The sequence below is a fragment of the Lissotriton helveticus genome, chromosome 1_1, assembly GCF_964261635.1.
Source record: "Lissotriton helveticus chromosome 1_1, aLisHel1.1, whole genome shotgun sequence".
NCBI lineage: Eukaryota > Metazoa > Chordata > Amphibia > Caudata > Salamandridae > Lissotriton > Lissotriton helveticus.
In genome coordinates this window covers 1,653,838,988-1,653,911,076 of record NC_136057.1, presented here as the reverse complement: position 1 = coordinate 1,653,911,076, position 72,089 = coordinate 1,653,838,988, and the positions used below count along the sequence as shown (strand labels likewise).

General features: G+C 47.6%; 1 protein-coding gene across 1 annotated transcript; it reads right to left on the bottom strand.

Annotated features, from left to right (window-relative positions):
• Positions 1–26,944: 26,944 nt before the first annotated feature.
• Positions 26,945–64,754, bottom strand: DAZAP2 (DAZ associated protein 2). Its single transcript, XM_078688856.1, has 4 exons — positions 64,573–64,754; positions 42,550–42,671; positions 38,499–38,741; positions 26,945–29,680 (listed from the first exon to the last, which is right to left on the bottom strand). The coding sequence occupies exons 1-4, from the start codon at positions 64,583–64,585 to the stop codon at positions 29,552–29,554; spliced, it is 507 nt and encodes a 168-aa protein (XP_078544982.1). The 5' UTR covers positions 64,586–64,754; the 3' UTR covers positions 26,945–29,551.
• Positions 64,755–72,089: the final 7,335 nt, after the last annotated feature.

Below are 72,089 nucleotides of genomic sequence, written 5' to 3'. Positions count from 1 at the left end.
CTGCAGGCTGGGGCAGCTGCACTTCCCGTTGATAGGGATGGCCTCTGGGTTGCCCCTGGCATAATGCAGCCGGCATTGCCAGACTTTACTGGTGTTCCAGGGTGTAGAGTGAATACTGAGAATTTTCTACCGATAAATTTTTTTTCAGTTGTTTATGGATGATGTGTTTTTGGCAGAGATTGTAGATCAGACTAATTTGTACACAGAACAGTTTTTGAGGGACAACAGTGCCAGCCTTAAGCCCCATTCTAGACCTACCCGGTGGACTCCCACAAATGTTGAAGAGATGAAGAAGTTTTTGGGATTAACTTTTTTGATGGGCTTGCTAAGGAAGCCATCAATGTCTTCATATTGGTCCACTAGTCCCTTGATGGCAACAGCTATATTTCCAGCAGTCGTGATCGGTATTTGCTTCTGCTTCGGATGATGCATTTTGTTGTTAATGGTTTAGCGTTGCCACGAGATCACACTGATTGTGACCGTCTTTTTAAGATTCGGCCTGTCCTTGATCACTTTATTGATCGTTTTTCTGAGATCTATGCTCCTGGTAAAGAAATAGCAGTGGATGAGTCTTTGGTATTGTTCAAGGGCCGCTTGGTTTTTAGGCAATACATTCCTAGTAAGAGGGCACGCTATGGAATTAAACTGTATATGCTGTGTGACAGTGGGACTGGATATGTCTTTAATTTCAGGGTGTACACCGGTAAGGAGTCCAGCATTAACCCCCCTGGTTGTCCTTCCACTTTTGGAGTGACTGAGAAAATTGTGTGGGAACTAGGTAGAGGATTATTTAACAAAGGCCACCATTTATATGTAGATAACTTCTACACTGGTGTGCGGTTGTTCAAGGAATTGGCCAAAGTGGGCACTGTTGCTTGTGGCACAATGCGCTGTAACCGTAAAGGTTTCCCAAAAGAACTTGTTTGCAAAAGGCTTGTGCGGGGACAGTCTAGTGCATTGCGATGTGAGGAGCTTCTAGCTGTGAAGTTTTCCGACAGGAGAGATGTGTACATGCTGACTACCATCCATGATGAAAGCACTGCACCTGTTTGGGGTCAGGCTGCTGAAGTGTGCAAACCTGTGTGCATTTTAGACTATAATAGGAACATGGGTGGTGTTGACAGAGTAGATCAGAGGTTGGAACCTTATGCAGCTCTTCGTAAGGCTTACATTTGGTATAAGATGTTGGCTATTCATCTTTTCCACTTGGCAACCTGTAATACTTTTGTTGTGTTCCAGAATTCATGTCCTGAGTCAAAGATGCCTTTTGTTAAGTTTCAGGAGTCTATAATAGGCAGCCTTGTTCTAGTGGAACAGGCAAGTGTTCCTAGAGTTGGAGTGGTGGAGGATGTGGCTAGACTGAAAGATTGCCACTTTCCTGAATACATTCCTCCCACATCCTCAAAAGACTTTCCCACTAGGCGATGTAGTCTGTTGGCGAAGAGGCGTGCGGAGGGAGACTCGTATGTACTGCCCCGACTGCCCTTCTAATCCTGGATTGTGTGTCAGCTTGTTTTAAATCGTACCACACGCATAAGAAGTTTTGGGAGTTTCCATGAGTGGTAAAGTGAACTGCCTGGTCTGTATTCTTTTATATTTTTTAGTCTGTTTCAAGGTTGGCATTAGTGCAATGTATTTAGTTTTAGAATTTGTGTTAGCAGATTTGTAGGTATTTGCAATTGGTTTGTGTTATTTAAAAAAAAAATTCTAAATGTGATGGTGGTGTGTGCAGGCTGGTGGATGGCGGTTTGCGTGGACTGGCTTTTGGCTGGCAGAGTGCACGGATTGGTGTTTGGCTGGCGGTGTGCGTGGACTGTTGCTTGGCTGGCGGAGTGCAAGGATAGGTGCTTGGCTGGCGGTGTGCGTGGACTGGCGCTTGGCTGGTGGAGTGCAAGGATTGGTGCTTGGCTGGCGGTGTGCGTGGACTGGCGCTTGGCTGCCGGAGTGTGTGGATTGGTGCTTGGCTGGCGGTGTGCGTGCACTGGTGTTTGGATGGTGCTGTGCGTGCAGTGGCGCTTGGCTGGCGGTGTGCGTGGACTGGCGCTTGGCTGGTGGTGTGCGTGGACTGGCGCTTGGCTGGCAGTGTGCATGGACTGGTGCTTGGCTGGCAGAGTGCAAGGATTGGTGTTTGACTGGCGGTGTGTGTGGATTGGTGCTTGGCTGGCGGTGTGTGTGGATTGGTGCTTGGCTGGCAGTGTGTGTGTGGACTGGCGCTCAGCTGGCGGTGTGGGTGGAATGGCGCTCAGCTGGCGGTGTGTATTTACTTTCTGTTGGTCACTACACACACTGCTAGCCGAGTGCCACTCCACCACTTTGTGTAGTTGCTGTGTCAGGAAAGTGGTTGTGTGAAAGTGTTGGGCCCTTGAATGGCGCTGTCTGCTGATGTGAATGTTGTAATGTGATGGGCCCGCGGCTGGCGGTTTGAATGTTTTGTATGTCACACATATGAAAGGTGTATGAATGGCCTGTAAAGAGGTTGGTGCCTTGACGTGGCTTTACAGCTCAGGAGCTGTGAGTCAATGGTTCAGTTTCTTGTCTTTTAAATTATTAACAGTGCATTTAATTTTTGTGAAATAACTTGCTAATACAATTTTATATACTGAATCATCACTCACCCTCGTGCCAAATCCAACCAGTATGTGTGTGTGCTTGCGGATTAGATGGTTGTGCATTAATATTTGTCTTTTTTCTCTTTCGGAAGCAGGGTGTACCTTGTCCCTTATTGTGAATGTTGTAATTTGTTGCTTTTGCTCCCGGATGGTGTTAATGGTCTGGTGTGTATCAGGTGTGAAAGGTGCGTGAATGGCCTGAAAAACGGTTGGTGCCTTGTCGTGACTTTATAGCTCACGAGTTGAGAGTCACTGGTTCGGTTTTTATGCATTTATTTATTGACAGAGCATTTCATTTCTGTGAAATATCTTTGTTAAAAAAAATGTTATGTACTGAACTATCACTTGCCCTCGTGCCAAATGTAAATGTGGGTGTACTTGTAAAGCGCACTGCGACTCCATGGAGTATCCTGGCGCTGAAGACCGCTGGGCAACCAGTCCTGGTTTTCCCTGTGAGATGGTCCCTTTCTGGGTATCTCCAAGGTGAAACCAGGCATCCCCGGCGTCTGTGGTGGGCCGTTGTAGAGATGCGGCAAGCTTAATGCCCAGAGTTGCAGAGTGTGTTCCCTGGTTAGAGTACGCACCGAGGCGAAAATTATCGATTCAGTTTTTGACCATGGTCCAAGACCCAACCAAATCCAACCAGTATGTGTGTTTGAGGAATAGATAGCTGTGCCGGAATGTTTGACTTTTTTTGTTGTTTTTTTTATATTTTATTGAAGAAAACAGAGACAAATCAGAGTCATCATCCAGCAAATCTAGGTATCAAATTATAGAGTCAGTAAGCAATGAATCAAGTATATACAGAAAATCACTTCAAAGATCATTTCATCGTATCGACCCAGCTCTATCCATTGCCATTTCCACCGAGGGGGAGGCGCAAATCTCACCTCTATAAACATTCCAGTGTCCCCATTTTTTTATCCCACTTCTTGGGACAACCTCTGACTTTAAATATAGATTTTTCTGCCAGCATGCATCTGTCCATTTCCGCCACCCAACCCACCAGGAGAGGCCTCTGGGGGCACCCCAGTGCATTGCCACTGCACACCAGCAGGAAACCTAGGGCCACCCATTGAAGCTCCATCGCAGTGAGGTCTGTAGCACCCCATATATTAAGAAGCGCTTCCTGGGGGGGGGGGGGGGGGGGGGGGGGGGAATAGGCTTCCCCAACGCATCAGACATTTTACGAACCGCCCTGTCCCAGAACCACTGAATAATTGGACATTCCCAGAGGACGTGGTAAAAGGTGCCGGGGCGGCCATAGCCGCGGAGACACATCTCATCCGGGCGTCTTCCCAGTTTAGCTAAAAGGGGGGCTGTCATGTATGTTTTATGTAGAATTTTCAATTGGATCAATCTGAAGCGGTGATTTATCGCCGTTTCCCTAGGGGACATTAGTGCCGATCTCCAGTCCTCGTCGTCTAAGTCTCCCAGGTCTTCCTGCCACTTGTCCCGCACGGTCTGGAAGGAGTCAGACATATTATTGCATAGTTTACGATACGTGCACGATATTGCCTTCGTCTGGAGTGGTTCTGAAAGTAGCCTATCCTCTAGGGGAGAGGCCTTTGGATGGGTGTAGAGGTCTGGTACAGTGGTCGTGACAGCGTGCGCAATCTGGAGGTATCTGAATGCCTTGGATTGGGCCAGGTCATATTTCTGTTGGAGTTCGGCAAAGGGCAACAATTTCCCCTTATGAATCAAGTCGCCTAGAGTGGAAATGCCAATCGTGTCTCATCTGTAAAAGCCCTTAAAGTGACAAAGGGAACCCAGCCTTTGAGACGCCCAAAGCGGGGTGGCCTGAGTAAATTTGTCAGACCAACCTAAGCTTTTAGTGGCTCAGTGCCAGATAGCCACAGTTTGTGTCATGGGTCCCACATATCGATTTTGGGGGAATTTGCCATATAAGGCGCCTAAGTAACCCTCCCGTCCGACAGCATTCTAGATGGAATGCTGGGTTGGCAGGTGACCCATGGATCCAGGAGTTGGTGGCTACGAGTTGGGAGACCCAATAGTAGAGGCGAATGTTGGGCAGGGCAATACCCCCATCATACCATCCCTGAGTTAGTTTATTCAAGGAAATACGAGGCGCCTTACCATCCCATAGGCGGAGTCTCAGATCACCCTCCAAAACACAGAAAAAGGAATCAGAAATTGGGTAGGGACAATTTTGGAGAACATACAAAAAAAGTGGGCGTGCTAGCATTTTGAAGAGTTATTTACAACAAGGGGTGGTGATGGACAGAGTCTCTGAATTAAGCAGAGTACTCTCACCCAGTCAAGAGATCAGGGCTAGATCCAACACCGTTTTTTAGCTCATTGCACCATCCCAGTTTCAGAACCTGGCTGTATGCAAATTAGTCTGTCCCTGGCCCAGTGCATCATGGGAACAGGGCAGACCAGACTACAAAAGCCAATTCTTACACTGGGAACTTTGAAGAGAGCTGCTCTGCCGGGGAGGGACAAGGGCAGTGTACGCCAGTGGGATACGTCACTATGGAGCCTCTGGAGCGGACCCTTTAGATTATGTTCGTAGAAGAGTTTGGGATCAGGAGTTACAAAAATGTATTTGAAACAGTCGTTGGCTACAGCAATGGTGAACCCCCTCGGGAGTACGGGCGGAGGGCCGTGGAGACTAAACAGGGCCGACTTGGACTAGTTAATTGAAAAACCAGAGTATTTCCCAATATTTCCAAGGACATGGAACAAACTGTTAATGAAGGATCTGGGAGAGGAGACATATACCAGAATGTCATCCGCGTACAGGGAAATGTTATCAGTTGTGTCTTCATTCCATTTCAGTCCTTTAATTGAAGCATCCGTACGGATCCAATGAGCCAGAGGCTCCAATGTAAGCACAAATAAAAGAGGGGAGAGGGGACATCCCTGCCTGGTTCCCCTATGCAGTTGGAATTGTCTGGATGTATGAGCGTTAACTCGCACCTGGCCTAACAATTCAGTGTATAGCAATCGGACCCACTGGATAAAAACCAGGCCAAAACGTTTCAGGACCTCAAAAAGGTAGGACCATTCTATGGAATCGAACACTAGGGTGGCATCTAGGGACAGAATCGCGGCATCGTCTTGTATATAGGGTTGCCTGCCCATTACATTATGGAGTCTACGGAGGTTTAAAGCCGTGTTACGGCCCAGAAGGAATCCTGACTGATCGTCATGCACAAGGGAAGGGAAGGGAGGACTGTGAGGAGTCTGGTGGCTAGACGTTTGGCCAGAATCTTAACCTCAGCGTTAATAAGAGAAATCGGCCTATAGGAGCCACAATCAGTGGGCGGCTTATTAGGCTTGTGAATAACTGCTATGGAGGCTAGACGCTGGTCTATTGGCAGGCTGCCACGTTCAAGACTCTCCTCAAACATAGTATTTAGGTGCGGGATCACTTCTTGGGCCATCCCCTTTAGGAATTCGATGGGGATATCATTGGGCCCCATAGCCTTGCCCGAGTTGATAGCAAAAAGGGCACTCGTAAGTTCCTCAGTCGTGAGGGCTGCATCTAATGCTTCCCTATCCAAATCGGAGATAGTGGGTAGTCTCATCTCCTCCAGAAGGAGGCAGGATTCGTCCCCAGAGTAGTATGCTTACGAGGAGTAGACCTCCTCTAGGTGGTCTGCAAATACCTCTATGTCCTGGGGGTCTGTGATACGAGAGGCATCCGGTCAAATCAGTAGTGGAACCCACCTAGATCCTTGTTCACAGCTTTCCAACCATGCGAGCATTTTACCCGCTCTGTCTCCTAACTCATAGACTCGATGGCGAGTTTGCAACAATTTCCTCTGAACCTTTTCTAAGGCCAGCATTCAATATTCCATTTGTTTCAGTTGGAGACGGGCAGCGGACTCAACGGAAGTGGCAGTGTTAAGGTCAGATTCTAAGTTAAGCAATTCTGACTCGGTTTGGAGCAACAATTCGGCGTGCTTGTGTTGATATCCGATTTTAAGAGCGACGGCCCTCCCTTTAATGACAGCTTTATATGCTTCCCAGATTGTAACGGCCGATTGGACTGAGCCAAGGTTCTCGGCAAAATAGTATTCAGTGTGTTCCAGCAGGCTGTCTCTGATGTCAGGAACTTTCAGGAGCCAAGGGTTGATAACTATGGGGCCCCTAGTCACCCGTCGGTGGTAGGTGAGTTCAACAGTAAGGGGAGATTGATCCGAGATACCCCGGGGGAGTCCCCTTGGGTTGCGAAAGAGGCCTATGTCTGCAGTATGGCAGAGGATATAGTCTATACGAGCCATACTGTTATGAGCGTTGGAATAGTGTGTAAAATACGGGATATCGGGATGTGATGCTCGCCAGAGGTCTTCCAAACCCATCGCCCGTGTAAATTCCAGGAGGTCTGAGCACTGCCTATGGGAGCCACGTTGGGGGTGTCTATCTATAGTGTCATCCATCGTCATGTTAAAGTCCCCGCCTATGACCAATGCACCCTGGGGGAGGTCCACCAACAGTCGTTCTAGAGTCGTCAGGGCGTCTTTACTCAGCGCTGGCGGGATGTAGGCTGAGATAATGTTAAGGTGTCGCCCTTCCCATGAGGTCTCAGCCACCGCAAAGTGGCCCAGAGGGTCAGCCCATGTTTTAGTACATGTAAGTGGAAGAGTCTTCCTGACGAGGATACCGGTACCCCGAAGTGAACCCCGTATTTATCAGTAATTTGTATCTCCCTCGATGAATGTTTGACTTTTGAGTAACTCTGTTAAGGTGTACATTACAGCTATAAATAACTTACTAAATGAAGATATTATTGTTAAACCATTGGAGTATATGGGGATGTCTCTCTTGTGAATTCCAAGTTATTTTTTTATCCACAATGTCCTGTAAACTTGAAAATGTCTGTCACAATTTCCATGCAATATTGTCCCAAAAATCTCATGCTGTAGAACTGAAAACATAATTTGTTTTAAATATTTTTATTTGCATTTGATTAAGTAACAACAATACAGTCATGTCATCGTCGGTCAACCCAGCCCGTTCCCCGACCCCCCCCCCCACCAATAAAATCAGCATAATGTTATACAGAACAAACCTCCTCGTGAATGACCTACCAGTACCAAATCTGAAACGCCTCTTCACATTACCATACAGTGCGCCCATGCCCGAAAATGTGTCCATCTCCAATGTCCAGTTTCATAACCCCCATCGAGCCCATGATATTTCCGCCACTTGCCCCAAACTCTACCAAACTTCCTAGGGCATCCCCATGCTTTATACGTAACCCTTTGAGCTGCCATGTAGAGATCTAGACCCCTCAGCAACTCCTCCACCTGCGGTGTATCGGCATCCCCCCACTTCTTTGCCAAGTCCTTCTTAGCTACCACCAGGGCCAGAACCAAGAAGATCAACAGAGGACGTGCAAGATCCACATCGTTGGTCATACCTAACAAGACCATTTTGGGATCCAGCTGCAAGGTAACCTCTAGCACCTCCCCCAAATCTTTCAGAATCTCTGACCAGTAAACCTGGATTCTCAGACAGGACCAAATTATGTGGTAAAAATCTCCCCCCTCATGCCCACATCTCAGACAACTCTCGTGTCCCCTACTCTACCCATCCTTGGTAGTGGAGAAGTGTGGCTCACTGGTTAGAGGAGGCAGACCTGGAAGCAGAGGGCAGCCTGGGACCAGGGTTCAATTCCCGGCTCGGCTGGGTCTTGAGTCCTAAAAAATGTCCATGGACTCGACAATTCTAGCTCCGGTGCCTACTCGATTCACGGGTTCACACTCTGCGACTCTGGGCAATAGCTTGCTTAATCTCCACAACGGCCCCTCGCGGTGGGATGCCTGGCTTTTACCTTGCGGATACCCTGCCGGGGTTATCTCACAGGGGAATACCAGGACGGGTTCCCTAAGCAAGCGCTTAGAAACCGCTCGGTGATTTGCGCTATATAAATTTCCTGTACATTTACATTCTTTGTAGGCGACCTATGGAGAATATTAAATTGTATGAGCCTCAGCCTGGATTTAATAGCTACCTCCCGTGGATGCATGAGAACTGTTTCCCAGTTAACCGTGTCCATATCTCCCACCTCTGCCTCCCACTTACTAGGTCATCAGTCATGTTGTTCATCAGGGTCTTATAGATGAGCGATACCGCTCTCTCCATTACTTGCTCTTGCAGGAGGCGGCCTTCTAGAGGTGCATATTACGGAAGTGTGTCCCCTGGGAGTCCCTCTGCTCGCCAAGCATGCCGCAATTGCGCATATTTAAAGTATTGTGTACGGAGCAGGCCGAATTGCACCCTTAAGGCTTGGAACAACTTCAGTTCCCTCTTTGCAGTTACGTCACCTAACGTCGAGATCCCTATGTCATCCCACCTCTGAAACCCTTTTAGTTTATTTAATTTGCGCAGCCAGGTCCAGTTCCACAGCGGTATCTGTCTAGTGGGCCTTTTTTCCCAACCCGTGATCTTATTCGCCCTGTTCCAGACCACCAACATAAGTCTGGTGGCCGGCAACAGTTTCCCCGTCCTCCTGCCCCCGTATATAATAATCGTATGGGCGAGTGCCCATTGTGCTCCGCTCAAGTGCGTATGTGGGATGTTGAGCCGGGACATGATACCAATCGTTGACAGGCACCAAGTGTTCCGCCCAGTAGTATGCCCCAATGTTGGGAAGTGAGATCCCTCCAATGTATTGGTGCCGCTGAAGGGTGGCCAGTGCTACTCGTGGGTGCTTGCCTAACCAAAGAAAAGGTTCGTAATTCCGCATTTATGTCCGTAAACATCTTGCGAGGAAGGGGGTAATACTCGTTTTGAAATGCATACAGTAGCTTGGGCAGTGTCATTTTAAACATGGCCGCGCGACCCAGAATCGCGAGGGTTAAGATGCGCCATCTGCTCGCATCTTCCGCAAAAGCCTGTACTATCCTTTCAATATTCTTGTCATACGAGCGGCCTTTATCTAGCGTCATAAACACTCCAAGATAAGTAAAGCCCTCCAAGGTGGTCTGCAGTCAGTCTGGGAGGCTCGTCCACTGCCCCTGCCCCTTTGGGTCATAGAGGACTGACTTGTGCCAATTTATCCTATAACCAGCGTGGGCTCTGTATTTTTTCCAGCTCTGCGAACAGAGTTGGTATCGTCGTTTCCGGGTGTGTTATGTAGAGGAGGACATCATCCGCGTACAGGGATATTTTTTCCTCCGTGGCGTCACCTGGCCCCAACTGAAAACCCCTAAATGTCCGCGTTTTGCCGAATTGCTGCAGCTAATACCTCAATTGTCAGCGTGAAGAGCAAGGAGGACAGGGGGCAACCCTATCGGGTCCCCCGCCTCACCAGGAAGTTCCAGGATAAAACCCCCATTTACCTTGAACTTTGCTCTGGGGTCTGTATATAACAGTTGGACCCACCTCCGGAATTTTAAACCAAACCCCAGTCGCTCCAGGACCCTCCATAAAAGGCCAATGCACCGCGTCAAATGCCTTTTCTGCGTCAAGGGACAAGAACCAATGGGGGTCCTGTCTCTTGCTTACCTCCTGCAACCAATTGTGGGTTCGTCAAAGGTTGAATCTAGTGGCCCTACTCGGGAGAAACCCCGTTTGGACCAGGTGTATCAGATCTGGTATCACCCTCCCCAGCCTGAGCGCTAGGACGGTTGCCAGTAACTTTACCTCAATGTTTAAAAGGTATATAGGGCGATAAGACGCGTAGTCATCTGGGGGTTTACCGTCCTCATGGATCGGGATTATCATGACCATGCACAGGTCGGGAGGAAGCGGTCCTTCCTCAACCGCCCCTTCAAAGAGTCCTAGGAGGTGACACACCAGGATATCCGCTGTTCGTTTAAAAAAACTTTGCCGGGAACCCGTTTGGGCCAGGGGACTTCCCGGCACGTAGTTTCGTAAGGGCCTTTTTAACCGCGTCCAGCATAATGTCAATCTCTAGATCTGCAGTGTCCTCCCCGGCCAGCACTGGGAGGTCTAAATGCGCCATGTAGTGCAGGGCATCTTCCTGCAGCCCTAAGTCCTGTGCCTCATAGAAAAGTTGGTAGTTCGCAGCAAAAGCCACTGCAATCTGTCTATCTGACCTCACTACGATCCCCTGGACATCTCGTACCTGCTCCACCCACCTAGCATCTTTTTCCTTCCAGCTTAGCCACGCCAGCAGCTTCCCCGATTTGTCACCCACATCATACAAATGATGCAGTGTCGCCTGCGTTTTGTCCTCACCTGTGACTAGATCCCTATATTGAGATTGGACATCCATCAACGTACGGCAAGTCTGAACGGCTTTTCTAATCTGATATTCCCTCTCCAGGTCCAGTATTTGGGCTTCCAATTACTCGATTTCCTTGTCCCGCACGGTCTGGAAGGAGTCAGGCATATTATTGCATAGTTTACGATACGTGCACGATATTGCCTTCGTCTGGAGTGGTTCTGAAAGTAGCCTATCCTCTAGGGGAGAGGCCTTTGGATGGGTGTAGAGGTCTGGTACAGTGGTCGTGACAGCGTGCGCAATCTGGAGGTATCTGAATGCCTTGGATTGGGCCAGGTCATATTTCTGTTGGAGTTCGGCAAAGGGCAACAATTTCCCCTTATGAATCAAGTCGCCTAGAGTGGAAATGCCAATCGTGTCTCATCTGTAAAAGCCCTTAAAGTGACAAAGGGAACCCAGCCTTTGAGACGCCCAAAGCGGGGTGGCCTGAGTAAATTTGTCAGACCAACCTAAGCTTTTAGTGGCTCAGTGCCAGATAGCCACAGTTTGTGTCATGGGTCCCACATATCGATTTTGGGGGAATTTGCCATATAAGGCGCCTAAGTAACCCTCCCGTCCGACAGCATTCTAGATGGAATGCTGGGTTGGCAGGTGACCCATGGATCCAGGAGTTGGTGGCTACGAGTTGGGAGACCCAATAGTAGAGGCGAATGTTGGGCAGGGCAATACCCCCATCATACCATCCCTGAGTTAGTTTATTCAAGGAAATACGAGGCGCCTTACCATCCCATAGGCGGAGTCTCAGATCACCCTCCAAAACACAGAAAAAGGAATCAGAAATTGGGTAGGGACAATTTTGGAGAACATACAAAAAAAGTGGGCGTGCTAGCATTTTGAAGAGTTATTTACAACAAGGGGTGGTGATGGACAGAGTCTCTGAATTAAGCAGAGTACTCTCACCCAGTCAAGAGATCAGGGCTAGATCCAACACCGTTTTTTAGCTCATTGCACCATCCCAGTTTCAGAACCTGGCTGTATGCAAATTAGTCTGTCCCTGGCCCAGTGCATCATGGGAACAGGGCAGACCAGACTACAAAAGCCAATTCTTACACTGGGAACTTTGAAGAGAGCTGCTCTGCCGGGGAGGGACAAGGGCAGTGTACGCCAGTGGGATACGTCACTATGGAGCCTCTGGAGCGGACCCTTTAGATTATGTTCGTAGAAGAGTTTGGGATCAGGAGTTACAAAAATGTATTTGAAACAGTCGTTGGCTACAGCAATGGTGAACCCCCTCGGGAGCACGGGCGGAGGGCCGTGGAGACTAAACAGGGCCGACTTGGACTAGTTAATTGAAAAACCAGAGTATTTCCCAATATTTCCAAGGACATGGAACAAACTGTTAATGAAGGATCTGGGAGAGGAGACATATACCAGAATGTCATCCGCGTACAGGGAAATGTTATCAGTTGTGTCTTCATTCCATTTCAGTCCTTTAATTGAAGCATCCGTACGGATCCAATGAGCCAGAGGCTCCAATGTAAGCACAAATAAAAGAGGGGAGAGGGGACATCCCTGCCTGGTTCCCCTATGCAGTTGGAATTGTCTGGATGTATGAGCGTTAACTCGCACCTGGCCTAACAATTCAGTGTATAGCAATCGGACCCACTGGATAAAAACCAGGCCAAAACGTTTCAGGACCTCAAAAAGGTAGGACCATTCTATGGAATCGAACACTAGGGTGGCATCTAGGGACAGAATCGCGGCATCGTCTTGTATATAGGGTTGCCTGCCCATTACATTATGGAGTCTACGGAGGTTTAAAGCCGTGTTACGGCCCAGAAGGAATCCTGACTGATCGTCATGCACAAGGGAAGGGAGGGGAGGACTGTGAGGAGTCTGGTGGCTAGACGTTTGGCCAGAATCTTAACCTCAGCGTTAATAAGAGAAATCGGCCTATAGGAGCCACAATCAGTGGGCGGCTTATTAGGCTTGTGAATAACTGCTATGGAGGCTAGACGCTGGTCTATTGGCAGGCTGCCACGTTCAAGACTCTCCTCAAACATAGTATTTAGGTGCGGGATCACTTCTTGGGCCATCCCCTTTAGGAATTCGATGGGGATATCATTGGGCCCCATAGCCTTGCCCGAGTTGATAGCAAAAAGGGCACTCGTAAGTTCCTCAGTCGTGAGGGCTGCATCTAATGCTTCCCTATCCAAATCGGAGATAGTGGGTAGTCTCATCTCCTCCAGAAGGAGGCAGGATTCGTCCCCAGAGTAGTAGGGAAGGGGGTAATACTCGTTTTGAAATGCATACAGTAGCTTGGGCAGTGTCATTTTAAACATGGCCGCGCGACCCAGAATCGCGAGGGTTAAGATGCGCCATCTGCTCGCATCTTCCGCAAAAGCCTGTACTATCCTTTCAATATTCTTGTCATACGAGCGGCCTTTATCTAGCGTCATAAACACTCCAAGATAAGTAAAGCCCTCCAAGGTGGTCTGCAGTCAGTCTGGGAGGCTCGTCCACTGCCCCTGCCCCTTTGGGTCATAGAGGACTGACTTGTGCCAATTTATCCTATAACCAGCGTGGGCTCTGTATTTTTTCCAGCTCTGCGAACAGAGTTGGTATCGTCGTTTCCGGGTGTGTTATGTAGAGGAGGACATCATCCGCGTACAGGGATATTTTTTCCTCCGTGGCGTCACCTGGCCCCAACTGAAAACCCCCTAAATGTCCGCGTTTTGCCGAATTGCTGCAGCTAATACCTCAATTGTCAGCGTGAAGAGCAAGGAGGACAGGGGGCAACCCTATCGGGTCCCCCGCCTCACCAGGAAGTTCCAGGATAAAACCCCCATTTACCTTGAACTTTGCTCTGGGGTCTGTATATAACAGTTGGACCCACCTCCGGAATTTTAAACCAAACCCCAGTCGCTCCAGGACCCTCCATAAAAGGCCAATGCACCGCGTCAAATGCCTTTTCTGCGTCAAGGGACAAGAACCAATGGGGGTCCTGTCTCTTGCTTACCTCCTGCAACCAATTGTGGGTTCGTCAAAGGTTGAATCTAGTGGCCCTACTCGGGAGAAACCCCGTTTGGACCAGGTGCATCAGATCTGGTATCACCCTCCCCAGCCTGAGCGCTAGGACGGTTGCCAGTAACTTTACCTCAATGTTTAAAAGGTATATAGGGCGATAAGACGCGTAGTCATCTGGGGGTTTACCGTCCTCATGGATCGGGATTATCGTGACCATGCACAGGTCGGGAGGAAGCGGTCCTTCCTCAACCGCCCCTTCAAAGAGTCCTAGGAGGTGACACACCAGGATATCCGCTGTTCGTTTAAAAAAACTTTGCCGGGAACCCGTTTGGGCCAGGGGACTTCCCGGCACGTAGTTTCGTAAGGGCCTTTTTAACCGCGTCCAGCATAATGTCAATCTCTAGATCTGCAGTGTCCTCCCCGGCCAGCACTGGGAGGTCTAAATGCGCCATGTAGTGCAGGGCATCTTCCTGCAGCCCTAAGTCCTGTGCCTCATAGAAAAGTTGGTAGTTCGCAGCAAAAGCCACTGCAATCTGTCTATCTGACCTCACTACGATCCCCTGGACATCTCGTACCTGCTCCACCCACCTAGCATCTTTTTCCTTCCAGCTTAGCCACGCCAGCAGCTTCCCCGATTTGTCACCCACATCATACAAATGATGCAGTGTCGCCTGCGTTTTGTCCTCACCTGTGACTAGATCCCTATATTGAGATTGGACATCCGTCAACGTACAGCAAGTCTGAACGGCTTTTCTAATCTGATATTCCCTCTCCAGGTCTAGTATTTGGGCTTCCAATTACTCGATTTCCTTCTGGACCTTCCGTCTCTCCTCTGCCAGTCTATTCTGTGCCCGATCTCTCAGAACCGCTTTGAGGGCCTCCCAAAAGACCACCTTTGACGAGACCGAACCTTCATTCTCTGCTATATACACTTTTACATCGGCCCAGAACAGTTGGGTTTTGGAGGTCCCATGCCGACAGTCTCCAAGACCCACCCTTTCGTTCGTTCCTCCTCCACACCGTCACCAAGAGCGGGGAATGATCGGAGATCCCCCTGGCCTTGTACTCAGCTGAGTCATCTCTCGACAGGACATGGCAGGTAAGGAAAATATAATCTAGTCTAGAATAGACCCTGTGTGCGCCCGAGAAGAAGGAATAGGCCCGGCCCTCAGGGTGCAACCATCTCCACACATCCGTCAATCCAAGGGTATCAATCATCTTAGTCAGGGAGGTCGGGGTCAAGTCCCTGGTCCTATCTCCTGTTCTGTCCATCGTCGGGAGAAGTACATCATTAAAATCCCCCCCCCCAGTATCTGTAGAGTGTTGGATGTGTTCAGTAGGATATCAGTGACCCCTTTCAGTGTGAGTGTCTGCAGTTTAGGAGGGGCATAGGCCGAGACAATCGTATACTCCTGCCTCCTCTAGGTACCCCGTACTCCTACATACGACCCCTGGGGACCTGTCCAGAACTGCGCCACCCGGAATGGTTGGTCCTTTCTAATCAGTATGGCCACCCCTCTCAAGCCCTTAGTGAATCCCGCGTGCGCTAAAACTCTGTTCCGCCCTCTTGCCAGAAAGCCGCAGTGCTTGCCCTGTAGATGTATTTCCTGTAGCAGGACAATGTCAGGGCCCATCCTTTTAACATATGCATTTACTAGGCCCCACTTAATCTTACTTCCCAGGCCATTCACGTTCCATGTCAAAAACGGGAGTCCCTTGAGATCTTGTAAGGGCTCTGTATTGTCAACCGACATTTTGTGGTGTACAACCTCGGCGTCAGTGGAGCGCCCGGGCGCCGGCGTGTGCGAACTTTGTGACATGACCCATCCCTCCCCCCCAAATTCCCTGAACAGAAGCAACTCCCCCCCTCACCCCCCACCCCACCCCACCTCCCTCCAGTCCCATCTCCCCAAAAACAGAACAAAGGACTGGCAGCGGAGAAGGCCCGTCGCCCACCCAGAATACTCACCCCGCCAAACCAACACTTACAGACTACTCAATGAACCTGAAAAACAATCCCTTAAAATCTGTACACAAAGTAAAAAGGATAATATGTAAAACAATAGGTAAAGGGGGTGGAAACCACTTGCGTGCTACCCAGCAATGAGCTGGAATCTCTTCTGCCCAGCCAGACCCAGTTCATGAATGTGAGCCCTGGGTGTCTGCCCGCGAGCCCTGTTTGTCTGGCCGTGTCCTGCTCCATCTCTCGGATTGCTGCTACTAGCGGGTGCAGTGATCTTGTCTCTTCTTCCTCTCTATCAGAGGAGCGGCCCCTAGCGTCCTCCTCTCCTTCAGAGCAGGCCTTCCTCTCCAGGCATCGAAACCTAGAGCCCGCCGTGTTCCCCGCTACTGGTGACGATGAATTCCGCCTGTCGTCCAGCCGCACTGCTGTTATGATACGGCGTCGTCTGTAGCCGTCCCCTTGCTCTCAGTCTCCTCCGCCTCTGGGTCCGCAGCAGCCCCACCTGGAATCCACTGGCGGTCAAGGCATTAACCGTTCCTCTTCTTTCCCCCTCCGGCCACCGTGGTGGCGGGCGCTCCTCCAGCCATTGCCATGCATCGTCCGGGTGGGCAAAGAAGTGCGTCTTGTCCTTATAGATCACTTTCAGCTTTGCCGGGAAGAGCAGCATATATTGGATCCCAAGGTCACGCAGCTTGTCTTTCACCGAGTCGAAGTAGCGCCTCTGTTTTTGCACCTCTTGGCTATAGTCCGGAAATATCCTGATATGTGCATTTTCCAGTCGGATTTCCCCCATCTTCCGCGCTTCCCGCAGGATCAAATCCCAGTCTGCAAAGTTCAGGAAGCGCGCAATGACGGGCCTCGGCCTTGCCCCTTCCCGCGGCCTCGCCAGCAATGCCCTGTGAGCTCGCTCAATCACGAAGCAGGTGGAAAACTGCAGTCGGGAATGTCTTCTGCAACCAGGCTCGTAGGAATGGCACCATGTTTGACCCCTCAATTCCTTCCCTAAAGCCCACAAAGCGTAGGTTGTTGCGGCAGGCCCTATTTTACGCGTCGTCCACCTTCCACATTAGCGGACGATGAGAGGCTTGGAGTTCCGCCATATCTTTCCGAAGAGTAGTGATAGAGTCCTCCACCACACCCAATCTAGTCTCCGCTGTGGTCACCCTTTCGGTCAGGTTGCGGAAATCCTGCCGCAATAGTAAGACTTCCGAGCCCACTTCCCCAATCTTGACCTCTAGGGCTGCACAAGACTCCTGGATATCCGCCCTTGAAGCTTGAATCGCCCCCAGCAGGAGGTCCGTGTCCGAGCGGGAGGCCGGGGGTCCCACCTCCGGGGGGGGGGCTGTGTCGTAGCAGATCTGCCTAGGGTTCCCTGCTTAGGGGTCTTGGCGGCTGCTTCTTTCTTCCCCATTTTGAACGTTTCCGTACTTCCACTCCTGATGCCTGCTCCTCTGGATGACGAGCTACACGTGGCCCAGCCTCAGGCGTCGCCCTCTTTATGGGCCCTCTCCGGCAGTCCGCAGCCCGGCCGATGTAGCTGCCCCGTCAAGAAGTAATTGGCTCACTGCCCGGTTGCGGTGCCCCTCCCCAGCAAGGGCAGAGTCTCACCGTCCAAGCCGGACAGCCGGCGGGGAGCCCCTCTCCAGCCCACTCCTTTCAGGCCACAAACAATGATGTGGCTCACCTGGGCCCCGACCGGCAGGCCCCCGGCAGCTCCGGCCTCCCCGGCCTTCGGTGTCCACCAGGGTTGTCACCCAGCGCAGGAGGGAACTGCACTCACTCTACTACCGGCCTCGCCACACTGAATAGGCCCCCAGCATCCAGGCCACCAAGTTCGTTCTGCGGTGCCCCACTCCCGGGAGTCTGCGGGGTATAGACAGCCTTGGGCGGGTCGGGGCCCGTCCGCCTCGTAGGTCCCTCTGTCACCAGGTCCTGGGCCCAAGCTCGTTGCCTCGCTCACCCCCCTCGGGGCTATCTCAGCAAGCCCGGGTGTGCAGCCCTCCGTCTGGCCCAGATCTGCCGCATTTTGCAGGACTCCTCGAGTCAGGCAGGCTCCGCCGTTCCTTGCCTCCCAGACACGCTCCAGGGGCCTCAGAGTTCCTCCGCCCTTCGCCAGGCACAGGCGCCGTCACGGCCCACAGGTATCCCTGCGTCCTCCTCGGCCCGCGGGTCGCCTCAGCACCTATCGGAGACTGTCCGGGTGCCGCCTCCTCAGGTCGCCTCGTCCTCACCAGGGCCTCAGAGTTCCTTCGCTTTCCACACAAGGCCGGGCACTGTCCCGGCCTACTGGTGTCTCTGTCGCCTTCTCAGCCCACGGGTCGCCTCCCCACCTCCGAGCAGAGGCTGTCCCGGTCCCGCCTCCTCAGCTCGCCTCGGCCTCACCAGCGTCTCGGGCCAGGCACCGCTACGAGAACTGAAAACATAATTAAGTCAAAACAATTTGGTTTTGCAAGGGAGGTCACCTGGTTTTTTGGTCCTGTGCTCGGCGGCTATCTAAGGAAACCTATCAAACCCATACACGTCTGAAAATTAGACACCGGGGGCTTCTAAGGAGCTATGGATTGCGTGGATCCCCCCACGTTCTCTTACCCAGAATCCCTCGCAAACCATCAATTTTAACTGAAAAAATTAGTTTTTTCACACATTTGTGTATGGGAAAGCGTGGCATCACTGGGCTCACACAAATTTCCTCCCACCCAGCGCTCCCCCAGCAATGGGGTTTCCATGAGTTTTTGGCCCGGGGCTCGGAGGCAATCTTGGGAAACCTACCCAACCCACACATTTCTGGAAACTAGACACCCGGGGTAGTCCAGCGAGGTATGGCTTGTGTGGGTTCCTCATCATTCTCCTACCCAGAATCCACTGCAAACCTCAAATTTCGCTAAAGAATTTGCTTTTTTCTCACATTTCTGTGTGGTAAAGTTGTGGAATCTGCGTGGATCCTCAAATCTCCACCCACCCAGCGTTCCCCCAGGTCTCCTGATAAAAATGGTACCTCCCTTGCGTGGGTAGGTATAGTGGCTGCAACTTGAAAAGGCCCAAATCGAACGGTGGAGACTTTAAAATTACCTATAGCAAAACTACCTGTTGGGGGGGGGGGGGGGGGGGGGGGGGGGAACCTGAGTTTTTTGCCCAGGGCTCGGCGACCATCTTGGGAAACTACCAAACCCAAACAGTTCTGAAAACTAGACACCCGGGGGAGTCCAGCGAGGTATGGCATGCGTGGGTCCCCCAATATTTTCCTACCCAGAATTCCCTGCAAACCTTAAAATTAGGTTAAAAAAACACTTTTCCATACATTTTTGCGTCGGATCTCCGTGCCGGCACAAATATCCTACCACCCAGCGTTCCCCTTGTTCTCCCGAGTAAAATGATACCTCACTTGTGTGGGTGGGCCAAAGGCCTGTGACTAGGATGACCCCGAAACAGTGGTCTTTACAACAAAGCACCGAGAATTCTAAACGCTACAATTTGTTAAAAATACACTTTTAGCCAGTTCTGCTTTGGACACCCACAAAAGTGAGGACATTTGTGGCTCCACGCAGATTCCAGAACTTTCCACCACAGAAATGTGAGGAAAATGCGTTTATTTTTTTTATTTTTTAGGTTTGCAAGGGATTCTGGGTAACAGAACCTGGTGGGAGGCAGTAGAGTCAACCCATCCTGAATTCCCCTGGGTGTCTAGTTTTCAAAAATGTATAGGTTTCCCTAGGTGCCGGCAGAGCTAGGGTTCAAAAACTACAGGTAGGCACTTTGCCAAAAAAGGGCAATTTTTCACTGCAAAATTGAGGAGCGACCACGTTGCGTTTTGCGCCGTTTCCGGTTGCAGGCACTAGGCAGACCCACGCAAGTGAGGTACCATTTTTCTCAGAAGACTTTGGGGAATACGGGGTGGGTGGAAATGTGTTGATCCACGCAGATTCCAGAACTTTCCACCACAGAAATGTGAGGAAAATACGTTTGTCAATTTTTTAGGTTTACAAGGGATTCTGGGTAACAGAACCTGGTGGGAAGCAGTCGAGTCACCCCATCCTGGATTCCCCAGGGTGTCTACTTTTAAAAAATGTATAGGTTTGCTAGGTTTCCCTAGGTGCAGGCCGAGCCAGGGTACAAAAACTTCAGCTAGGCAATCTACCAAAAAAGGGTAATTTTTCACTGCGAAAATTGAGGTGTGACCACGTTGTGTTTTGCGCCGTTTCCTGCCGCAGGCACAAGGCCGACCCACACAAGTGAGGTACCATTTTTATCGGGAGACTTAGGGTAATTCAGATTTGTAAAGCAACTGTTATTTCCTGTAGAGTTTTGATGCATTTCTGCCTCCAAATGAAAGACATTGTGTAAAAAAAGAAGTCATTTTTAAAAATGACCAATAATTCTCATGCTAGTATGAGTATTCCCAATTTTGAAAATGTGCAAATATGTACCGTTTCTAAACTCTATAATTTGTACCCATTTCAGAAATACATAGGTGTCTTTCACACCGATTTTTCCATGTATACATTTTCGAAGAATAATTGCTCTAAACCCGGTACATAATAAAATTCCATTGTAGGTTGCTGCGCAGTTTTTGGCTCTGGGTTCGTCGGGTTCTTGGTGAACCTACAAGTCCTATATACCCCCACAACCAGGAAGGTCCAGCAAATGGATCGGTATATTGCTTGCAAAGAACTGTCATAATTATAAGAAGTTGCAGGTGAAAACGTTGACACAAAAGGCTGTTTTTTTCAACTAATTTTAATTTTTTCCTATATTTAACTGTTAGTTTCTATAAAGAAACCTTCATGTATTTAGACAAAATTACCCCTTTCTGAATTCACAATTTGGTCTACTTTAATAAAATATATAGCTTTCCAGGATCCATTATTGCTTTCATACTCATTTTTACCATTAACTGGAAGGAGGTTGGAAGCACTAAAATAGCCTATTTTTGCTATGTCCCAGAAAACTGCCAAAACTGTGTGAAAAATGTTGGTTCTCTGACAAAAGACTGTCATTCCCTAAAAGCTGGGAAAATTGTGATTTCAGCCCCACAAACTCTTTTTTGATAACATTTGCAGGGAAAACCCCAGAGGCCTTCCTTTGCAGCCCGTTTTCCCCATTTTTCTGAAGAAAAAAAAAAACATTTTACTGTCTTTTGCTTAATTTCTGGAACCCCTCCAAGGGAATCCACAAACCCTGGGTACCTTTAGAATCCCCATGATGTTGGGAGAAAAGGACACAAAATTGGTGTGGATACCTTATGTGGCCAAAGAGTTACAGGGGCCTAAGCATGCACTACCCCCAAATAGCCAAAAAAAAGGCTTAGCACAGGAGGGGAAAAGGCCTAGCAGCGACAGGAGGGGAAAAGGCCTAGCACCTTGAATGAAGTAAAATTTCCTTCAAAAACATAATGGGGGCATCACAAGGTTATTGAGTGCAGGACTGTAACTGACGTACCAGTATCATTTATGCAATAGTAAATTATAGAAGCCATTTAGTTCATGGGAGACGGGAACCTTCAACCAGTAAAACAACCCCTGTGCTCTATCAGACTGGTGTTTTTGAAAAAGATTGGCATACATATATATTGTAAACATTCCGTTATTTTGTTTTACAACTAAACTCCTACTCCGCTTTCCAGGTGGCTACCAACACAATCTTAAAAGAAAAGCGTATGCCCTTCTAATGGATCTTCCAAAGAAGCTATGGTGCATTTTCTTGTTAATATTTTGTAATTTTTATAAATTGTGTACATAGACTTTTAGTTCAGTTTATGAAATCAAGAAATCTTAGGCACTGTGCCCCAGCCTATCGTTTCTTTCAACAACTGCCCGATTAACGACAGGTTTCTTCGTAAGCCTATTTCTCCATGCAGCTGTCCACTCACATGGCACAAAACTTTTTAAAACAATCGGTTTTATTCATGTTTTATCTATGGTGAATATATACCCTGTGGGGTTTCTGGCCTTTGTAATCGGTGAGTTATCTGACCTTGCACTTTTCCTGTTTTAATACTTTTTACATATTTTGTCATGTTTTTAGTGGTACGGAAAATTAGTTTGTTTTATTGTTTCAATTTGGATTTTATTGCATGTATGCTTTTATGGTTGTTTGTCAACTGGCAAAGGTTAATAATATTAAACATACATACTCATGCTACATTGTAAAAATATTAAATAGGGCACGTCAAACTACTGCAAAATGACACGTGTGCATGTACAGAAAGTAGTAAAGGAAAACATGCAGAAAAAACACTTTCATACTGCTCACCCTACATTCGGGTGCATTTTCACTATGTAAAACATACAGCCCTAAAGTAGCAACCGTTTTGAGACATACAAATTAAGCTCGTCTTGTACGTGAAGGCCATTACGTTCTACAGACAATATAATAATGGCACTTCATTATTTTGTAATACATAGCTTGAATGTCCACATCTTATTCCACTGTGAATTACTGCCCAAAATATTTCACACGCAGATCAACAGTACAAAATATAGTGTCAAACGTGGAAAATTCTGGTATGAGGTTCCCTCACACAAATTCAACTGTATGGCCTTGTGAATTGACCAGTCACATTAAATATATTCAGTGACACGGGGATTACGCAACTCTTTAGCGTTTTTTCTGCATATTTATGGATTTACCAAATACTTAATCTTTTGCTACACAATCAAATATTTTATCAAAACAAACTGATACTAGTGAGGTGAAACCTTTTGCCCAAACACTGTTAATGCAAACAAATGGCAAAATGACACAGCAATACTATGAACATGTGCTGCATCAAGTCGCATAATTTAGTTCCCATGTTATATGGTTTGAGCCTCTCCTGCTGCATAATTCCAGTGCCCCTGGATATATTGCAATTTGTAAATGCCCGTAGCATGAGGGCATGCTCTGTTCAAACGAGTGGTACTTAATCATGAATTGAAACACTTGACCGTTAAAAAAAAAATGTCTCGGCCCTTGACCAGCTGGTAAACCACACCTTGCATGTGTAAAGCTGGAAATTTTTAGGTTGGAGATGTCTGTAATGCGAAAGACATCTTGGGGAGTCAGACGTTGTCCTAGGACTGCATTCTGCCCGTCCCTTGTCATTGGCTTGGTGGTTTGTAACTCACATTTTCTTGCTTCCTTTCTTTGCTTGAGCCTGTCCAGGAACAGTTCGTCCCACCCAGTGCTAAAGCTATGTTCACTGTATTCATCCACAAACTTGTTTTCGGTCAACAGGCCTTTAAATCTTGTTCTTATCTCATCAGGTATGCTGGACATTCAAAGACCGAGGGTTAATGTCAGGCTGTCTTCCGAGGGGTTTGTTAGGATTCGCCATCGTCAAATTAACATGGAATAGATGTAGCAGATTTTTTTTATAGCGCAACCTCAAGCACTTTACATGAGCACCAGTTGCATTGCACAAAGAAACATTTAGGCACAGGTAGATTAAGTCATTTGCCAGACTCACAGGATGTTGCGCTGCCACAACGACTTCAGCCTGCTTCCCCACTTCCAAAGTCAGCCTCATCCACGTTTACAACTATGTGCATAATAAACCACAGGGTTTCCACATAACTTGAGCCTCACACCAATAAAGCCTGATGTCAGCAAGCAAATGGACGTGTACTGTACACAAGAGGGGTCCTATGTATTTAATACTCCCATTACAATCAGTGTGTTTTTGTTTTTTTTAATATCCTCTCCTTGCCTTTTAAATGCGGTTCTACCTTTTTACTATCACGAAGTTAGATAGATTGCACGCATCTCCCGTTACCTCCATATACCTATGTATGTTTTGGATTCTGAAGTTCGATCTGCTGTGACAAGCACGTGCATTTGAAGGAGGCAATGCTCAGACTCTCACGGCTCATGACCAGCAGGACTTAATCCGCACTTCACAGGCAGCCACACGACCACCACTTCTGGCACATCTTGGCGCGCACACACCTTTCTTTTTTTGAACAGGCACATGCTCACAGCCAGGGTGGCTGTTGATGAAGGTTGGAAACTACAGCGAACATTGGAAAATGCCCTTTTCTGAAGCTTGCCATAAGAAATGGTCTTTAAATAAAGTACTGTTCTAACAAATGTTGAATTGGACGCTTTACAATGAACACAACACAATGACAGCAGTATAGCAATATTTCATTAAAACGAATGGGAAACTGCGAACGTACATAAATAGCAGCCTCGCATCAGAGGGTCTAAACAGTCCATCCATCCATAGATCCATCATACCAACCCACTCAAATCCATCCACTCTCCACATCAATTAATCTATTCAAACCCAAGCAACTAATCCGTTTACCTCACTTAGTCATCCATCAATTCGACCCCGTCTCAGGTCTGTCCAGAAGGCTCCAGCGTGTTAATCCAGGGGTGTCTCAAACACATGCACCCTTTTCCATATCCAATGCATCAAGAGTGCCACTCATGATTTAAAAGTTTCCTCTTAAAGAGAGCTTTTCACCCCCTTTACCACAGCTCCACCCTGCTCAGTTATCAGATTTAACAGCCGTGATTAACAAAACAAACTGCCCTGAGCCAGGCTGCCTCATAATTCGGAGTTTGACTATGCGAGACACAGTCCCTCCAAATGTAATTGTAGTTTGTTTATTGAAACAGCATAATTCAAAGTTGAAATAGAATTTTAAAAAGCACTGATGATGCCCATGTTGCCCGCCCTTCTCCTCTACTTGCAGACCTGCTGCACAGTAGACGTACAACATGGCAACAAAAATAAAGTCAATAAAAGCTTGCATAGGCAAGACCCACTGGCTTCGCCAATGCGAGTTATACTTTGTTGGCAGACTTGTGCCAGTATATATATATATCTATGTTTGTCCCCACCCCCTATATGTAAAGCAACCTTTTTTCGTCTACTGGATGTTTCAAAGTTGACAGAATTTGCTATTTTTGTGTCAAACATTTAGTTTGGTTACTTTTTGGAACAAAAAGTTACACACTGAAAAGATAGCTTTGCCTTGCTGCTTAACTTTTTCCCCTCAAAAAGAACAACATGGTATGTAGCATACTATTTTGCATCTGTTTCCTATCAACAAGTTTGTAAAGCCACACTGCACTCAAGCATTTACAAAGATTTGCAAAATGTAGGGGAATTGTGTACATCTGTAAGAACTGCCCAAATGGAAGGTTCCTGGTTGGCCCCTCTGCGATAGCTAGCTTAGTGAAGCAGGGTGTTCTGATCGGGTTCTTTGTAGATATTTCTAATGTTTTTGATTTGTTGCTTTTGATGCAAAGTTGTTAATAATTGTTTTGCATCTAAAGAAGGATAGTCAAGGAAGCTTTTCTCCTTTTTGTGGCAGGTCATGGTAAATCATCAACTCACACTATGAGGTAAGCCAAATGTAGAAAATACTATCGATGCACTATTCTCATTTTTATAGTAATCACCAAAATGGTTACCATCCCACCCCCCCCAGCTCACCTGTCCACTGCTCAGAGGTTGGCCAGGTTCGGTGCAAAGATGCAACTTATTGCTGTGCCCCTAATCTGACTTAGACCCTACAAAACGGCAGACATTTGTCAAAAAGGCAAATTTCTTGGTGGAGTGTGGGGACAATGAGACAAAGGACATGTGGCCACTATAGCAAAAACGTGTATGGTATTTATGCAAAGGCATTCCACATTGAACATAACTAGGAAATCCTTGTCAAAGACACTCCTGCAAAAAGAATCTGCCCTCTGCATGGAATTATCAACAGGTTATCAAGATTTAAGAACAAATGACTACGTGATCATAATACTTGAGACTATGGTTCTAGGCATGAGCCATGGTTCAACAAAATTTGCATGGGCTTGACCTTTGTCATGGGTGGTATTAAGGGAAGCATTACGTAATTTGTGTTGCTTCTTTTGTTCTTCCTATGAACAAAATCCAATTATGCTACTGCAGCTTTTTGAAAAGGTAATCACTGGTGCCATGTATAGCTCTCTGGGACAGTCGAGTATGGTTGTTGAGTATGCTGAAAATTTCCTAGGCCGTGTAAGTCCAACTACTGTCCCTCAGATCCACCTCTTTTTCTTTTTTTTTTTTAATATCAGTTCTGTCCAACATAAGATCACTAGTATGTGCAAGAGTGTTTCTCCTTTTTTCCAGGGACTAGCAAATCCTGTGTGGTAAAATTGTAGTCCGACAGACAATACACCACTCTCCTCATTCACATTTCAAAAATGTGTTTTGTTGCACCCCCCTCCGCCTTTTCTGCACCCCACAAACGTATGGCTACACTGGTCTTGGTTTTGAAAGAAAAAGGACAAAGAATAATAGATGTGCTACACCCATCGCCATTTTGTCCAACCAGATACTGAAGAAGATCCGAACTAGTTTATACATGTTTTCCTTAAACTGCCCTTATTTGCCCTTCAAAACATGTGGTTTTGTAAACATCTGGATTCAAGTATGAAAACACCAATTCATTGTTAAAGTTAGTGGGCTTATTCAGAGATTATTTTTAGATGCATTTCAACTCCGCTAAACCTTTAAGAATTTCCCCAAATATGTTTTGAATCATTTATGGCCTACTTACCCAAGAACTTTTTCAAATGTCGCCAAATCCTCATGACCACATGCCCAGTTCTTACAGCCACTCCATGCACGCTTCAGAATCATTTAAATGCATTTTTTTGTTGGGGGAGGCAACGAATACTGACAACTGGAGCATAACAGGTAGCTTTGTGTCTCTACCCAACCATCAAATAGATGCGAGAGGGGGCCTAAACAGATATGACACTGCATCACTGTAGAGATGCAGTCCCAAGGGAGTCTCAATTTCTCTTATTGGGTCCCAAATAGCACATATGCTTCCAACACAAACTACAGGAGGAAAAATTAAATCTGAACATCGCATCTAGTGGCAGTATCCAACTGTGGACAACGCTCTAGAACCATTATAGAAAGAGCTTCCTATCCCCACCACAAATTACATAGTGCACAGCATGTGAATCTATAACTGGATTACACTGAAAGTCTTAAATACACACAGAGTAGATATTTGCCTGTGCTTGATTCTCCCAGACACCAAAGCTGTGAGGGTCCTTTATTTTAATTTTAAAAAATACAGATTTGAATAAAGAGGGCAATGAGGCTGGAGGGAAAGGGTAACTGAAGTAAACAGTTTTACAAAGATGCTGTGTTAAGCAGAGGTCATTTTTGTGGGAGTTCTAACGCAATCCGTCACTTCATTCAAATCTTCAAAATAGACTTTATTCTACATGTTCGGTCAAAAACAAACAAAACAAAAAAAAACACAAATGCACCACAGTGGAAAGACAAAGAATGCTGAAATTCCACGAGTCATTGGTACAGTACAACACATTTACAGTACAAACATGGATCAAATTAAACAAAAATAAAAAGTAAACAATTTATAATTATGTAGATAAAAAGCTATTCAGAGGATCCCTGAAGTTACCTGCAGACGAGGGCCAAGTTTAGAGCTCATCATTATGAGCAAGATGCTCAATTCTGGTTAGTTTAGTGCTTCCTTCAAACCCCGAGTACGAAACATTACCCAAGTCACACCCTGAACAGACAGTATCAGGCAACAGCAATGAGAAGAATGCACATCATGCCATATATTCACTTTCCCCGCACAGGGCATACTCAAATCAATCTTCTCACAAGGTACAACACAGCAAGACTATTAAACAAATCATGTGCTCTTTCAAACTGCTAAGTGCATTGAGTGTACAGAAGTCCAGCTGCTTTCTTATAACATGCCATGCCCTAGGAAAAAATGTATATTTGTACAATTTCACCTCTAGACCCCCAAAAAGGTAACAAACCTAAACCACTCCCTGGCACCAGCAAAATAAAGAAATAAATTATTCTTTTGCTTCCATCCCAGGCACAAAGCTATCACTAATGCAGTGGAGTGTCAAAAATGCTAGAACTCCTTTGTTAGTCATTTCACTGTTGATGGCAACGCTTGGTCAGTGGCACCCACCACCAAGAACATTCGGAGAATATATTCAATGTGCTTTAGCTAAAATTAAACCCTAGGGTAACAACACATAATAAAGGTGCTAGATCATACACACACATAAACAATGCCACCAGAAGTCATAGCGCCTTTCAGCTTAACTTAACCCCTTCCATGCTGATGGCAACCCCCGTCCGTCATGCAACACGGTGGGCGTGTGCTGATGACGGCTGGGGGCCGTCATGATCCCGCCCACTCTTTAGAAGAGGCGCACAGGCGCAGAATCGCGGCCGCGCCCAAGGGGTTAATCCCAACACACGACATGCAACTGAACATTAAACACATCCATATAAACAACATGTCTGGCCACACACTGCCAAGAGACAATAATTCAAGTCTCACAATAAACAATCTGTCCACCTGGCAGTGGCTTTTGTTTCTTGGCCCCTATAAAGCTTTTTCCAAGTATGCGCACAAGGCATGGGGGGAAAAAGGTATTAAGTGTTAACCCCTTCGACGCTGATGACGAGCTGGGCTCGTCATGAGGTAGCCTCCTGCTACGCTGATGACGAGCCCAGCTCGTCACGTAACATGCGAATGAGTAAATCTCAGCGTACGGGCGGAATTCCGCCCGCACGCATGCGGTTAAAGTTGTAACAACCAAAAGTGCACAAAATCATGAAAGAGATCTTCAACAAACACAAGGAATGTTAGACTTCCATAGAGACGGCATACAAAAGATAGCCTGTGTGAGGAAAAGACCTATGTGAACCAATAAGTACCGGCCCTGCCAGTAGAATAATCACCAGCACAGACCAAGTAAGGGCCTGTTAAAGAGGCGAAGCTGCTTTACAATCCAAGATTCCTGGCCTTTCATTCTTTCCACCACAGAAAAGCTTTATGACAATGACAGTCTTAGAAAGAAGGATGCAGTCAAACTAATGCTTCTCCCACAGGTTATCACTCAACTGCATTTCAGCCACTATTGTAAAAGACTTAAAAAGTGATCCTAAACGCAAGTACTGTTTTGTCAAAAAAAAAAAAGTGAAGTTCAGAATTATATTGCTGATATAATCAAACAGACAAAATGCCCAAAACATCAATTAAAATATTTATGGGAAAGGAGAGCTATGATCGGCCTCCAAATAAAACACATGGGAAGAGTCACAATTTTCAGTAAAAGTATGCAGAATTAACATTTAACATATCCGGTCTAATAGGAATTCCCTCGCATTGTGTAAAAGGCAAAGCATTTTGTAATTAAGGTCCTAGGACAACCCAAGTCTCTCAAAGAGACCGTACATAAAAACACAGGAGTGAACCAGCCCCTAAAGAAAACCTTCAGGAAGCTCTTGACGTGAAGAGATGAATCAAAAAGGTTAAACATTCACTTGTGACCTAGCACCGTGGAGGTTAAGGTGCTCAAATGGGTGGCAAGGGTAGTGGGGGCAAAATTTTATGTTACCATTTAAAAAACAAAAACTTTACTATTCCACCCAAAAAAAGAGAGACACCCACTTTCAAGGAAATAGACTAGTAGGTCAAGCAGAATAGCTTTTGGTTCTGCATAGTCACACTTGCTCCTGCATTTTTTTTAAACATTAAACAATACATGCCAAAACCCAATGCCACTGGTTACAAAGGTGGCAGGACTGCCAAGCTGCTTTACTTAAAACCCTTCTAAAAAGGGGCACACCTACCGGTACATAGTTTAAAGATTGTGTATCGGGCAGCCATCGTAATTCAGGCACCAGGAAGACACACCATGTGTCTAAATAAACAGATTTAGGTTAATATGACTAAAGCAGTACATTTGTGAGAAGTGCTGACAGGATGTGATGTTTGCTCCTTGCAGGGGTGGTAGTCTTCACCAAATGGAGTAGCCACCATCTGAGCCGCCCACGAAGTAGTTACCCTTCCGCTGTGTCACCACCACATTGGCACCCTGCATAGCTGCCAGCTGGGCTGCATTGGGAGGGACTCCTGGAGGCGGTGGCTGTGTAAACAAAGCAAAAAGACAAATCAATTCAAGCAAAGCCCAAAAAAAAATGTTTTATAGCGATATATACACACACACACACGTTTTACTCATGCCAAGCTAATTTTAAAGGATCAAGTATCCTAAACACGCATATCTCAAGCAACTACCAAAATTTGAGAATGTGATAATCGTCATAGTCACTCTGTCCACAGTTGCCCCGTTCCACATTGCTATTCTGCATGAGAATCCATTAGTGTTAGCTAATTGCATTTTCCTGCCCAGATGCTGGCATTTCACAAATATCCTCGAAGTAAAATCTGTAGTGAAAGTACAATATTCTCCACTCTCACAAATACACACCAGCAAAAAAAGATTGCTGCAACACAATTTGCAGCAGGTGAATGACATATTTTACTTTTCCTAAACACAAACGTGCCTGTGCTCAACTTAATCCCGTAGATAACAATAGCAAAGCTAAAAACAAGAACTCAGACCCTGGTGCTTTTTGGCTTCTCTACTTAGGCAGGATTATAACAGCCAAAATTACCAGCAACATACAGCTGGCTATGCGTCTAGCCAACATGTCAAGGGAAAATATTGTAACCATACACATAGTTTGAAGACGTACAGCCACAAGTTTCAGTGCACACACCATGCCAGCTCGACAATTAAATGTTTTCTTTAAAATAAGAGTTCCGTTGTTACTTACAATAGACACACTCTCTCAAAGGGTAGTGGTGCATTGGTCCACTGATGTTCCTCCGAACAAGAAAATACTGCACCAGAGAGAATGGGTTTTATTAAACCAGTTTAACCAGCCAGCAGTTGTGCACAGTGGAGTAATAACTACCCAGCTAGGGTAGCAGTGCCAGTGATCGGCAGATTTATTGATTTTTTAAATGGCTTAAGTCAGTGGTTAGTTAACCTTTCGACTTCTGTGGGGCCCTCTACAGATATTCAATATTGGGACCAGAGTCATTATTTCTACTGGGGATCCGCAGCCTAAGTAATTTCGAGGATTTTAACCACAAAAACAACCCACAAAACTGCAAAAGCAAATATTCATGAAACAAAGGCAAATAATGCAATATTTTAGTCATTTCGCAAACAAAATGTTAACGGGAAAGCAGGAGCTTATCTAAATTCAATTAAGGACATCGATCATCCATACTATATCCTGTTTGATGCACTTGCACTGCTACCACATATCAATCTGATACCAACTTAATTTTTAGTGTCCAATTTATAGCACTTTAAGAATGTCCCATTGTATATTTTCATTCTTTATTTAAATACACGTTATCACTCATTACAATTTTATTTTCTAAGCAGCCACAAATTCCCTCTATAGATATCTCTGACACTCTGGTCCCTGGACCCCAGGTTAAGTACAACTGGTTGAAGTAATAACCAGTTAAAATGCAATGCATAACTGAGCGCATTCTTCAAAACATTTGGAAAATCTTAAGAGCAGCAACCAGTTACAAAATTCTGTAAACTTAACAGATGTGTTCCCAAAACAGAACTGTCTCCCTGTACAGAAGTCATCGCAACCAATACAAAAGGTTACGCAAATTACCATGGATTGTACTTTAAAATGGGATTCCCAGACTAGTCCCTAATGTTTGCTTCAACATTGTTACTTGTACTCATGTGACTAAACCAGAGCAGTACACAGCCAGCACCTACTGTTTTCTAGAACCAAAAGTACATTACGGTTTATTGTTATCAGGCCAGAAGCAGGCATGGTGTTGCAAATTCAGAAACTATGACTACAAGAGGCTTCAGTGGGGATTCCTCATGGGCCCTCTTGGGCCAGCCAAACAGTCATGCACACTTTACATGTTCCCCACCAGGCTGCATTACACAGCCAGGTGCGAAACATGCACAGGCTCCCTGTCCCCGTCTGAGGATCGAACCACAGCGCTCAGGTCAATCATAACGCAGCTTTGTCATTGGCTATGTGGAGCCTGTGTGCCCGGGTGCTTCCCTCTGCCAGCCGGGACAGAGAAAAAAGTTTTATCTGATGTGCAGCTTGGTTTCCACCCCAGTGGGCACATGCCCAAGAAAATATACCCTAGGAATGACCGCTATAGTGAAGGTTCAGAATTTAAACTATCTAGGAATAATATTGGTCGTTAAATTTAAGTTGAAATAAACTTAACACCAAGGGCAGTTAAAGTAATTTAAAATTTTGCATGAATACTTTGTTATGGACCTATAAAAGAACTAATTATGTTGTGCAAAAGAAAGTCTCTCGTTGAGCACATTGTGCAGCAGTATGGGGATTTAGCAAAAAATTGCAAACAAATTCTTAAGCATGCTACTAGCAACTGCCGGGAGTACTGGAAGCTTTATTATCAATTCAGAAACAGGCTGGGCCGATTTGTAAGATCAGAATAATATTTCATGTTTATGCTTTTCATTCTCTGGAGTGACCATTTCTCCATTCAACATTACAACAAGCATTTGCAATGCAATAGGTCTCGCAGTTGTTAGAGTTTGAGCCAGTGGCATTGTAAATGGCACTGCCTTTTATTTATGTTTTGGGTTTTAAAACGTAAATAAAAGGCATTGTCAATTACAATGCCAAAAGGTTAAACTCTCGCAAATGCGAGACATTGCAAATAACAATGCCTTTTATTTACGTTTTCGTTTTTAAAACATAAATAAAAGGCATTGTCATTTACAATGCCAATAGCTTAAACTTGCGTAAATGCGAGACCTATTGCATAGCAAATGCTTGTTTGTTGTTCTTTTTAAGTTATGTATGCTTGCAATAAAAATTAAAGATTTTAAAAAAATCACACCAGTTTCCAGGGCCAGACCGATTGAGTTTGCCAATGCTTGATTTAAAATGTAATTGGTCTTCAAATCACCTTGAATTTTAAGAACATTGTTTGAAATGTAAAAGGAGAAAATAATATTTAACTAAATAATGGAAACAAATACATAACATGAATATATCAAGCGCTAACAGAATCAACTGCCTGATCTCCTAAGGAAAAAAAATGACAGCATGTATAATTTAATATTTTTCATTTGCAAGCTGTTTCCTTCTTCTTCTTAAATTGTTTTGTGGCTTTATAAGTAAAAATCTGCATTAGACAATGATTATCAGTTTTCATTCCTTCCAAAATACACAGTCTATAATTTAGACTACAAAGAATATGGCAATTGACCTTCAAAAGCAGGTTTATGAAGATAAAATGTACCGCGCTAGTGAAATGGCTATGTCTCTATCTATAACGAGATGAAAGAAGCATTGGCGGCCAAGCCACTAGATCTTAACTCTGGGACTTCTTGGATTGTGAATGGTTTTGGCCATGCTGTGCAGCATGGCAAAAAAAAGGAATACAAAATAGCCTATGATGCAACTGAAACGTGGTTTTGTAGGCATGTGCACCACACACGCATGGTCCTGTAAATTATGCCGGCACCTTTTGTCTTATTTAGCGCTCCAAGTTGGATAGGTAAGTAAATAAAATAATAATAACGTGCAAAAGCTTTTTTAAGAGTAGGTGAGGGAGGCAGCAAGGGGAGGGGGGCTATAAAAAACTATTAAAGGGTAGGCAGTGGTCCACAAAACTACTAAAGAAACAAACAAAAAGTAAACTTTTCATTTTAAACGCAGTCCTCTTTCTTTTAAGTACATCAGACTGCAGTAAAACAAGTCTACTCTACTGCAAGTCAATAACAGACATGGTGTTCTGCTTTTCCGACCAGGCCACCATCCCTGTGATAGCCTCCAACTATAGTGCTCCGCAATTTTTGTGACAGGATATTCGGAGGGGAAAGGATGTGGCTTAACAGCTAGAACAGACGACTTTGAAGCTGGGGCCCAGGCTCAAGGCTGATGGGAGACTCAAGCATCCTGTGATTCTGGGCAAATCACTTCATCTCCCCGTCCCCGGCCTAGAAGTTAATGTGTCCGACTGTCACGCAACTGGTGCTCATGTAAAGCGCTCTGAAACCTTTGGCTCAAGTTCGCGCTATATAAAACTGTAAAAAATAAAAAATAAAGTACATCCGGCCCGTAGGCACAAGAGCACGTATTCACCTAGACATGCACTCCGTGCCTCTCTTGAGTGACTTTGTTGCTGACGTAGGAACAAGAAAAACAGAAGACGGAAAGAATCCACGGACGGAATACACGGAGGCCGCCCCGGAAGTCAGGCACGGTCGCCTGTGACGGGGGCGGGGCCACGTCCAGACCGGAAGAGGAGGCAGGCGGAGTCGATGCGTCTCGCGGCCCGGGGCTCCTGTGAGCGGTGTGGAGACCCGGGGCCGCGCTAGCAGGAGGTTGGGCGCCGCGTGCTGAGAGAGGAGTCCCCGACATTGCCCAGGTAAGTTTCAAAAGGCTGGGGGGGCTTGGTGCACTTGTGTGTGTGTGCGTGTATGCTCGTGTGTGTATGCGACGGCGGGGGAGGGGGGCCTCGGTGCACTTGTGTGTGCGCGCGTATGTGTCAGGGGGGGGTGTCTCTGTATGTATGTGCGTGCATGAGTGCTTGTGTGTGTATGCGCATGCGTGTGTGGTGCTTGCGCTTCCCAGGAGACAGCGCCTGGCCACAGCGCGCGTTCCCGTTTCAAATCGGCTCCAGGGATGCGCGCGCCCCAAACTGTCTCCTGGGGAGCACACTCCCTAACATAAGATCTCGGCGGAGACGCGCTTCCGCGCGTCTTTAGCCGAGACCTAAAAACGTGGTATTCCCGCCGGATTCACTGTTCTTATTTCCTTACTATACTCTGACCCCTCTGACCGCATCCAAACCAATGGCTCCCCTCTGAGTCCTTTGCCATATCTTGAGCCATTCTTGCCCCCTCTAGCCCTAATTTATCATAGCTATGGACCCATTAATTCGCCATCTCCAAGAACACCAAATACATCACGCCTCCATTTCAAATCTGGAGCACTTCTAGTGTCTATGTATGCCAATGACATACTACTATTTGTCTGGTATCCATCAGACAATCTGGTCCCTTGCCAAAGTGTGAGGAAAATTATTTGGTTTATCGGTCTTTCTGGCTTACGCATCAATTGGGGTGAGGTCTGAACTATTCCCACTTACCACCCCTCCCACCTGCGAATACCCTCTCAAATGTTCCACCAACACCACTAAGTATCTAGGCATCATTTTAGATAGAGACAAAGAACAAGTTATCCACTTTAACAAACTCCTTCTTTGTCTCATTACGCAGTCTCCTCTTAAAATTAGGCTGGGCGGTCAAAGACCCTGCATTGCCTGAGACACCCTTACTCTTCTGTATAAATACAATGCCTTTGGCATCCGTGACTTTTGAATTTATTTTCAGATTGCCTAGGCTCAATTTGCATACTATTGGTTTTACCCAGACAATCGTCCGCCTTACACAAAACCGAAGCATGATCTGGCCGACCCCACACATTTCAATGCACTACAACCATCCCCACAAATTAATCCATTTAAGTTTCTTACGTAGATCCTAGACTATGCCTATTGCCATCCCCACAAATTAATCCATTTAAGTTTCTTACGTAGATCCTAGACTATGCCTATTGCCCTGGTCATTGCAACATTCTGGCCTGCTGTGTTTGGTATATTAACTCAGATGACCTCGCTGGTCCTAGAACCCCCCACATTTCAAGCACTTCTGGGTAATGTCTCGCCCATTCCAAAGAACCTCCATAGATTGACTGCAATTGCATTATATGAGGATGAGGGAGATTGCACTTCACCGGCGTATCGCAAAGCGCCCAACAACTAAAGCCTGCCTCTATCTAACCTAACTGCGATCTAACAAGTGTACTCCTCATTGCAACCCCCTTCTGCCCAAACGAAAGAAATTTGCAACCTCACTGATCGTACTTTTTATATCAGCATCAATCGTCCCCCCCCCCCCCCCCCCAACCAGATTCAGCCCCTCAATCACCTGCTGCTACAGCCTCATTAAGTCACACAGTCAAGTCACCGATGCATAGGCCGGAGTATACTTCCCCTCGTGCTCTACCAATTGTTTATCCTTTTGTTATTCAATGCATGGTGAATTGCTATTCCTACATGCGTGTGGCATAACACTACTTAACGGAGTCAAGTCAGGATCATATTAAATTACTATAGTGCTGAATGTCTTGCTTATTTTTCTTGTTATTCTCTTTACTGTATTCTATTTGTGAAAAATTTCTAAATAAAGATTTCTAAAAAAAAAAAAAAAAAGTTCACCTTTATTGTTATGGGTTAAAATCTAAAAGGAACAAATGATGGACGGAATGCTGAACAATGTAAGTAAACATTCACCCCCAGTCACAAGGATCTGGGTTTAATCCATTGTTCTTTTGCTCACCACACCACTCCAGTTTTGTCCCAGCCATATGCAAATCAGTCTTGACCCTGCTCCTTATGGGAACAGTCCAGCCCGAACTGCCAAGCCAGGTCATCCCTGACCCGAAACAAGCATCCTGGGACTTGTTTCGGGGCATATCCCCACAGCCAGGCTAGCTTGAATCCTGTGGAGCAGTAAGCACAGGACCTACGTCAGGGCATACCCTACCCACTTAGGGTAACAAAATAAAAAAATAACAGATGGACTGAATGCTGAACAATGCAAACACCCCCCCCCCCCCCCCGTCACAATAACCAGGGTTCTTTCCAGTGGCACAGTGAGCATGGGGGGGGGGGTGAATGTTTACATTTGGATGAAAGCATGTATGAAGTACTACATCAATCCACTGGTCCCATTTTAGAAACTACATTTTTCCCCTTTAACCACACTTAACACAAGCACTGTTTTCACCCACTCTCCGTTTAAGTAAACAGGTCTGTAAATCTTTTCTCATCTTGTCAAATTTGTGTGCAATCAAAAACAATGTCAGACACGGCTTTGCTAGGGCACCACTTCGTGGACTTCAAAGTAATAATGGTGAAAGGGTTGTTTACCTGTCCTTCAACCCCCTCCCACTTCGCTGCTTGTTTCACTAGTAGTCATAGAAGTTAGTTTTCGTTTCAACACCCAGCACAAGATTTACTGTTTGACTCAACTGGTCAAAGGTCGTAAAGTTGGAAAATATGTGCAGTCCAGCCCTTTTGAAATATTTGAGGGAGTATAAAAGGGGTGCCGCCAGAAGACTAAGTATGCTTCCTACATCAGACATGCATGCTCTTTGAGCCTAGCAATTTAGTAAGGTTTTTGCGACTTAGTTTTGGACAATCACTGTCAGCTCTTACATGTTTTATGTAAAGGTGGGAAACTGGCGCTTATGTCGAGGTTAGTTCTGGGCTACTTGTCTTGGGGTGATCATTTTATTGGGCCCGATTTACAAAAGTAAAGTTACACAAGTCTAACTTTACAACTTTCAGTGTTCAAAAACAGCATTTACAAGTAAGCATTTACAAGTAGTAAATGACCTTTATGTATACTGAAAGTCAAAGTTAAGACATTTCGTCTAACTTCGCCTTTGTCAATCAGGCCCATTAGATTTAGAAACCTATATATTTTTTTTTTTTTAACTACTCAGCCGTTTTTATTTTGGCACGAAGATCGTGAATATTAGTTGTGGTCCACACACCCTAAAATAGCTGAATAGAAGCATATGAAGTACGAGAGTAGATGGCTTATTTTATTATCTGTCAGCATTTAGAACAACAGTGGGTCACGTGCAAAATAGGCGCTTATAACAGCATGCATAAAGGACCTACTTAAAAAAAAGTTTATAAGTTCCTTCTTCAAGCTAGCACACTTTGTAGGAAATATTTTCGGTTTTGTGTTAAGCAGAAGGTATTTTATGGGAACCGTCCTACACCTTCCACAAGCTCTGTTCAATTGCTTGAAGGAAGTTTGGAACTTGACGTGCTTTTTACAGCAAAATATAAATCATTTAAGTTTTGGAACCAATCCACAGTTTTTTTCGTAAGTCATCCTTTTGTCTGGAATTGATTAATGTACATTACATGCGATTCCTAAAATAGGGAAGTTTATGTATAAGCACTTCAGATTCTCATGTGCATAAACTTACACAACTGCAATGCACCATACACATTTAAATTTTGACTTAGACTCCAAAAGTTATCATAGAGGGGCCCTGTGCACAGGGGACAGGCCTCCGATTCTAGACCTTTCATGCAATTGAAAAATTATGTTTTTTTATTAACTGTGGCAAAAGACTCACCATCTTGGATCGGTAAAAAAAAAAATTACACTTGCATCATTCAATTGGTGCACACATGCATGCTGATGTATGTGCTTGCATACATCAACATGCCTGCATGCAGTAACTGAATGACATTGGCGTTCATATCGTTATAAAGCGTTAGCACAACGCACGTCATGTCATGTCTTTTTTTTATTATTAGTCGGCGATGGTGCACAGCATCAGTTAAAGGCATTGGCAATAGGTCCTAAAGGTAAGACCTCTTAGCTATATTTTTATACTGGAATGTATTTCTTCTGCACTGTGTTTTTTTTATTTTAGGTCTTAACTGGAGCTGTTTTATGTAAAAATATTTTTATGGCTATTTGCTAAATAAAAGCTTTTGCTATGGAAGAGAAGAAATATGTATAATGAAATATATTGACTCGAGTCTCACATATATGGTTAAAACTAATCATTCAACTTATGTACCACCAACCTACCTCTTGGTAAACCACAAGGCATCTTGGATAGCCTTTGCTTACTGTGGCAATTTTAAATAAATACATTGGAATACATTACAAATACCTACAATTTACGCAACCGGCGAGTTGCTCAAATTCTAAAATGTTTAAGATAATAGGCACACTAAGTTCATTTATTAACAGAACAGATACACTCTGCAAAGTACAGGCAGCACAAGTTAACCAGAATTGATCTTATACTTACAGGGATGCTGGCTGACGCGCCCGCACCAAATCGAGCCCCAGCATCGTACCCACCATCAACGAGGACTGTGGACCCTGGTGGGTAGACTGCGCTGATTGGATAATAAGCCATGGGCATGGACTGCCCCATGGGGCCAACAGGCATTGGCTGCGCCATAGGAAGATACAACGAAGTACCAGGATAAGATGGAGACATGTGAGCGATGTTTGGCGCAGGTTGAGTCATATAGCCATGGCGAAAAAGCTGAGAATGAAACAAATATATTTGTTAAACACTAACTTGAGAACCAATCAGCCAAAATGCTGTGCTAAGAAGCCAGTGAATAATGAATTTATGTGTACATCTGTATCAATGGTTAAAAGATGTCTGGATATTATGCCCAAATCCATGAAACTGAAGTAAGACATACGTTTCATGAAAATGCCATCTAGCTAGATGAAGTTGCACAGCCTATTTTTTTTTATATTTAAGCAAAATTGGGTCTAGTCCGCAAGTTCCTCTCCTAACAGATGAAACATCATACATGCAGGACGATGGATTAAAAAAAAAGTTCAAACACTGGCAGAGGATATCTCCAAAGAAACAAACATCTCATGGTAGATTAGGTGCTTTCCACCAGTTCAATCAAATGTTTAATATACATTTCTGAATTTTGAGAAGAGGCAATTGAGATGGGTGAGGCTACATTGAATACCATGTGGCAATTGCACACAGAGGGACACCAGGATGCTTGGCTTATAAAAATGAATGTACTATGAAACTGTTGATTTTATGCCACGTTTATGGCAAAATGAAAAAGTATTTTTACATTACAGCGTGGGTAACAAAAAACAAAAAAAGTAAACACCAGCCACTAAATAGACAAGTCCATTAAATGGTTATCGGGTTAAGTTGGGCAATAGATGGGAAGACTCTGCCGGGAGTGGGCACCTGTAGGAGAGTAGGGTCTGCTATCCTATGGTCACCCCCATTTTTGCTTTTTGCTTCACTGGTTTTCGACTTAATGTGGCTGTGGGCCTGCTAATCAGACCCCCAGCCTGCTGTCCTCTCTCTAAATTCACAGACATGTACTATAGGTACATAACCAATTTGGTACTGGACACCTTGTCAGCCCCTATCCAGTGCACACTAGGTGCCAAGGGCATAGGTGCATCCAAGGCCTACCAGGAGCTGCAGCATATCTTTTGCCACCCCTGGCTGGTACTTAAATCGACACAACTGGCTGTTCCCACAGCTGGGGCAAGGTGGTGTACTCACCCCTTGCTTAGATGTAGTATACATCTATACCTATCAGTCACTCCTATGGCATGGACACATCTATACCCATCAGTCACTCCTATGGCAGGCCTTTACAGTCCTGGAGGCAGAGTGCATGGTTTTATGTGAGATGGTGCTCTAGCATGAGCTGAGCCTGTCTGCAGTGTTGGGACCAATTCCTTAATGCTGTTCCAGTGATACTGCCATACCATGTACTCTTAAGTGCATTATAATCCTTACGGTTATTGCAACTCTGGTTTGGCTTTATCAAAACATGTCGTGTTTGGTGTCATACACATTGGAATACTATCCCCTTGCCAGTCCTGGTAATGGGGATAGCATCCCACCCTTCTAGAGGGTGAAGGCATGTTACTTACTAAAAACGCAGTTAATCCTAACCAGAGCCCCAGCACCACAAAATGGATGCTGCTGCCACAGACACATGTCTGGCCTCCTGCTGCTGACCGAAACTCGGCCGAGGACGCCTGGACAAAGGGTTTCCTGCCACAGGGAGGTGTCACACCACCCCAGACAGGAGATCGTGGATTGTAGCAGGGAGGGTTGAATGAAACTAGACACTGCCTGGGGCGCTCAAGGTGTCCCTGGGCAGATTCCAGTCAAACCGGTTCTGGGGCCATCCTGCCCCAGTCCTGGCACGAAACTGGACAAAGGGAAAAGGGGTGTAACCACCCCCTTCCCAGGTCCCACCCATAGGAGGGACCTAGCAGGTAGTCCAGCCCCCAGATTTGGAACATAGGTGGGAGCAGTGCCAATGCATATCAGATTATCCTGACTCGTTTGAAACTTATGAAACGAAACTCTGGACCCTTCGACATCCCACTCCTCGTGGAAGACTGAAGAATCTCCCTTGTGGTCAAGGAGTGACCACCCTGTGCAAACAGGCACCATCCAGCACCTCGACGTTTGCTTTGTTGCAGTTCCCTCCGGAACTCGAGCGACAGGGATCGACAAGACCCAGCGTGCCTGCCTTCTAACAGCCCGATCCACAGTCCCTGCAGAGATGACCCGTGGAGGCGACCTGAAGCGTGGGAGCGGCCATCTTGGAGAAACTATGAAGCGTTGACCATGCAGCATCAGAGGCCCCCTCGAAGCTGTGCATTGGAGTCTGAGAAGCTCCAGCCCCGAGCAGCTTGTGCACCGAAGCTCACCCCTCCACACTCGACGAGTGCTGCGTGGGGCCCTTTTGCATTTTCCTGCTCGACGCGTTGGTCCGGTCGCTTGCCTGTTGGCTAGTGGCCCCAGTACCGACGAAACCTTGAATTTACACAGCTAGTCTGGTTGCTCCAGACTGGCACTCGCTCCCCCTTGCTGGTCCGAGTGTTAAGCCATCTTCGATTCCTGCGTGGGTTGCATTTGCCAAGGCTTGTTGACTCAGATTTTGAAGCCGACACCACCGACAGCGAGAGCCTTCGTGGGACAGCTCGTGATTCACTCCAGGACATCCTCAGTGCCCCAGAGCCCACGTGGCAGCGGAGGGAAGCTACACGACATCGACGTGATTGCACCCGACATTGCCTGGTTCCTTCCTGGTCACTGGCTAGTGACCCAGACTCTGTTCCCTCTGCTTTCAGGTACTCTACAACTTCGATACACCCTTGGATCGCACCGGACACTTCTCTTCTGGACGCCTGCAGCATCTTCATCTTCAGGCACCCTAGATCTTCGTGACGAAACCAGACACACCTTTGCACCTGCTTCCTGTGGGTGAGGTAACTCTTGAACGCCGGTGCTCCTGTAGTGTTTTACACCTCTAGTGTCTAAGTCTAAAGTTTTGTCCTTCTAGTCCAGTCGGAAGACTCTTAAAACTGTAACTCGATAACTTTTACGCACCATTGACTTTGCATTGGTGCATGCCTGTGCTTTCTGCACTGCACCCGAATCCCGCGGGCTACTCCCGTCCTAACTGCTGTTAGTGCATCGTAGTCCAAGCGATTCCTAAGGCCCTAGGCCTTACCCCCAGATCGATTAGTGATTGTTATACCACTTTATTGATATATGGTTTGAGTGGCCACCGGCCTCATCCAAAACGTGCAACTTGTCTATGTTATACTGTGCTTTTATTTAAACGCTTGTGCTTCATTGCTCATAAAGAGTAGTGGGGATTATTCTAAGAATAAATACATATATTTTGATAATATATAACTTGTGTGGTGTCCTTTCATTTGGTATTACAGGATTGTATATGGTAAAACAGCTCGCTTCACTCGCCCTCTGAAGTTAAGCCTTTAAGGCAGCTTAGTCCATGCTACCCCTAGGATAGCTGTCTATAAGGTTGACTTACAACCACCACCATATGGGATTGTTTGGACTGATATAAGGTGCCCCCAGAATTGGAGACATCATACATCAGGCCAACTTCTCACAGCACCCTTCTTGAAAGTTGGGTTTAAACCTTTCTCGCAACACATAATTAAAGCTACAATAATGTGCATGAGGCAAGACTACATGCTTGCTGCTACCTAGCAAGTTTACAATCCAAGCAAAATCTACATAAGGAGATCAGCTCTTTGAGATTTTTTTTTAGTCCACACCCAAGATTTTTTTTAGTCCACACCCAAGAATCAATGATGAACATTATCAGTTAACAAAAAAAGATGACTGAACTATAGTCTAAATCCAATATCAATTCTTGCATTTCATAAAAAAAAAATGTTCAAATAAGTGGTTGATAACACTGAGCACGTTCATAACAAAGTCTAACAACAAAAAGGTACTCTGTATGGAAATACAAGGTTACACTTCAGTACAGATGGTGGTTTTGGAGGCTACTTACCTCAGAGTAAGCTGGAGGTGCATCAGTGTAAGGAGGAGCTTGAGGAAGATGCATGGACTGTGGGTACACAGGGGGTGCATTGGGCGGCTGGCCTGGATAACCAGGCTGTGACGGATACTGACCTAATGGATAGGGAAGAAGAAAAAGGAAAAAAGAAATCAGTTTCGTTTTTCTGATATTTATATATACACTTGCAACATTTATAGGATTTTTGCATAGTGAGAGTGGCATCTTAGGGTCACTTAGAATAACTGGCTATGTACATCAGACTGAACCCATTGCGTGCATCGGCCGTCGCGAGCACTACCTCGGTAGTGCTGTGTACATCTGTTGACCGATGCACAAGATACCAAGAATCCATTCTGTATTTAGGTATTTTTAGTAAAAAGAAGGGCAGTGATCTGAAAGACAGATAACTAGTCCGGACCTAGGTTTGCGCTGGAGTTTAGGACACTGAGCTCTTCGTGGCCATATGCCACGGTTTGGGCAATTATATACAATTTATTAATTATTGGAATCACTGATGTAAGGCTTCCACATTGAGATGGTGAGCAACCAATATTGGGGAGGGGGGAGAAGAGCAGCAGCTTCAGCTGTTGAGGTAAGATACGAATGGTAATCAACATCTGCTCATGCACAAAGTTATGTAGCCATCTAGAATCTGCAGGTAAAGGGAAAAAAAATTACTTATACCTTCTGTAACAATCTTTTTAAAGCATACTCTTCCTACAGGTACATTTCTAACCTTTCAAAAATCTGACGCCGTTCGGTTGAATCCAAAAACATGTCAACTGGTCCCTGCACCGGTAGGGGGCGCTGGCTCTGCTACAGGACCAGAAGCAAAGTGACCTTACCTTCAAACTTCCAAGTAGGAATGCTTTGAAAAAGTGTAGAGGGAAGCCACAATTGGCACCTTGCATAGAGAGTTCAACCTGGACCAGAGTTATGGGTTAGAAGATTTCGCTCTTGAAGAATGAGCTCCAATGGCTTGCAGTGGTACAGTGCATGCCAAAGCATAGCATTCTTTATTGCACAAAATGATCAAATGCGAGAATGCCCTAGTGTACTGCATTCACCTGGTTTTGCCTGCATACCCAAGAAATCAATGGTCAATTCTAAACTACTTGTTTTTGTCAACAGGAGCGGCCCACTCTCTTTGGGGGTCTGGTCTGTGTGTCTGCTCCTCCTCTTTAGTAGGATGTAGAGGTGGAAAGAAGGCAGATCAATGATGGATTGGCCTAGATGAAAGGGCATAGGCACCTTGGGTTGAAAAGCAGCCCTGGTTCTGAGAACCAGTTTGTCAAGAGAGAACTGAAGTTCGGTGGGGCTCAGAATTAGAAGGTGAAATGGTCTTCACAGTTCTAGATAGCGTTGCCCCATTGGAAAAGCGATTGTATTATCAGGTCAGAGCGACCTGTAAACAGGCCACCCCAGCGTTTCCTCAGGCCCCTCGAGTCAATGCTGGCCTTGAATTTGTTCCTACCTCCATCTCACCGCGCAAGATGGTCCCCAGATTATATGCCCTCGCACTAGCCGCATCCTCCATTAGCACAGAGCACGCTCACACCGTTTGAAGTGCAGACTTGGGCAGGGACATACCTCAGGAACAATGGATATATTGTTGTAATCAGATTAAGCGCCTCTCCCCCAACTATCGCCTGCGCCTCATACATTTTAAATATCTGCACCGGCTCGATCGCTCCCTTAAGTCATTGCATAAGATGGGCCTACTAGATCACGACAGATGTGTACGCTGTTTTGCTACTGGTGTGGACTTCGCCAATCTGCCGTGGCTTTGCTCCAGAGTTTCTGCTTTCTGGCAGGGTGTTTGCACCACCATTAGCGCCATCACACTCAAGCGCATCAATCCTGACCCCCCCCCCCCCCGGTGTGTCTTCTGGGTTACATCAGACGCAAATTGTCCATTTACTAGGGGCGAGGACCGGCACCCACAGTGAAAGCTTGGTTGGGTGATGCAGCTCACTTCCAGAAACTCCTGGGCAAATTTTGGGATCTGATGCCAGCACCTGGACATTTGGACTCCTCTCATCTCTTATCTACACTGCTTGACTGCCTTAGATGACACCTCATTGAACTTCCCCAGTACTGATGTGCCCGGCGCTGGGGATGCCATCGCTGCCCCCCCCACAGACTCCACCCTTAAATGCCTCTCCTGCTGGCACCTGGACCGCCACCATCCAAGGACTCAAATGTGCGTTGTGCCTCTCCTGGCCTGTCTAACCTCTTAAGACATGAACGGGTAACGTAGTATGGATGGGATTACATTTATGTCACAATAGCAAACCTGTCAAGGAGGTGCAACACTTCTTTTAACATCGCCTTTCTTCTTAAACGTGCATTGCAAGTGTACATACCAGTGGGACTGCTCTACTGTTGCAATAACCACTTAAAAAACAGTGGCAAAGTGAGCAAGGGACTCATGTCTGAGCATACCCTGCCAACTTATGGTGGCCAAAGCAGTACAGAAGGGGGTCGCCATGGTATGCTCAGACGCGAGTCCCTTGCTCACTTTGCCACTGGATTCAATCAAGCCGGGCTGAAGACGGCTGAAATGCCAGAAACCGGTCCTCTGAAGTTGGTTTCCGGTCCAGGGAAGGCATGGCTTGGCAGTTCGGGCTGGACTGTTCCCATGAGGCACAGGGTCAGACTGATTTGCATATGGCCATGTCTGAACTGGGGTAGCAGAGTGGGCTAAAGAACGGTGATGGATTAAACCCAGATCTGTTGACTGGGTGTGTGTGTGTTTGATTGGTTCAGATGCTCTGTCTATCACCACCCCCTTTTGTACCACTTTGTGCGCACTCTTGTTCAGCCAGTGTAAGGAAAAAGAGTAAAATGTTGGATAATCAAGCCCGAAGAGAATCAAATACCACTTTGTGCACATTCAGTACATCAGCCAGGTGGGTGGTTACCATCCAATTCTGATGGTCCTTCGACTAGGACCATAGTTGTACCACTTCCAGGCAGAGAAGCTGCGGCCCTAGTTCACTCCTGCTTGGTGATGTACCACCTCACGGCTGTACTGTCCGTCAGGACATGGACAGACTGGCAAGAGATAGCAGAAAGGCTTTGAGCACACATCTGCTGCTCTGGGGAAAAAGGCCTTTGATCTCAAGTTCTTCAAGGTGGGCTACCCACCTTAGAATGGAGACATGTGGGATTACAGATGACACTGCCTGCGTGGGCTGGACCAGCGTCCCTTGAATTGGATTGCCTTCCACCCTCAAGCACTGCAAATCTGCCAGTGTATCTGGAGATAGTGATGGAACTCTGAAGACCTCCACCATGTTAGGTCCACTGCCTGCGGAGGCACCACTGAAGTCCCTCATTTACCAGCCTCTGAGTGGCCAACAAAATGCAAGAAGCTAGCAGAACATGTAGGTGCAAAACCAATGTGCACTGTTCTGAAACAATGGAATAATAGCCTGAACGCCCTGAACCTACTGTGCAGGGGGATGGCTTGACTCAATGTAGTGTCTAGTACTGCCCTTCACGGGAACATGGTGTTATTTGGACTAATTGATGGAAAAACCTAGTTCAAATGACACAAAGTTGTGACCTGCAGGTGGTGTAACACCATCTTTGGAGATATAGCCCTGAGGAACCAGTCATCTGAAATAAGAGAAAGTCAGATGCACAGTTTGAGATGGGTCTCGACGACTCATCACCTTCGTGTTGTTGCTGAAAAGCATGCTGCTTTCTGCCTCAATAGGATAACCCCTGGAGAATCCACAATTTGTTAATTTGTTTCTTTTTAAATTGCTGCTAGTCTCTCCGTTATGTTTGGAGGCAGAGATCTTGTTGTTGCCTTTCTCTCCTAGAAGCTCGCATGAGTAGACTGCCTTCTCTTCAGAGAGGCGTGAGCCATCAATATGGAGGTCTATAAGGGCGAAGTGGACTTCTTGGGAAAAGCCTTACCTACTCAGCCATGTGTAGTGGCGAAGGGAGATGGAGGTTCCCATGGCTATAGTGACAGAATCTGCTGTGTCCAGCCTGGCCTAGATGACCTTTTTTTGCTGCAGCTTGGCCACCCCTTTCAAGCTCTGAGAAAGGAGGCTGAAGCGGGTCGGGCAAGTTAGACACTACTAGCTGGGCCCTGTCCCAGATGGGTATGTGAATAACGTTCCAAAAGGCAGCTTTCGATTAAGGTGCTCAGAGCCATACTCGGTCTTATGGAGTTGTAGAGAAAGCCCCCCCAGTGAGAGCTTGGGCAACAATGCTTGGACTACAGGGAGGTCTGGTGATGGGCGTGATGACAAAGGCAGACTCGCCCAGGACATGTCATTATCTTCATGCTGCTTGATGTACAGCAGTGGAAGACGTTCGTTTCCTCCAGAGACAGAAGAAGCCCATTAAAAGGTATTTGTTAAAGGTAGGAAGTTAATCAAAAGAAGACTAGCTGGAGTAAAAAAGGTTAACAAAGATTATTAATTTTTAATTCAAGGACTCAAGTATGTTTCGTCAGGGGGTAGTGGAACCTGGTAGGTGTGCTCATAAAGCCCTCACCCACCAACCTAGTTGGTGGCATGCTTCATCAAAATTAAAACCAGAATAACTGAGCATCGAAGCACCATAAGATGCAAGAAAAATGTGAGCAGACTAACTAACCACTTCATCACCCACTGTCATACACCCAATGACTTAAACTGGACAATCATTGAGCAAATCCCCGAAAGCACAATTGATAATGACAAGAGACTTCTGGGTAAAGAACAGCGATGGATATATTGTCTTTCTACAGCTACTGAGGGTCTTAACGACGCCATTCCCTGGAACTCCCTGTCATACTCGTGACCCAAGGACTATACCTCCAGTCCATCCTGATCCACCTGCTGAACCAACCCTACCAGGAACCCCCTGTAAATATCCCCTTGAGGATAGAGCCCCACAGTTCTAAACACTGAGGCTTTGGAACTCCATCCATGAATGTGGCCAAGGTATCGTTGTGGCATTTTGCCACAAGGGTCCTCCGATTATACCCCCAATGTGCCAGTACTTATTCCAATCCATTATACTTGCAAGCCCCTAGCATGATGAGGGCACTAATCATTCGCCAGGACATGCGCGACTATACCACATGCGCGCACTCCCCTGACGCGCATGTGCGGACATAACACTACCGTCCGCACATGCGCTTTGCGTGCGTCTAGTACCACGCATGCGCGAACGCTCTGCGAGCGTCTAGTACCACGCATGCGCGAACGCTCGCCATTTTTCCTGACGCACCTGTGCGCCCTCTCAAGCGCAATGACTCGGCAGATCGAGTCTCTCTACCCTTTCCCCTACAATACAGGTGCGAACAATTATTCAATCAACAACAGTACAAAACCCCAGCAGCAATGGCCATTACTTACCGGTTCTGCGAAGGAGGCACTACAGGTCCAAAGCAGGCTCTGCCCAGCAATTCTGTGAGTATGATGAACCACCACCTTCACCTCTGGTAAGCGCTTTTCTCTCCTACAGGTCTCCTCAATCTAAGTGGCCAAACCCTTCTTTCTCCCCCACAGGGCCAACCCTTGCCACTTCACAGTCATGAAGTGGAATACTAGCGTAAGAAAGAACTCTTGCGTGTATTTCCTTTCTTTACCACTCATGCACTATTGTTGTGAATACCGTCTTTTAGCCACTCCACCCCCGAACTTTCAGTGCAAACCTCACCATAATGGTACCACCAAGACCATTACACTGTAGCCGCTTATAGCCTGCACCCACATCGCTATAAAGTCGGCAGTCAGATGTATATAAAGCAATACATTCGAGTGACTCTCTTTTCCCCTTGTATGTTTTGTCCTTACATGTTACATGTACAGGTGTTTTGAGAAGGGAATCCCCCTCTCACACATAGAAAAACACTTTAGGGCGTGTATACACATAGTCTGAATTACACACCCACTAGTTCTAATCACTCACACATATTTTAATTCGTCCTGAAGAAAGCCAGCATATTCATAAGGCACTGGCTGAAACATGTTGACCCGTCTCAGGATGTGGGAGGTCGTAACTCGCCTCTAACATCCAACAGCCTTATTTTTAACCGCTGACGGTGGCCCAGGTATTAAAGTCTAATTCACCTGCGGGTACTGGGACCCCCGCCAAGCCGTTTTAATTCACATCCCTTAACACTCTTCACCGCACACTCAGCGATATACCTGCTCCGCTGTAATCAGGCGTCGAAGCACACCCGGGACACGCAATGTGTCACTGGGTGGGCCCGATGATGAAGCATGCCACCAACTAGGATGGTGGGTGAGGGCTTTATGAGCACACCTACCAGGTGCCACTACCCCCTGACGAAACATACTTGAGTCCTTGAATTAAAAATTAATAATCTTTGTTAACCTTTTTTACTCAAGCTAGTCTTCTTTTGATTAACTTCATATAAACCCGGGGATACGGACTAGCTATCTTGTCCACTCTCTCCCTCTTGATACACGATAATTTGTTAAAGGTAAACAGGGTCCCATCGAACAACATTTAGCATGAAGCACTTTTGTCAAGTTGTTTGAGAGTTCTACGGAGGGGAGTTGGAGATGCAATGCTACCAGTCTTTTTAATAAGCGTGTAATACTAAATTACCTCTGATGAAGGCAATCCAGTAGGAGAGTATAGCGCCCATTAGGGACAATGTCTAGCCCACTAGGTCTTTTAGTGCGTGAAGTCTGGGTCCATGGTCCTAGACGGTCTGTTCCCAGGCAAGGATCTTCGCTGAAGTCAGTCACGAAAAAAAGATTCTTCATTCTTGTAGGAGGTGCTCCGCCGCCCTTCTTGATCGATTTAGTGGTGGGAGCTCCATGATAGGCAATATGTCCGGTCTCTTGGGTTGTGGCACCGGTAGCATATACTGGAGCTAGCGGAGTTTGTGGCACCAAGTGCCAAAGGTGAAGGGCCATACTTTAAGGATGAGGAGTCTGGTGTGCCGTCAAGCATGCTGCATCCACTGAAACCACAGGAATTAAGTTTACACCAGAAAGTCCTGTGTAACAGAACGGCCAAACAAGCAGTCTCTCCGGACTTGGCTGTCAAGGCAGTACTGTCTGGTAAACGTGTGCAGTGAAGCCCACGTAGCTGCCTGGCAGATGTCATGAAGGAGGTGGAAGACTAGTTCACCTTCAACAGCCAGTTGTTGAGATAGGGGAATACTGTAACCCCTGATCGGCGCACTTTTGTGAACACCTGAGGGGCGCTGGAAAGGTCAAATGGAAGCACAACCTGAAAGTGCTCGTGGCCTACCGTGAACCGAAGAAAACGCTGGAATGTGAAAATAAGAGTCTTGCAAGTCCAACATTACCATCCAATCTCCATGGTCGAGAGCAGATTGGACAGGAGCCAGTGTCAACATGAGCCAGTGTCAACATCAGCCAGTGTCAACATCTTGAACTTGCCCTTCTGGAGGAAGCAGATGACATTCCTGAGAGCCAAGATATGCCTTGTCCTTCTTGAGCACCAGTAAGTAGTGGGAACAACAACCACAACCTACTTCTGGGGCAGGAATGCGCTCGATGGCTCCCTTGGCCAAGAGAGCTGTAACTTCTTGTTGGAGAAGTAATAGGTGGGATCCATGTCACCAGCTGCACAGAAGCTGGCCAGCTTGAGCAGGCCGGTGGCTCTGGCCGGGACGTGGTGGGGCATCCCTTCCGTTGCCACGAAAGGATATGGCCGTAGCCCTAGAATCCATAAAGCGCTTAAGCGCGGTATCTGCCTTATCGCCAAAAAGGCGATGGCCACCAAAGGGCATGACCAAAATTGTTGCTTGGACATCACCCAAAAAAACCAGTGGACATCTACCAGGCATAGAGTCTCAATGCTACCGACGTGGAAATCGTTCTGCCTAGTGAGTTGGCTGTGTCTAGCCCACACCGGTTGGCGAACTTCGCTGCGTCTCTCCCTTCGGCAACAGCACGGGAGAGCACGGCCCGGGCGTCCTCGGGACACTGTGGCAGCACCTGCGCAACCGTGTCCCACACAGAGTGGGAGTAACAGCCCGAGAAACATGTGGTGTTTACTGACCACAGTCCTAAGCTGGAGGAAGAAAACATCTTCTTCCCAAGGTGGCCCAGCTTCTTGGATTCCCTATCAGGTGGTGGGATAGGGAATGTGCCCTTGAAGTAGAGGCTTGAACCAACAAGCCATCAGGGGAGGGGTGTTGTGAGAGGAGAGGGGAGTCACCAAGGCCGGGCAGTGGCACCTGGCAATCATCCTATTCACAGGATCCAGTGTTGGGCTTGGACCAGGGCCCAAAAGGATGTTCTTGAGAGCCTCGTTAAGCAGCAGCAGGGTCTCCGAAGAGGCCGCTGTCGGCTGAAGCCCCTCGGTCAGGAAGTTAGCCCTGACTGCCACTGTAGGAAGCTCGAGGTTTAGGGCCTCTGCCGCCCTACGCAACACCACTGCGTAAGATACACCCTCCTCCGTAGCCACGGTAGGGGGAGAAAGCATGCCCCGGTCTGGGGACGTGTTCAGACTACTGGCCTCACCAAACTCCTCTCCAGTTCGGTTCTTACTAGTCTTCTAGAGGGTCCACAGACTCCGCCTAGTCCTCTTCGCCCTCACTTGGTAGCCACTCGGGCCAATGGGGAACACCAGGGGAGATCAATGGCGCAAAAGTACCGGTCGGCGCTGGTACCAACATTGGCCCGGCTCTACATTGAATGGGGAGGCCTAGAGTTCCCAAGGGCGCGCCAGCGTAGTCTGGCTGCCCGAAGATGGAATGCAAGGGTACAGAAAAGTTGCAAAGCTGGGCAGGGGCGATCCGGCTCCAACCCAACTGGCTCCGCAGGTAAAGCCTGACGACTGCCTTCCGCGTCACATCGGCAGACGGACAGGGAGAACGCGAAAAGCGACGGTACTGCTTTGCCTTCTTTTTATGCTTCAATCAATCAAGGGATTATATAGCGCACTACTCACCTGTGAGGGTCTCAAGACGCTTGGATTCGACTTACCCGAAGACTTGGATGAAGAATGGTGGTGACGACTCCGCGACCGGTCCCGCAACCTCCCTCTAGAGCGGGACCTTGAACAGCACGGAGCTGACTGTCGGGCCTCAAGAAACTTTCAGGACTGCTCCCGCAAAGACTACGGGTTCATGACCTGGCAGTTGGAGCACTACTTCCGGTCGTGGCCGCGCTCCAAGCACCAAAAGGCAAACAAGGTGCGGGTCGGTAACAGACATCAGTCTGTAACAAGAGCCACAAGCCTTGAAGATGGTTCGAGGACGGGACATCCCTGCATGCACCAGGAGTCGAAGGACTCGAAAAGACGTCGACAAAAGTTGTAAAAAGAGAATCAAAAAGTGGCTCAGGGTACCGCTCTCGGGATCTACGCTGGCTGGCGCAGAAAAAGAAAGAACTGACGTCAGCGCACGAGGGCGCAAGCTAAGTAGATACTCCAAAGTCATCGCGGCAACCACGACGCCAATGAATAATGCGGAGTTGATTAACACCACCTATCGACACACAGGGGTACTGCTGACGAAAATATTCTCAGGATCCAGTGGGGGGGGGGGGGGGAATTCTAAGGTGAGGAATCCATAACTAACTGTCTCTTTCAGATAGTATGTATAAATCATGTACAGATAAAGGTTTGAAGCATAAGAAAATAAGCTAATCAAACATACACACTGCTCTGTAAGCCATATTTCCTATGCTTAATTACACATAGTAAGCAGGATACACTCGAAGATGGGAGAAATTCCAAGTAGAACATAGCTGACTTATAGTGTATAACATTGATATTCTTTGAGGATAGCAATAAAAGGGATGGTCTAAAGCCAGAGCAAAATTGATAGAATATCAGTAGGTGCAGAGTGGACTGTATAGAGAAATCATCTCACGGGTACACATCAAGAGTCGCTGGATGCCTAACTGGCTCTGGAATAGCCATCATATAAAGCACAGGGTACATAATCTCAACCTGGTCAGATAATCCCGCTGGTAACTATTGCTTACCCATATGAGATACGGTTCCAGGACAGGTCAGGGATTGAAAGGACTGAACAAACATTCTTAACATTTAACCTCAGTACAGTCTCTACGGATCCTAGTACAGCTCAAGAAAAATTACCAATTACAAAGTGCTTTTCCAGGTACCATTGATTTACTCGAAGCTAAACCTCGAGTTTCTAAGCGTTATAGTTAATACCGGATGGCCACTTTAAAACAGAAAATGTTATTCTGATCTACTGAAGGAGAAACAATTCACTGTGAAACTGCCTCATGAGAGCTCCACTCTCAACTAGTAATCCTCATTTTCCTTTAAAGAGTCAGAAGAACAATGCCCAGTGGTCCTTGTGGACTCACTATCACCATATCACCTCGATTTGATGAAAAGAACATCTGTGACAGTGTTCACTTCTCTGGAATTAAGGCGCATTATCATACTTTTAAACAATACTTCATACAGTTTTTTACTACAAATATCCTTCTCCTTTGGTGACTTGACTAGAGACAGGGAAAACACTGCTGCTGACTACTTCAGCAGTCTTCTGTGGCCCTTTCACTGACCCTCTTCTCCCAGGACATTTTTAAACCATAAAACCTAAACCTGCCCACCCCAACTTAGCTTGAAATAATATCTACGAGGTTGGCTGCTTACTGGGGGGAATACCACACTGTCTTGAACCGTAGGGGAGGTCCCCACAGTCATCTGGCATCCATGTGTTAATACCATTACCAAGAAAACCCCCATCCTATTAACTAAAGTTTACAAATGAAGCCCTGGATATACAAAGGACTCTCCATCACTTTATTTATTGGACTAGATTCTGACTCTACATACCCAGTCCCATTACATCATTATTGCAGGTGACCTGATCTTAACTTGCAAACTGAATGGTATTAACTAGGACATGTGCCACGAGAAGGCAAGCAACGTTCTTCCTATGGCCATCCGCCAAAAAGTAGAACTTTACTTTGCCTATGGACTGCTGAAGTTGGTCCCTCGTTTCTCGTCCATGCTCTCCCAGTTCAGTGGTCCCGGAGAAGGTCAGTCAGAATAGGTGGTTTTCACATTAGTGTATTGAAGCAAGGAACAACCTCCTGAAAGCAACTTATAAAATAAATTAAAAAACACAAGCACGTCAGGAGATCAGGGAGTGTAGAATGTCATGTCCGAAGTGAAGCGAGCCAAGGTAAATTGGCATTATAATAAATAGGATGATTTCTTAGATGCCTCTATCAATGACTCAAGTACATTTTGGCAGTTTCAGTAAACTATGGTAGCAAGAACCTAGCAAAACCAGTGGAGACATCCTTCCTGCCATGTGAATGGGTTGACCATTTTGAGAACCGTTACTACTATGCTCGAGAACCTGACCCGAACACCACTAGTAGAGAGGAAGGAACCATCTGTATCTTTGAGCTGCCATCCCCACAAGTTGTTCTCTTTAGTGGAGACAGCAGCCACAGTCTCCTCCCAGAAGCATGGAAAGGCCCCAAGACTGGACAAGACTCCAGCTGATCTCTTTACATCTGACCCAAGTATCTGGGTCACTTGCATGAATGCGGTTTCTAATATAATTTCGGTTGGTGCAGCAATACCTGCTACTAGGAAAGGGGCACAGATTGTCCCAGTCTTTACAATAGGAAGTCTGAATATTCCCTCCAACTACCGACAAATCAGTCTTCTTGACCATTTGCAAAAGGAATTTGGTAAACAGTTCCTGGAAAGATTACTAGAATGGATTGATGAAAATCATATTCTTGCTCACCTTCAGGCAGGATTAAGATCTAAAACCAGTTCCATTGACCAGGTTGTCCGTACCCTAATGGTCAAGTTTTAGACTGGATGTAGATGGGGAGAGAACTCTTCGCTGATCTCGTTAACACAGACGCATATGGTCTTCCTATATGCAGATGATGCTCTGATAGATCAGAGGCAGACAAAATATTCTGTACTGAAGGGGATGCTAGAATTCAGGGAAATATCCACGTTAATCAAGCGAAATTCAAAATGGTTCCACTGGGTGGGCTGGCATTCCGAATGGGGCAATTCCGCAAGTGGGGCTCCCCTGGGTACTGGACGGAGTGAAGTATTTAGTAATAGAACAGGCACATACAGAAGTGCTTGGATCTTTATATTAGGAAGGGGTCGAGGGGCTGTGCACAGCAGTGTGATTCTGGAAAGCTCCCTTTGTCATTGATGGGTTGGGTAGTCATAGTTAAAATTATCATGCTTCCTCTGTGCCTCTATGCCTTGCAGAGCCAACTAAATATGACTCCCAAACACTGCTTTAGGAGTATAGCCTTGCATTTCAACTGCTGTGGGCAGAAAAGCAAAAAAGCATTGGATTGTACATGCATAAGAGAACTTGGATTCCTGTCGTGGACTAGAGGTACCCCACATGGAGCTGTACTATATGTCAGCAAACTTACAGCATGCTGTTCACTGGCTGGACCCTGACGACAACTAGAGAACAAAAATTGTGGTTTATAAGTTTTTTTTAAAGGTTCCTGTTGGGCTCTCAACATAAGCCTGCTGCCCATCTTGTTGGGGGTGGGTGGTCCCCTGGGCACACCCTATATTGTACACCAGGTGTGCACACTGTGAGAGGCAGAGGTCACATGGCTGCTGCGATAGGCAGCTTATAGCCCAGACATGTAACCTTAAACTATCCAAGTCTATGTTGGTACAACGTTGGGGGCTGTAATACAGTGGGGGACCTAAATCCTGATGTTTTATTACAAGGAAGGATGCTATAGACTCCTTTTACCCATGGTCAATAGTTAAAAGATGGCTAAGATCTCAGACAGCATGTGATTTGTGGCTGATCTTCCCAGAAGCACCACAACATTCCAGTGCTGTGGAGACACTGCTGGACATGGCAGGAGGACAGACATCTCATTGCGCTGGGATGCCTTAGGGTAGCTATGCGCTCTATAAATGCTTATTTCATTCATTCATGTCTATAAGGCACTGAAAGAGGAATTTCCAGCTGCAGCACCTCACATCCACAAAAACGGGAGGGAGTGCTAGAGGAGCGGATGACTGCAAAAGACTGGTAACGGGTACATGAAGGAGTGAGAACGATTAGCTCCAAAGCTAGATTTAAACTGATACAATACAATTACGTACATCAAGCACCTTTCTCTCCAAAACCATATGTACCATATATATTAAGTGGACTGACAGGTGTGCACAGGCTTGGCGGCAGACTTTCTACACATAGTATGGTCCTCTCTGGGGCGCTAGAGGGCACCAAGCAAGATGGCCGCACTTACGCGAGGCTCCTGCAGCTCAGGACACAATCCATCTGTCCTCCTCCTCATTTCTGGACCTACAAGTCTGAAAAACCGATGGAGGAATAGCTCACACCATCTGCTATCTGTTGCTGGGGAAATATCTCCCCAAATCGTGCTGCAGACTGCGGAGACTGTCTCCCCCTAGCCCGGCTGAATCAAAATGGCTGCTGCGGAAATCGCAGCCCCTTGAACTCACTGACGCAGCACGCCTTGCCAGCTCCCCTTGACACCACGTCGTCGCCGGTGACGGCTGCTGGCTCCTGCGCCTCTTCCGGCCCGTGAGGAGAGACCGCCCTGCCTGCCAGCGAACACCCTGGGGGCCCGCGACTGTCTCCGCAGAAGATATCCCCCGCGGCGGCTGGAAGGCCCTAGACCGTGTCATTCGCGGTGAGCGCCTGCGACCCACGCTCCACCTCGAAGCCTGCCCGCCCTGAAGATCCTGCACAGAGGGCTGTCGGCAGAGGGAGCGTGGGCTGTGCCGGCGCTGAATTGTGGCCTGAGAGGATCGCAGTCGACGCGGGCTGTGGGACCTGGCAGAGGAATGAAGAGCCCTGATCCGACGCGGCCCCTGACGGTCCCGCTGGGGGCCTGCATCGCCCCCGGCTGCTGGCTGGCTCGCCCCGACTACAGAAGCACCCCACTCCCGCCGAACCCGGTGAGTCTGCTTGAGACGTCCGCTGCCCTCATCTGCTGCCCCACCCTCATCTGCTGCCCCACACCTGTTACGCGGAGCCCTACACTGCTCACCTGCAGTGTGCTGCCCGCCAGACGCCCTTCCTTCAGCCACACCTTCGGACCCACAGAGTGCCACCTCATGATTGGATGCCGCTTCTAAACCTGCTCTCCGCCCACCACGCACCTCTGGCGTCTGCTGAGACCGCTCAGGGTGGCCCTGCCACTGCTCTTCCTGGCACCCGGTGAGTCTTTCCCTGTGGCGGTGGGCACGCACCGTTGCTCCCCATTGCCTGCTCCCTCCCTGCTCAAATAACCTGGTCTTTATTACGACACATACCACAGTCCCCTGGGCTTACTGAAGAGCTGCACTACTGCGCCCCCGGGGCCTGCTTGGAAGTATCAACGCCACCTGCCTGTGCTGGGCTACTGGAGGAACCAGTCTGATGCGCCCGCTTGGGGGAGAGGTGAACCCTGGCCATCCCAGGGCCCAACTGACTTTCCTGCTTGGCAACACCTTGCTGCACCTGGGGAGTTGACATACCTCCACCACCACGAACTGTTTGATGCGGGCGGCCTTGTGCGGTTGTGCCCGGTAGGGCCCCGTGGCATCCTTGCTACTTGGCGGCTGACTGTGTTTCTCTCTCCCCCCCCCAGGCCTGCCTCCCTTCTTGACTGGCACCTCGACTCTTGGGGGGGGGGGGGGGGGGGGGGGGGGGTCCTGCTGCTGATCTTATTGCCGCAACCGAATGCACCCCTCACCTCTCCAAAGGAACGGCCTCATCACCCACTTGCGTGCTGACTGCCACCTTGAGATGGGCGCGGAGCGGCCTGAATTCAGAGCTCTCTCTCCCCACACGGCGCCACCCACGTCCAACCAACAGCCTGCGACGGACTGCTGTGCCCCAGGTTTCCAGTCTTTCGCATTCACACGCCGATTGACCCCAGTGATAAGTGTTGTACGACCGCAGGCCTCATCTAGCACACGTCCATTTCAGCTGGCCCATTCTCCCCTCACGCTGCACCGCAGCACCACCCCAGTAGCCAGCCTGCTTCCCACTGGACCCAACTCCACAATGGGAAGAACGGATGGTAAGCAGCCTAAACTTAACTTCAAGGCCCGGAAATCCACAAGAATGCAGGCTGAGAGAGAACACTCCTGCGCCCCTGACCAACCCACATCCACGGATGACTTGCAAGTCCTCCTCCTCGCCATACAGTCCAGCTTGTCCTCCATCGAAACCAAAATGGACACTATGAATGCCCGCATAGACACTCGAACGCATAAAAACGACCAACAGGACGAAGCCCTCAAGGAAGCGGAGCAACGTAATTCTGACCTGGATGACACTTCCACCACGACCACAACGCTGGACATGGACAGAAGGTCCTGAAACTCATAGCCACAAAAAAACGAAGACTTGGAATCACGCTCGCAGCGCAATAACTTGCGAATCCTGGGGGTGCTGGAGTCCACTGCCAGGATGGAAGAATACGTGGATCGCATGCTTACTACCGCCTTTGGAAGAGAGGCATTTTTGCCGCCGTTCATCATTGAGAGTGCATCGCTCACTGGCCTCACGCCCCGTGCCTGGCGCCCCTCCTCGCGAGGCTCCTTAACTATAGGGATCAGGACACCGCCCTGCGACTCGCCAGGGAACGCAAGAAGGTGCTCTTTAAAGGCATAGAAGTCTCACTATAACTGGGATTCACAATGGCCGCCCACGAGTGGCGCAGAAAGTTCCTTCCAGTGAAGAAAAAACTGCAACACATGAACATAGAGTAAGCCATGCTCCTCCCGGCGCACCTCAAAGTCACTCACCCGGGTGAAACACTCTGTACTAACCCTCAACATGTATACGAGTTTCTTAAAACCTTGCCCAGTGTATAAGCAGCCGTCCCTCCCCCTCCACTTGACCCACTGACGATGGGGGCACGTTGGACATAGAGTAAAGCTTCTGCCCCACCCTGAGGACTCTGCGGCGGCAATCTCTACTTGGTCACTTTCATAGCTACAGATCCCGGTTGACCCACGGCCTGGAACACTGAGCCCCGTGACGTGGGCTGCTGCAAGACCCCCGCTGGGCCTCTCCTGCAGATGGTGTGGTGCTCCCCTCACAAGCAGTTCCATACCGCAGACATTCTGGGCTGATGAGGACTTCTACAGGAGTATGGAACATGGGGACTTTGGGAAAGGGGAGGGCGGGATACACGACAGCAGGTTTGGGTTGCTGTTGTGGGAGGGGAAAGGGACTGTTTTATGCCACTTTTTACTGAATTGACTAGCACATGTATGCCCAGCTCAGTAAGCATCAATTACCCACCACTACGTTACACCACCATGGAGACCTGACCTAGTCCCCCTAACTATAACTTCCCGACATGGAACGTACGTGGCCTGGGAGACCCTCGTAAGCACGGACACATCCTCTCTTACCTAGATCGACACAATGGCCACTGCGCTATGCTCCAAGAGACAGATCTCAGCCCCACCGCACCTACTTCATTCGCGTCCTGATGGACGACCTGTAAGTGCTGCTCATCTTACTCCTCTTATGCCCAGGGGACGGTTATATTGGTGATACTCACACTCCCTTACTCACACTCTCTTACACCCCCATCGGGTCTTACACAGACCCACAAGGCCACTACAATATTCTATGGAGCAGATTGGCTGCTCAGTCTATAACTTTTGTCTCCTGCTATTGACTGTACACTGGCAATCCAGAATTCTTTCGGCTTCTCTGGGGTAAAATTCTTGACATTGGCTCAACCCATTTGAAAAATGTTAATGTTACCCTGGATCCGACGCTAGACCGTTCACACCTGCAACCCCATCACTACTCCAACGCACATCACACCCTCAACCACATTATCAATGATCATGGTCTGATCGACGTCTGGTGTGCCCTTCTTCCACACGTTCAGGAAGGCTCCTGCTTCTCCACTGCTCACTCCTCCTGGTCGCGAATAGATGGCTGGCTTCTCACTAGAGGGTTAAGCCCATGGTTGTCGCACACTTCTTACCTCTCTCGCACATACTTCGACCATTCACTGATGCTCATCACTCTTACACCCCCTCACAAAGAATTACCATACCTGTTCTGGGGCTTGCCCCCGCAGGCCCTGTTAGACCAAGTATTCAAGGCAGAACCTGAGCAGGAAATCACCAATTTTTTCTCCCCGAAAACGACAACTCTGTCACACAATACTCCACAGTCTGGGAGGCCTTTAAGGCCATCATACACAGTATTTGTATCGCCAAAAGTGAGGGGGATCCTGAAAGATATCCGCTCTACACTTCGTAAGTTAGAACTGGAGCTCAAACAAACGGAAACACAGATACATAATGCACCCACCCCAGAGTTGAGAGCGCACCCGAGAGACCTGCTCACTGACTATCAGGAGACAGCCGAGAGGGAATGTAAGTTCAGGGGGAAATACCACCAAGCCTGCCGTTATGGGGAGGGGAAAGACCAGGTAAAGCGCTTAGGTCTCTGATTCGCCCCCTAGATTCTCCAATATCGTCCTTGAAATATTTGATGAAGATGGTCAGCTACACAGAAACACCCCAGATATAGTGGCCGTCTTTAAACGGTTCTACAAAACCCTGTACAATAAACACAGGACGCAACCAGTTGATTTCACTCCCTTTTTGAGGGCACCGCGATAGCCTGGCTGGGAGACACTCAGAGGGAATTTCTCCTTGCACATCATGAGGACAAGGAGATCACATCCGCTATAATGTAACTACGATCCGGCAAGGCCCTAGGACGTGATGGCCTACCGTCCGAATTCTATACAACCTACCGCCATTTACTCATCCCCATGCTTCAGCATGTCTTCGAGGAGGCCCGTGAAACGGGCATATTGCCCCAAACAATGCGAGAGGTGCTAATTATATCCCTGCCGAAGCCAGGCAAGCCGGCTACGCAATGCGACTCATACAGGCCCCTCTCCCTAATAAGTGTTGATGCTAATATTTTAGCAAAACTGATTGCGAATCGCATTAGCCCCTCATGACTGCCCTGTTCCTTCCCGACCAGTCGGGGTTTGTGCCAAGCAGAGGCACATCTCACAACTTGCACACCCTGTTTGCCGTCCTCCAAGACATTGACCCTGATACGAACGCTGCGGCTGTCTTTCTCGAAGCCACCAAGGCGTTTGATTCCCTAGAATGGGATTACCTTGCATTTGTCCTGCAACGTATGGGGTTCCCCGCTCCCTTTTTAGCTTGGATTAAATGGTTATATACTGGCCTGCAGGCCGGGCATCATGGTCAATGGCGCGAGATTCTCCTCCTTTACAATATCCAGAGGTACTAGACAAGGGTGACCTTCTTTTTACCCTAGCTATTGAACCTCTGGCTGCCAAAGTCCGACAGCACTTCTGGGACCACGCCCTCATCTATCCAGAGACAAATACTAATATCTTTATATGCTGATGACCTCACCCTTTATCTTCGCAACCCAGAAGAAAGTCTCACCCCCATTCTCAGATTGCGCATTCTTTTTGGTCACTTCTCTGGGGTAAATATAAACTGGGAAAAGTCCCGGATTTACCCCCTCACTAACGCCACTACGCAGTTCATACCAAACTATCCCCTCACGTGGTACGAAGACACTCACATATCTCGGCATAGTCATTACTCCCAATCTGAGTAATTTGATGATAGCCAATTATGGGCGAGCGCGTGATCTACTAACTGAGAAAATCACCAGATGGATTGCTTTACCAATCTCCCTGGCTGGGCGAATCTCCCTTCAACTCATTCGCCTTATCTGGGGTGGGAAACAAGCCAGGTTGAGCTGGGACACACTCACTCGACCCTTCAAGGATTCGAAGTACCAGACCTGGAGTAATACTTCAGCTGTGCTCAGGCTCACTTCGCGGCGAACTGGATAAATCCCCCCACCCCTACATGCCCAATCTTGTGATAGAAGACAGATGTGTGGCCCCAACCCCGGGCTCCGCTTACTTGAGCACACCTACCGTCCCGAGGCGCTTAGCCTCCACCACTGTACACTGCACTACCAGCGCTTGGCGTGATCTAGCCAATCCCACCTGCTCCCGGTCACGCAGGAAGGAGGCTGCCGCCAACTCCTCTGGAAACTTTCCATCCAGGTTACGACAGGCTGGGAGGACCCTCACCCCGTGCTTTCTGCAGGAGCTCCCCCCATCATGTCCCCCCCTACGGCAAACAGCCCCTACACACGTGTCACTACTATACCGCTCCACTCAAAGGGACCGCACGTATGACCCCCCCCCCCTCAGCCAGGGTCCGTTGGGAGGACCTGGGATCCCCACTTACTGATGACCAATGTTCCTTCTGCTGCCGCCAAACTGTAAAGATCTCTGCTAGCAGTAGATTGCGCATCATTCACTACAAATACATTCACCACCTTTTTGCACATCTGCGCGCTTGCAACGCCTCCACCTTCGCGACAATGACCGCTGCAGTAGTGAAAGAGCAGACTTTCGACACTTAGCTTGGGACTGCCCAACCATACAAAGCTACTGGATGGAGGTGTTAGCGGCGCTTGACCGAATGATTGGGCTACACATCCAAGACGACCCCCTAACCCCACTTCTAGGGTACACTGAGACGCTGGTCGCCAAGGTGCAGAGCTATGTCTCCCTAGCTCTCCTTCTCGCTAAGAGACAAATGGCCTGCAGGTGGGGAAGAGGGAGAGCTCCCAAATTCAAGGATTGGTTGCAAGATCTTATGTATTGCCAAGACCAATTACACATTTATGCCGAGCTCTTACAGCCTTCCTCTGATCCACACGACATTTGGGCTCCCCTTCAAACCTATCTTCTGGAGCAGACCACCGCTACAGACACAGCCGCTGAGCCTCGCACTGGTGACGATGGGGTACATGAAAAATGGGAACTTATGCATATTGGATCTCACTTAGGCCAGGGCACAACTCCCAGGGAGGCGACAGGGTCTATGGCAGAGTCACTTGTGGGCTCAACAGACAGCTTATGTAATTTGAATGGTAAACTTTTAATGTTAACTATGCTTAAGTGGTAATGTTACCTTCTCCTGGTTTGTTCAAGATACTCACGACCCTTTAACGATAATCGCCAAACATGTCCCACTTGACGCGGCCAGCCCGTAGCAGTTGTAGGCGGCTTGCAGTGTACCTTTCTCCCACCTATATTGCTATGCATGATACTACTTTGCGTTGCCGACCCGTCCAGGGATGTAAGCACTATGCTGTGGTCAATAATTCTAGCCTTCAATAAAGGTTTTTGAAAATAAAAATAAAAAAAACTGTATGGTTCTCTCCGTCCCCAACATCCTACTGTAACGCAGTGCTAGAAAACGTTAACAGAGTTACCAGTTGGTTTGTACACCCCACGAAGCAACAGGTACTGCAGGGGTTGATCTCATCTGCTGGTAAAAAAAATATACTTTCTACAAAGGTTGTGTTGCGTTGCCTACTGTTAGAAAATCAACACATAACTATAAAATGGTTGGTGGCAGAACTCCAAGATACGTGGACTGGCTCAGAGATGTGTCCAAATGGGGGATAGCCAAAGAAATACGTATGAAGCATGTACGCAGGGATTAAAAGCAGGAAGAGGACTAGGGGATGTGGCCTACCATGCTGACTGATTTAAGAGAACCTTAAGAGGCGACATACCCTAAACCGGTCTCTGGATGCCTGTTTCCGGTCCAGGGAGGACCTGGTCTGGCAGTTCGGTCTGGGCTGGTCCCACGAGGCACAGTTCGAACTGGTGGCTCAGTGGGCAAGAGAACAATAGATTTAACCCAGATCTTTTGACTGGGCGAGAATGTTTGCATTGTCAGCATTCAGTCCATCATTTGTTTGCTGTAACACTTTTCACCTTAAGTGGGCTGGGTATGCCAAGACTTGGGTCCTTTTCTCACTGTGCCACTGGATTCAGGCTAGGATGGCTGGCATAACCTGAAACTGGTCCCCGGATGCTTGTTTCCAGGCCAGGGAGGACCTGGCTTGGCAGTTCGAGCTGGACTGTTCCCATGGGACACAGGGTCAAGGCTGATTTGCATATGACTGGGTTCCAAACTGAAACGGCAGGCATGGTGAGCAAAAAACGACTGATTTAGGCCCAGATCTCTGCACTGGGGTGAATGTATGACATTGTTCTGCATTCTGTCCATCAACTGTTGTTTTTGCATGGATTACATTATAGTTTCAGGGGGAGGAGTGGTATCATCCCTTAATTATGTCACATTGTTACACACTCTGGGTCATAAAATTAAAGTCTAAGAGCCTAAATAGTTCAGATATCAGGGAGATGTGTGTGTACTTGACGCAAATGTTCACATTCCTGTGCAGGGAAAAACCTATACGGCGGAGTCGTACACTGAAGAACCAACCACTGGATGTTAGTTAAAAAGGCAACTAAACTCTTAACCAGTCGGGACCATGCATGGGAAGTGAGCATAGCCTAGTCTGTTAGAATGAGAAGCAGAGATTACAGACTGAACGGGGCTTTGCGTAAAGATCACGCTGCAGAGGGTTAATGAGCACCGTCAGCGGCTTTGAGTAGTGACATTAAGGGCTGCAGAAACTACTACGCAAGCCAAATGAAGGGATGGTCAGCAAGAGGCACCAGGAAAAAAAGGCCAATGCCCTAGAGTAGTCATCAAGAACGTCGTTAATACAAGTCAGAACTGCCCTTTAATATACGATATTGCATTTAATATTCCATTGACACTAAATAACGTACAGACACAGAGCAGCACAGATCGTCCATTAACACTAGAAACAATATACCCAGATGGGGGGGGGGGGGTAGTTTCTAACTGATTAGGAAGAGTTCCGAACATTCAGCGCCGACACCGTATTACAATTTGCTTTTCGATCTCGCACCACAGCATTTCGCGTGTGTTCAAAAAAACCGCAGAGTGCGGAGACCCCGCCCAATGCTGCGACAACCTTGCTTTGGCCGGGAATAAACGCGCCCGCCTCCAAACCTGCTACGGTTCTTCCCCATAGTAAGTCCGGGCTAACTAAACGGGATCAGTGGGTACCAACACAATCACCCTGTGCCGTCCCCACTCCGTTGCTTCAAGCCCCGCCCCTTCGGGACAACGCCATACCTTTGTTGTTCATGTTGACCCGTACGCTTCCCACTTCGTGTACTGTGCTTCCCTTTCCTGATGTTTTTCTTTTCCTGACACCCTCGGTATCTTTCTCTCACTTGATTCCGCGGCCTTTGTCTCTCTTCCGGTTTTCTGATTAACTTCCTTGTTGTGAAGCTGCCGTTATATATACCGCCTACGTCACCACCGTGACGTCTTGACGCGATGAAGCAACGTCTGTTATTAAGCGCCATCTCCCAAACAAATCAGCTGTCTTTTTTTAGTTGGGTAAGCGCAAATTTGTGCCACGAGGTACTAAGGACATATTAGCGAAATGAGTTGTTTGACTGCGAGCGCCTTTAGCAAACTAACCATACATTATTTTTTAATACAATATTGATTTAGACTAATGCTAGGTATTTATGAAAAACTGAAAAAATATCTGTTTTAAACCAATGTGATAATCATAAATGCTTCAAAGAGTCTGATCGTTAATATTGATGCGTATTCTAGATTCCCGTAGGTTGAATTTGTACGGTTCCTTTTCCAAAATGGAGGCGCCGCTTTATTTCCATCTGAGAGAGTCGAGGAAACCTATAGTCTTTAAAAAAAAGCTCGTCTCTTTTCTATGTTTCTGATGCCTAGCAACTGACAGCTGTAAACATGGCAGTCATGTTGGTACAGAGAAAAGCAAGTGTCTTGAAATGGTGTTTCCTCGCATTGCGTGAACCCTAGTCTGCATTTATTTCCATTATTCAGAAGCAAAATAATGTATACTAAATTCTTAAAGGTGACGAGGATTACCACGTATTGTCTTATATGCGAACTGGTTTATAGTTCAGAAACTACAACGTGGAGAAATCACTCTTATTGGAAATAACAGTTACAGATAAACAGCATATTATCTATTGTTTTTCCTCTGCAGCCCTCCATAAACAATTGTTGACAGAAAACGATTTAGCACCATCTGTTTGAAAGGAACTTCTGTATGAAAAGTACTGCTGCAGCTGAGCAAATAAGACATCTAGCAGATCATGTTTTCATCCCACGTTCTCACCACAGAGCTTATCTTCTATCCCTCGATCACCAAACCCCTGGTATTTACAGGGAACTGTAATGATGTAGGCAGACTCCAATGATGACTCTGAGCCCTTACTGTAGTTAACAATTATTTATTAGCTATAACTCTGATAATCCCAAAGAGCACCGAGCCTCTCGCTCCAGCGCCCGCTCTTTCTGTTCCTTTCGCGCTCTCGCGCTCAGCCACGCCCCCAACACCAGCAGCCAATCCTGGCCGCCTGCACGTCACGTCCGCCGACGTGCCGTGCAACATCTAGAGCGTCTCTACATATCTCCCCTTTTTCGCACAAACATTTCAACTTACAGTCCGTCGCTCAAATCATAGTCTCTGAATCTCGTTGGCCTCACCACGGCTCTACCACTCCGTGTTCGTCTCGCAGGGGTGGTGTTGTTCTCTTCTTCACCTTGTCTGACTCTGTTATCGCCATTCTCCTCAACTCTTATCTCCTGCTCTCTGTCCCTTGCTTCTCCTTGACCTTGCTCTCCTTCATTCAATGTGATCCCGTTCTCCTGATGTTCTCGCTTCTCACTCTCGCATTCTTCTGATTCTCCGCCTGCCCTTTCACAGTCCCACACTAGGATCTTGTTACATCTGGCCATGCGGTCTTGTGACCATATGTTTCCGTCACTCAGCCTGGCCGCTCTTCCCTTAATTTCCTTCACCTGCAGGGGCTTGCTGTATTTGCTCTCTCCTTTTCTTTGTAGAGTGGGCAGCTTGACTCTAACCCATTCTCCTTCTTTGAGTTCTGTGTCTCGCACGTTCCTCCGGGCATTATAATGTCTGGTGTATACTGCCTTGGCCTTCTCAATGTTAGCCCGCACCACAGCAGGGGACCATTCACTTACTACTGTCTTTTCCTTCCACACCCGGTTGTCCTGAGTGAACGGTTCTCGGCCGCGCAGCAGCTGGAAGGGGCTGTATCCCGTACTTGTGGGAGTGATCCTGTACGCCCACAACATGTGCCATATGTCCTTCTCCCAGTCTTTGTGGTCTGAGATGGCTGCTTGGATCGACCCCATCACCACCCTATTGAAGCGTTCGACTTGGCCGTTTCCCGCGGGGTGGTATATTGATGTGTGCTTCGCTTGGATGCCGTTCCTTCCTAGGAAGTTGTCCCACTTTTCCGATCGGAACTGGGGTCCATTATCGCTGAGGACAGACTTGGGTATGCCTTCCCTTACAAAAGTGTCTGCCAGGAACTTCACTATGGTGTCCGTGTCCATGGTTTCCTCGATCTTGATCTCTGGCCATTTCGAGAACCTGTCCACAAGGACACACACGTACTTCTGGACCCCTTGGGTGTCTAAGACGGGGCCTAAGATGTCGACAGACAGCTCTTCCCAGGGGTTCTTTGGAGTTTCGAATGCACCCAATGCAGGGCGCAGGGGTTTGAGTGTCTTGTCTGCGCCCTGGCACCTCACGCACTCTCTCACATGTCGTTCCGCTCTCATGTCCATTCCCGGCCACCAATAGTTCTGCTTGGACCTCAGTTTGAGTTTCCCTATGCCCAGGTGCCCTTCGTGCAGCATGTCCAGCAGTCGGGGTATGATGTTCGTTGGAGGGACAACTTTCTCTCCTCTATATACAAATGTTCCTTGATTGTCCAGGGAGAGTTCCTCCCTCACTTCAAAATAGGGGTTGAGTTCCTTCCGAACCCGTCTCTTATCCGGCCATCCATGAGTGATGTAAGTTTTCACCTCTTCCAACGTCAGGTCCTCTGCATACGCTTGTGTCCATTCCTGGAGGCTGATAACACTTTCATGATCCTCCATCAGTGCCACCCATTCTTCCGTGCATGCCTTGTCCTCTTCACTGGGTTCCATAGCCGCCGCTCGGCTCAGGTAGTCTGCTACCTTGTTCTTGCTGCCTGGTATGTGTTCCACATCATACCTAAACTCTAAGAGCTTTAGCGACATCTTCGATATCCGGGGTGTCGCCTCTGCGTGGCCACTCGATGTCAGCACTCTCAGTAGTGGTTTGTGGTCGGTCCGTAGCTGAAATCTGGTGCCCCACAGGAATTGTCGGAAGCGCGTGGTGGCCCACACCACCGCCAGCATCTCCTTTTCTATCACACTGTACTTCCTTTCCGTCTCACTCAGTGTGCGCGAGGCGAAGCAGATCGTCTCCAGCTGACCTCGCCCTCGGTCTTGCATGAGGACTGCACCCAGTCCCTTGTCGCTGGCGTCCGTTGTGAGGACGGTGTTGCCTTGAGGGTCGAACCCTTGAAGGGGTATGGCCCCTGCCACTTCCTTTTTGATAATCTCGAATTCCCTTTGTGTGTCCTCCGACCACTTGAATTCCGTGTTCTCTTTCGTTAGTTGTCTCATATGATGAGTCTTAGAGGCAAAGTGCTGTACAAATTTCCCATAATACTCTGCCATCCCCAGGAATGACCTGACCTCTTCCTTGGTGGAGGGGGGTGGTGCTTCGCAAATCGCCCTGACATTGTCGGCCTTGGGGGTCACGCCTTGCGCCCCTATCTCATGCCCCAGGTAGGTTACCGAGTCCATCCCTATCTTGCATTTGGACCATTCAGCCGTGAGTCCTTTACCTTCTAGGATCTTCAAGACTACTGCCAACTTCCTGTCGTGGTCTGGTATGTCTCTGCCCATCACCAGGATGTCATCTTGGAAGTATTGGACTTCCTTGATGTCCTTGAATAATTGGTGCATCATCCTCTGGAACACCGCCGCTGCAGAAGCTAAACCGAATGGCATCCTGCGAAATTGATAGCACCCAAACGGAGTGATGAAAGATGTTAATTTGCGGCTGTCCGGATGCAGAGCAATCTGATGATATGCAGAGGTCAAGTCTATTGTTGAGTACCACTTAATCCCCCTGGTGCTGGCTAGCATCTCCTCTATCCTGGGCAAGGGGAATCTTTCCACCACAATGTTTTTATTTAGTTCCCTCAGGTCAACGCACAACCGGACCCTACCGTTGGGTTTCTTGACCACTACCAGGGGCGCCAGCCACTCGGCGCACGTGATGGGTTCTATGATGCCCTTGTTTTCCAGGTCTTGAAGTTCTGCTCTCACAGCGTCTCTCACTGCCAACGGAACATTCCTGGCCTTGTGGGCCACCGGGACAGCATTCTCCTTCAGGATGATCTTGTGGGCGAATTTTTCCAGCTTCCCCACCGTGCCCCCAAATACCTTTGGATATTCGGTTTTCCATTTGTCCAGACTTGGCCCGGCCACCTGGTCCGTCAGGAGAATTTGCTCCTTGCCACCCGGATCCAGCTTGATTCCTAGGTCGCCCTGATCCAGCCAACCCAAGACTGACGGGCCCCTCTCCGACACGTAGAGTTTACAGTGTGCTGACCGGCCTCGAAATTCGAAGGTCAAGGGTCTGAATCCTGCCATGGGGATCCGATCTCCGTTGTACGTGACCGGGCGGATGTCTAGCTTTTCAAGCTCTGGCCCGAGCCGTGGCACAAATTTCTCCTCCCACACTGCTCTCTGGATGATGGTGAAGGGAGACCCTGTATCTGCCACCACGTTGATCTTGACGCCGCCTATGGCCATCTCCAACACCGGTTTCATCGTGCGTCTACCTTCTCTGTCTAGAACTTTTCCCTCCGTGCTTAATACCTGATCCTCAATGTAGATCACCGTGACTTCTTCTGGCTCCGAATCGCCGTCCGGATGGTCATCGCTTTGATCCACGCATCTCACCATGCTCTTGGAGGCCTTCCTCCTGCAAACCTTCTCGTAGTGGCCGATTATTCCACAGAACGCACACTTGGCGCGAAACGCAGGGCACTTCCGATCGTGCGCCTCGTGCGACCAGCTTCCACACCTGTAGCATGACTTCCTGTTGCTTCCCGCTTGTTTACTCGACGTGTTCGTGCTGTTTTGCCACTTGCTGGGCCCTCTTTCTGTTGGTTTTCTGTTTCGGTATTCTCTGCTAGTCCCCTCTTCATCCACTTTGTTCACCATCGTGCTGGACGCCATATCCTTTTTTGTCACTTCAGCGCATCGCCGTGCTAATTCCGCTCTCTTCACGATGACCAATACCTCCTTCAGTGTGGTGTCTCCACTAGCCCACAGCTTGTCTTGCACATTCGAGCACGTGGTATGCATCACCACCTGGTCCTTGATGAATTCCTCTTCCCAGTTGGCGTACCTGCACGTGGCTGCCAGTCGTTTCAGTGCCGCCACATACTCCTCCACTGTTTCTCCTTGTTTCTGCTTCCTCTGTTGGAAATTAAACCTATCCACCGACACGCACATCGCCGGTCTGAAGTGTTCGTTGAGGTCTTCGAGCGCCTGTGCGTATACATCGTCGTCTGTGGATGTTCTCTGTTTCGGGACTAAGCTCTTGTAAATCCGGAGTCCTTCTGGGCCTAAGTTCAATAGTAAAATACGTTTCTTCCTCTGGGGTTTGAATGCCTCCTCGTTCTCATCTTCGAGTACACCTATGAAATTGTCGATGTACTCCCTCCAGTCCTCCCATTTCATGAGGGGTTCTCCCGGGCGCGGTAAGAACTGTACCGGAGCCATCGCGTAGCCTGCTTGCGCGCTCATTTTCTCGCTCTTCACTGCGGGTAGCGATCTTACTTGGCCACGGGGACTCCCTGGTGCGTCGTCTTGTTCTTCTCCACTTGCTGGGGTTCGGGGACTGTCCTTGTCAGCCCCCTCGGCTCCTTCTGAACCCTCCAGCGCGTGCTCACTGGTCTGCTGCTTGCTGGGTGGGCTGGCGCTCTCCTCCTGCCTTACTTCTAGGGTTCCTGGGTTTTTTCCTCCCTTTTTCCTTCCTCTGCGCCACACCCTCCTGTGTGCCGGGCTCTGCCGCGCTCTTTGGGGTACCTGTTCTCCTGCACCAGGTAGTCGCGCTCCTCTGTCCCTTGTGGGGTGGTTCTGAAGCTTCTGGTGCTTGCTTGTCGCTTAGGGCTGAGTCTGCGGTTCTGCCTTGCTGGGGGGTCTTCTATCCCACCTTCGTCGCCACTGTAATGATGTAGGCAGACTCCAATGATGACTCTGAGCCCTTACTGTAGTTAACAATTATTTATTAGCTATAACTCTGATAATCCCAAAGAGCACCGAGCCTCTCGCTCCAGCGCCCGCTCTTTCTGTTCCTTTCGCGCTCTCGCGCTCAGCCACGCCCCCAACACCAGCAGCCAATCCTGGCCGCCTGCACGTCACGTCCGCCGACGTGCCGTGCAACATCTAGAGCGTCTCTACAGGAACTCTGAAGCAACATAATTCTTCATTAGGGACAAATACTAAAAAACAATGGGGATTTGGGGGCAGACGACCGCAGAGAGGTGTGCCCTTCTGGTAATTTGGGGAGTGGAGCAGTGCAATGACTGCTCAGAGGTTGTGCGAATTTTGGGCTATTTTTGTAGTGCAAGGGGTATTTAGCCAGGCAATTTGTAGGTACCAGCCACCATTTTGTCCTGGTGATTCAGTGGCTGGTACCTAGCTAGTGGTAGTTTTTGCGGTTGTGGAGTAAGTGTTGGTAGTGGTCAAGCAGGCGTAGGTTTAGCATAGTTAGTGCAAGTTATCATATTAATATTACATAGGTGATTATTAGGGCATTCCAGGATGCTGACTTTGCTCACAAACAAGATGAATTTTTTTTTTGCACTTTTATATACGCAAACTCGACCCAAAGGTATCAGAGCACTTTACATGAGCACCAGTTGCATTCCAGACGGACACATTTATTTTTAGGCATAGGGAGATTAAGTGATTTGCCATGAATCACAATATTGTTTGAGCCTCAAGCCAGACTTGAACCTGGTTCCCTAGCTTCAAAGTCAGCCGTTCTTCATAAAAAAAACACTATGTTGTACGTCTTGCGAGTACGCATGCGCACGTGCAAGACTTACAATGTAGTGTTTTTTTATGAAGAAGGACGTGAGAGGAGCAGGAAAGAGAGCAGCCAGGCAGGGAAGGCAGCAGAAACACAGGTAAGTGCTTTCTTCATATCTTTTTAAAGCATTTAGGAGCGGGGAGGGAGAGAAGCTATGCGTAGCTCCACAGAGTTTTTTCCAAACTCTGTGGAGCTACACGTAGAGGCACTACACCAGCTCCGCCAAGGCCTAGAAATGAGGACACACGCCGGTAGCTTGGTTAACGTGAAAGCACGGCATGGGGCGCTTGTAAATAAAAAAACATGCAGCCGCATTCAGCAGCACAAACAAACCAAAAGCATGACCACTATTGTATCAGCATGGTGTGCCGTGCTATGAAAAAAAAATTAAAGAAAGCGTTGCGGGAGAGTGTGTCTTGACTGCGACAGCAGGCAGGTGAAAACCATTTAACAAAACAGTGCTCAGAGGCTGTAATTAAAGCCTACAGAGTAAAAACACATGTAACAGGGTATGTCCGCATGGGAGGTTACAAAATGAGACAAGGTGGTACTAAGGAGGGACTACTAAGCCTATTGACCAATGAAAAGCCACAGTTTACAAAGAACAATGACACAAGCCAATGAATCATATGAG

Excerpts from the sequence above, each read along its gene's own strand:
- DAZAP2 (XM_078688856.1), bottom strand. Across the intron at positions 38,742-42,549 it reads CACCTCCAGCTTACTCTGAG|CTTTTTCGCCATGGCTATAT; the intron begins GTAAGTAGCCTC and ends TTTCATTCTCAG. Across the intron at positions 29,681-38,498 it reads GCGCGTCAGCCAGCATCCCT|CCACCGCCTCCAGGAGTCCC; the intron begins GTAAGTATAAGA and ends TTGTTTACACAG.